This window comes from Ostrea edulis, chromosome 1 (assembly GCF_947568905.1).
Source record: "Ostrea edulis chromosome 1, xbOstEdul1.1, whole genome shotgun sequence".
NCBI classification, from domain to species: Eukaryota; Metazoa; Mollusca; class Bivalvia; order Ostreida; family Ostreidae; genus Ostrea; species Ostrea edulis.
This window is the reverse complement of record NC_079164.1, coordinates 27,305,113-27,374,863: the sequence shown is the minus strand read 5'-3', so window position 1 is coordinate 27,374,863 and position 69,751 is coordinate 27,305,113. Positions and strand designations below refer to the sequence as shown.

General features: G+C 34.6%; 4 protein-coding genes and 1 long non-coding RNA gene across 9 annotated transcripts; 1 reads left to right on the top strand and 4 right to left on the bottom strand.

Annotated features, from left to right (window-relative positions):
* Positions 1-6,327: 6,327 nt before the first annotated feature.
* On the bottom strand, positions 6,328-16,851 carry LOC130052563 (uncharacterized). Of its 2 annotated transcripts, XM_056157785.1 has the most exons (4): positions 16,723-16,837; positions 13,809-13,880; positions 9,574-9,667; positions 6,328-6,877 (listed from the first exon to the last, which is right to left on the bottom strand). In XM_056157785.1, exons 2-4 carry the CDS (start codon positions 13,837-13,839, stop codon positions 6,529-6,531), a joined length of 474 nt encoding a protein of 157 aa, XP_056013760.1. In that variant the 5' UTR covers positions 13,840-13,880; positions 16,723-16,837; the 3' UTR covers positions 6,328-6,528. The 2 variants fall into 2 exon arrangements, with proteins under 2 accessions (XP_056013760.1, XP_056013792.1); XM_056157817.1 differs by lacking the exon at positions 13,809-13,880 and having other exon boundaries at positions 16,723-16,851.
* On the bottom strand, positions 15,999-30,487 carry LOC125663858 (uncharacterized). 3 transcript variants are annotated; one of them, XM_056157729.1, is made up of 7 exons: positions 30,386-30,487; positions 27,903-28,289; positions 27,626-27,808; positions 22,955-23,071; positions 20,226-20,471; positions 20,030-20,120; positions 15,999-19,362 (listed from the first exon to the last, which is right to left on the bottom strand). In XM_056157729.1, exons 1-7 carry the CDS (start codon positions 30,408-30,410, stop codon positions 19,023-19,025), a joined length of 1,389 nt encoding a protein of 462 aa, XP_056013704.1. In that variant the 5' UTR covers positions 30,411-30,487; the 3' UTR covers positions 15,999-19,022. The 3 variants fall into 3 exon arrangements, with proteins under 3 accessions (XP_056013704.1, XP_056013638.1, XP_056013667.1); XM_056157663.1 differs by having other exon boundaries at positions 30,346-30,478; XM_056157692.1 differs by lacking the exon at positions 30,386-30,487 and adding an exon at positions 29,303-30,309.
* Positions 30,482-32,956, top strand: LOC130052567 (uncharacterized). Its single transcript, XR_008800911.1, has 2 exons — positions 30,482-31,539; positions 32,366-32,956. It is a non-coding gene; the product is annotated as an uncharacterized LOC130052567 (long non-coding RNA).
* A 9,477-nt stretch (positions 32,957-42,433) lies between these two features.
* LOC125663859 (uncharacterized) lies at positions 42,434-51,917 on the bottom strand. Its single transcript, XM_048896273.2, has 7 exons — positions 51,699-51,917; positions 50,607-50,993; positions 50,330-50,512; positions 46,753-46,869; positions 45,436-45,681; positions 43,192-43,300; positions 42,434-43,032 (listed from the first exon to the last, which is right to left on the bottom strand). Exons 1-7 carry the CDS (start codon positions 51,754-51,756, stop codon positions 42,768-42,770), a joined length of 1,365 nt encoding a protein of 454 aa, XP_048752230.2. The 5' UTR covers positions 51,757-51,917; the 3' UTR covers positions 42,434-42,767.
* A 2,427-nt stretch (positions 51,918-54,344) lies between these two features.
* LOC130052443 (uncharacterized) lies at positions 54,345-64,221 on the bottom strand. 2 transcript variants are annotated; one of them, XM_056157542.1, is made up of 7 exons: positions 64,023-64,221; positions 58,907-59,284; positions 58,621-58,803; positions 56,003-56,119; positions 55,768-55,833; positions 55,414-55,504; positions 54,345-55,270 (listed from the first exon to the last, which is right to left on the bottom strand). In XM_056157542.1, exons 1-7 carry the CDS (start codon positions 64,036-64,038, stop codon positions 54,991-54,993), a joined length of 1,131 nt encoding a protein of 376 aa, XP_056013517.1. In that variant the 5' UTR covers positions 64,039-64,221; the 3' UTR covers positions 54,345-54,990. The 2 variants fall into 2 exon arrangements, with proteins under 2 accessions (XP_056013517.1, XP_056013507.1); XM_056157532.1 differs by lacking the exon at positions 64,023-64,221 and adding an exon at positions 59,946-60,020.
* Between the last annotated feature and the right edge of the window lie 5,530 nt (positions 64,222-69,751).

Genomic DNA, 69,751 nt, shown 5'->3' with positions numbered 1-69,751 from the left:
TGATCGCTATTCGTTTTCTTCACTTTTCATTCATCAAGTCAAATTTCTGTGACAATGGCAGCTTTTGATATGGAAGCCATAAGTCGAATTCGTGGGTTTTGGGAAGTAATAATCTAAGCATTTAGTTAAAAGTGGAGACTGTTTCTTTCAACGCTTTCAAAATGTTCATCAGATGGCTGCAGTATGTGGAACATGATTGATTTTAATCCCACTAATAAACAGCAACCGGGAAATAAGCTTGTTTGAGTTTATTATTATGATGAATGAACATATGAGTTGCTACTGAGATGAGGATGTAAAAACCAGTGATATACGAGTACAGATGTTTCCAGATTACTCTCTTTAGTTGCGAACAGTAACATAAATATTGTGGTTCTGCATATGCTATTCAATAGAATGGATGCTGTAATAAAGACACGTAATAATTTGGAAACATTGGGATGCCTGTATTTCTCGAATTCATTTTAAGGCTTACGTCTCAGTCTCTCAGATGTTACTCACATTTTGGCTGCTTAAATAAAAGAAATCTCAAACTAAGTTTGATGGGTTTTTTTTTTTTTTTTTTTTACAAATATTGTTATGATTTCAAAAATTGTAATAATGAGGATCATTGAACGATTTGGAAAAGCCACTATCTTTCATTTGTTTACATGCTCAAGCCGATGAGAAAGTTTTTATGTAAAATTCCAAAAGCGAGGTACGTGTAATGTAAAACTTATACGGTACCAATTTTGATGCACCAGATGCGCATTTCGACAAATAATGTCTCTGCAGTGATGCTCAACCGAAATGTTTGAAATCCGAAATAACAATGAAGTTTTAGAGCTATTATAGGGAAATACAGTGCGCTAAAAAAGTGGAGTCAAATTCGTTTAAGATAAGAGCTATGCGTGAGGGAGATAATCCTTAATTTTGAAATGAATTTCTTAGCGTTTCCTTTAGTAATAAAATCCGTTAAAACGGGTTTAAAAAGCTACATTCTTGTAATGGGTACAAATTTCTTAAGTGTAGAATATTTGTCAGCCATGACACATAATCCCGATCCCAGGATCGATCAAATGAAGGGTCAACAAGGCAAAAATAGGGTGGGACCATTTAGAATTCTTCTCAAAGAACCACTGGGTCATAGAAGTTAAAAAAATTTATAAAAGATTCCTGACATAGTTTATATTCAATATGGTCTCGGAGTAGGGTAGGGCCACATTAGGGTATCAAAGTTTTACATGGGGATATATATGAAAAATCTTTAAAATTCTTCTCCAGAAGAGCAAAAGGGCCATGATGATCATATAAATATGAAAGCATCTCCAGGTTCTTCAAATTGTGTCCCCTGGAATTAGGCCTAGGGTGACTATAATAAGGGATGCAGTTTTACACGGAAATATATAGGACACATTTTTGAAAATATTCGCAATAACACCAGGCCTAAGATTACTGAAATTAATTCAAAAGCATCCCCAGGTAGATCAGATTCAAGTGCGTTCAAATTATGGGACCTGGACGTATGTTAGGGCAACACAAGAGGATAAAAGGTTTACATAAGAATACATATTAGCGAAATATCTTTCATCTCAACAATAGGAGGACCATAAGTAGTCACACAACCATCCACAGGTAGTGCAGATTCAGTTTTATTCAAATATAACCAACTCACTTGTCAGGAGCTCGCAGTTAAAATCGATCTTACGCAGAACATGCTCTCGCGTATCGAATCAGTTGAGAGACAAATACATCATATGCAGGTGATAATGATGGACTATAGCTAAATAAATATACGAATTTGACGATGGAGAGCCTGAAGTCATCCAGTTTCTCATAGGTTTTTCAGTTTGCCTTTAACGTCTATGCTTAATAAAATATTCAAATATGAAGCAGATATGGAATACTCTGTGGTGTGTTTTATTTCGAGTTCACTGGAATATGTCGAATCAACATATGAATGAAAATGAACATTGTTGATACATTGAGATAAAACGTCGTTAATTCTGAGTATCTAAATGTTGAGTTAAAGGTCACATCTATATAAATGAATCTATATTCAACATGGAAATTCACATATATGGTTATGATGTCATCAGAAAAAGATCGCAATTGACGAGATGGTGGAATATGCACGACTTCGCTTTCACTCCAGCAGTATCAGACGAAGTTTCGAACAAATATGAACTCCTTTTTATCGAACTTTTATTACCAAAGACGAAGCCTATTATCGGTACGTATTACAGACCTCCTAATCAATAAAATTTTATTGAATGCTTCCTGATTCAGCCGCGAGGGGACTGTGAATTTATTCAAATGGGTGATTCAAATATTCACTCTGGATTCGTTTGCTCCTGTTACTCAGGATTATAACTAGACTATTTGGATTCTTGTAAATTCTTACTGAGCTTACTAGAATAACAAATACTTCTTGATTGATCATTTGTTATGTAACACAACAGACAAAATAATTAAAATGTCAATCAGGTGTGATAAGCGTTGTGGTATAAATGATCATTTATTGACTTATTATACATGAAAATCGGCAAAGTGTTTTGGGTTTTTTCGGGAGGTGGGTGGGGTGGGAGTGGGGAGCATATGACAGTCAATATTAGAAAAACTAAAAATTATGTAAAGGGAGGGGTGGTTAGAATTATTGACTTTTGCTGAGAGGAAAAATTATTTTAAAGCCAAATGTATTGATGAATCATGGTAATATTTTAAAGAATTTTTTTAATGAATATTTTAGATAAGGTAGCTCCTATACAGAATGTTAAACTGAAGCACAAAACCTAACAATGGTTTACATCAGAAATACCAAAGACTATTCATCAGAGAGGTCAATATTTGATTGAATTTAGAAAATCAGGAAAAGATTCAGAGGTCAATATTTAATAGAATGTAGAAAATCAAGAAAAGATTCAGATTACAAACTATACTGTCAAACTTAAAGCCTGGTTCGGGGTCAATGCAGAAAGTCAAAAGTATTTTAAAGAAACGATTGAAGAAAACAAAGTAATCCCAAGAAACTTTGGTCATGTCTAAAATATCTAGGCTATCGAAACAAAACTATATTAATCACCATATTCAATGCAAAAATGCAATGTTATTGGTGTCAAATCCATTGACTGGTTCAAATCCTATCCCTCTAATAGAAAAGAATTTGTTTATGTTAACACAAATTCAAAGGTTTGCGTAGTCATGTGTGGAGTACCTAAAGGAAGTGTACTTGAGCCTCTTCTATTCTTAATATATGCCAATGACTTACAATCATGTATTAATCAAGAGTGCAAAGTTTCACTGTATACTTATGATACTTCTATGTTTGTCTATCAAAGATCCAGATGTTATCTCGAAAATACTTTCAGTAGCTGGTTGTTTGGTAATACGCTATATCTACATCTAGGTAAAACTGAAAGCATATTGTTTTGGTTATAGAAAGCACTAAAAAAGCGTTACCTTAATCATTTTCAGTTTGTTTCACCGGGATCAGAATCGAAACAAAATCGTGTGTTGAATATTTACATGTAGGTATGTTCAAGACATTTACTTTATTATCAAGAAGACAAATCAACAACTCAAATTTCTTTTTTTAAATACAAAGACAGCATATCTTTTTTGTCAAGGACACATCTATGAGTTGCTTTAATTCAATGCCATTTTGAGTATGCATGCTCATTTTGGCTTGAAGGATTGACAAAAAGTAGGGAAAATAGACTACAAGTTAACTAGCAAAATAATAAGATTTATTCTATATAATCAGTATTAATCACCCAAGGCAAAGAGTTACATTCGGAAAGTTTGAATAAGTTGGATTTTTTAATGTTTGCAACGGAGTTTCTCTGTAACGTCTCATTAATTTTTAAATAGTTTTCATAATGACTGTCATGTACATGTAATTATCTTGGATAATTTTTAATACTTTTTTCACCAGAAAGTACAGTGTACATGCCAATTAAGTAAAATGATTGTGACATCATTAGTGGAAAAATGGATATACATATTGCACATATATTATCACACATGGATTTAATAACTGGACTCGATTATGATTAAACTTTCGTTTACCTGCATGTGCTCCAAACACCACGCATATTTGAACGATGGTAAAGGGAAATAGTTCAAGACGAACAAATTCTAAACACATGAAATATGTAATATGCAAGTATCCTATGAAAGAAAGGCAGGTATGAAAGATATTTCTATCTTTCATATCACGTGACATAGTTACTCATTACACAAACGCGGATGAATACTTTAATTCGGCTGCTTGTTATAAAAACAATCACGACAGCGTCACCGAGATTACTGCCTTTAAAGGTAGACGACCTCATTGATGAGAGAGAAAATCGTGTGATTCATTCAATACCCCCCCCCCCCGACCTCGATACCTATTCATCTAATTAAATGGTATCTCACAAGCTCTACTGGTTATATCTTACATTACTACCAGTGTGTGATCGACTTTACTCATGTGAGACAGCCATGTGAGATTTTTCTGTCTCACACTGCTGCGACGTCATTTGATTGCGACATCATATATTTTCTATGATTTGTGTTACACAGTGAAGTAAAATATTTTGCATTGTTATCTTTAAATTTTCTTGGTGGACAACCTTGGGGTTTTTAGTTTACACTTACAGTGTAAACCATTTTCGGGTACGCTCTTTCTGGCTGTTTTGCATTGAAGTTGAAATGAGGATTTTGAATTTTCTCAAACCTCTTGAATTTATGCACTAAACTATGTGTAAAATGTGAGAAAAATAATCCATCATTATCCACTCGTGTGGGATAGGAAAATTTCACCTCTGAACAAGATTTGCTGTCTAGGACTCGGCAAAGCCTCGTCCTAGACTGCGAATTTTGTCCCCTCGGAGGAATTTCCCTAACCCACACTCGTACTAATGAAGGATTATATTAATCTCCGCACTCCCTCTTCCAACGTCCACACGTGTCTCCGATGTAACACATGTACCAATGTCCACGAGACTCGAACCGTCGAATATGTACATGTAGGTTTGGAAAACGAAATTCCATGTCTATATTCATAAATAACTGTACATTTAATATCAGTATCAATGCTCCTTTGAAAGGAAAATGTGCGATTTTGAATTCTGATTCTGGTTAAGTGGGACTTTAGAAAGTTAAAGCTGCACTGAAAAACTTCCTCATGGGCTGTAGTTGGTCAAGTGACGTAACGTGTTATAGTGGACAGATCGATCTCGTTTTTAGTACGTGTCAGTTTTCTGTACTACAGTTAAAACTATTGATATTTAAGGTCCGTAACTAAATGTTTAAATGTATGATAAAATAAAAAAGCAAAATGATAAGTACAGGGTCTATATTTTGTGAGTATGCTGTCATGCATTCAAAGAGGAATAACTCTAATATTATTCACCCAAACACTACGAGAGGGATTTTACTGTCAGCAACGTATGTCAAAAAACAAGGTCGTAAAATTCGTTTCTGGTGTCATCTTTTTCATGTATAGCGAAAAATTTAATAATTCTCAATATGACATTGCTTGGCAACGAAAACGAAAACTAAATTAAGAGATATGAAAGAAAAATATTAAGGTAATTCTACCCTCGGGGTTGCAAAAATGTGTTTTGTTTTACAACATTTGGGTGGAATTACCTTATATTTAATGGCTACTCATAAGATAGTCCTATGATATAATATAGGTTTTCAAATAAAAGTAAACAAGAAATTAAAAAAAAAAAAAAAAAAAGAACACCCAGATTTTCCAACAATTTCAGCAATCCCGACAACCTAGTAAAACTACGGTCGATAACTGCTGTTAGTGTAAAGAAATGTGTAAGGAAGAATTGTTGTCTTGCAAGACAATGATTATTAAATTACCAAGATTACATATGCCTGCTTTGAGATTAAAAAGTGTTTGAAGTAATTGAATATTGGTTTTATTACTGAGATATACAATGTATAATTTGGAAGCAATTTTAATTGAATTGAATTTTTTTGGTGACAGCTGATGTCCTTGTAACTTTGCATTTGAAAAAGAAGATCAAATAATTTTTTTAACACAAAACTGTATATGATTACATGAAAGAAATCGTATTTGTGTAAAATTAAACATCTCAAGAATTCTGATACTGGAATTCAAAAAGTAAATGTCAAAGAGCAATTCTGTGGGTAAGAATTGCGCATGTGTGCTTCACAATATTCGGTCAAAAACAGCATCTACATGAAGCACAGATCCAGTGTAAAATGAATAAAAATATGGTTTGTCTCAACTTCCACGAGGAGCTGTTGTGTAGTTTGATTTCACTACTGCGATACTTCCCAACCTTTTTAAGTTCTGAAAAATTCAAATGTTGAAACAACCGATAAACAGGATTATTTATATATCAAATGTACAGGAGGTTAACAAACATGTTTGAGCAATGTATATATATCAAGCTGCATTCAGTATAACAGCAGCATCGTCGACATATCGTTATAAATATCATGAATTTACATACGTCATGGGCCATAGTGTATGATATATGAAATTCTACAATGATGCTATATATACTCTGCTAGTTTCCCTTAGTCTTCGCATGTTTCAAATGGGAGTCGACATTTTTCGTACAGCGTTGGTTTTTTTTGATCTGCTTTTGGCTTTGTTGTGATAAGCACTTTATTTCTGAAGGACAGCTCGCTGTCTGATTTACACATTTTCCGTTTTCCTTTAGGCTTTGTCACTTCGTCTATTTCCTTGAATTTATTTCGAAGAGGCTGTGCACTTTCCTCGTTGATCACGTGATTTATTACAGCTGCGTCATCTATCTTGTCAGTTTCATCACAGTTTTTGCACACGTCTTCATCGACAGTATCCTTTTGTGTCAAAAGTAGTGAAACTGTTGTGATTTGATTTTGTAGAAACATTAATTTCTTCCTGTGAATATATATAAAAACCGATGATGAATAAATACAGGATGTATTCAGGAAATAACTCATCTATTATAACCATGAAATATCCGGACATACATGTATATCAATTTCAAGTGCTCGAGATCAGGAGCACTTGTATTCCCAGGGAAATGTGATATAATGTAATAATGAAATTCAATGTTCATCTTGTTTTCAACTTTAACTTAATTAAATGTTATGTAGTGTTGTCTTCTTCATTAGTCATTAGCACACCAAATACTCCATTTTACAGAATCAATTTATGAACTGTGTAACTTGAAATGGCAGCAAGATATCATATAAGTCTCAATATACCTGGCGAATTGCCAATACTAAGCTAAAGTGACCATTGTTAAAATGTAAATATGTTAAAAGAGTATTTTATAGAATTTAACGTAGTTCCACACTCCTGTGACATCATAAGATTGTGCAAAGTCAATAATTTAATGACTGGAACATAAATTTTGTTGGAGTCCTTTTCAATAGTTATTGTAAAAAATCTTGTTAGCCATAAAATATTTCAAAAGTCTTAGTTATATTTGAATAGTCAATTATGCGTTTCAAAATATTGAATCCAAGGACAATAACTCTGTTTTCATTAAATTATTTATCAAGTCCATTATGCAATAGATTTCCTATATTTTTCAAAAACATTTTACCAAGGTGATAAGGAATTATTATCTGTGTCTTTTCATGAAATTACATAAAATTTTAATCCATGAGTGGTTTTGAATAGCTCAGTTGTATGGTGCCAGACTTAGGGTTTTTATGGGGGTATACATACTATAAATTATAGAAATAAAAGCTATAGATTTGAAATTATTAAGGAAAAGTATGGATTTTTTTTCATAAATAACTATAACAGATGTACATCTACTAATATAACCAGAAAAAATGATATGTAAACCATGCTATAAGGAAATTGTGTCCATATTTGTTTGTTTTTTAACATTTTGGAGAGTAAGGCTAATTCAATAATTTTGCACTTATCATACTAAAACTTGATGAACATAGTGAAAATGACATGTGTTTTAGTTCTTGACATGTTTCCTGATAAATAAATGCAATTTAAAATTTTTGTTGTTGTTTTTATTTTAAAATAACAACAGATAACTGTTTCCAATGAATTTCATAAAAATCTACATAGGGTACATTACTTCAGTAGTGTCTGTAATGAAAATAAATCTGGAAATCCTTAACTAATTTGCCTTTTCTCATTACTCTTAATGTTAATCTATTGATTCCAAACAAAAAAATGCTACCTAAACCCCAGAAATCCAGGACTAAGGACCCACCTTAAATAGTTTCATTGTTATTGATATCTGTATTAATATAGGGAGGTGACCATTCTACATTGATCCAGTGCCTTTTTATGGGATTCGAAACTGTGACTGTGAGATGTATGAGAGTTTGACTTCTAGGCGGGCAATTCTACTTTCACTTTAAACGGTAAGTTGAAAAGAGCATGCTGCATCTTTGATGTAAAATATCTCGAAAAGGAATCAAGGAACCTATTGCAAATTGGCCTTGTTGGAATGGTTAGGAATTTTACTGAAAGTTGATATCTGTCATTATACTGGGAATCAATTTTTTTTTAATTAGGAGGGGTTGAAAATGGGTATATTTTCCTCATTTTTGTTGATTGTTTACTTCCAGGATGGCAGGTGCCTGAGTGTATCTCGACCCATTTCCAGGCTAGTAGCAGCTGTCATAATGGACCTTTAAAATCTTTCACATATGTACTTTCAAGAACCATATACATTATTTTTGAAAATTGGTTGCCATGGTAATAAAATCTGAAAATTAAAACATGGGCTCCTGAAGGCGTATTTTCCTCCATTTCCTGGTAGTTTGAGACCTATACAGTGGAGCCGCGTAATCCAGACACTTTGGTTCCCAGCAAAATCTCCCTGATAATTGAAGCATCCGGATAATTGGATCGAACATTTTTTTTATATATAAGTAACCAAGATGCTTACTTTATTGATGAGTAGTGCATTAAACACACTTTATCCTTTGATTTAACCATTTACAATAGTAAATAAATCATAAAAATGTTAACATATATAGGTATAGAGTAAGAGACACTCCTAGCGGAGTCATCATACAGGCATATGAATATTATCACACACGCCACACGCGTGATACACCACGGCCCCCGCTCCACCCACCACACTTTTACGTGACTATTTTCTCGACTTTTGTCCACTTTTGTTTGTCCTTTTTATGAACACTTTTGATTCCAAAAAGATATTATATTGTATTTTATCGCACTATCCCATTTGTGTGCAATACTGTAGCTGGGAGATCGCTGTTGTGTAATACTTTAATATCTCGCACCTCTAGTCGAGAAACAGTTCATATTATGACATAATTATGTCATCAAACTTTCCGTAATGCTGGTATGTCTTCCAGCCATTTGTTTTTCTCGGTTTATTTTTCATGACTTACTTAAGACTGCCCCCCCCCCCCCAAATTACAGTCCTGTGGGACTTAGTAAATGATAAGCTTTTACGCTATAACATGTTTTCTGTCTTGCTAAGATATGGAAACAAACAGAGCTGCAATATTGCCTTGGATTCATAGTGAGGTTTTAACATAAATGTACATGTATTTATAGACTTTGTACATGCATAAAAAGACACGAGTTTGATGTTCTGCAATTACTGCGACCAATCTTACCGTATATACAGAAACAAGACGAGAAGGGAGATGACAATCGTCACACCGAAGACAGTTTGGGCTCCAACTAAAGTTGTCAGCACTATCAACTTCTCTGTCAATGAATGTAATGATAATACATTAATTTTCTTTATAAAAAACTGCATAATTACTAAATTAAACACTGAACACCATTCAGCATATGAAAATATGATACAGTTATCATATGTTCATGTGTACCTTTAACAGATTTAAATTTATTATTTTTTTTTTTTTACCTTTCCACAGTTTTAGCGTTTGATACATTTACAAATTGTAGTACTTGATAAAGTTCCATTTTCTCATGAATTCGCTGTAGGTGTGAATTATGCGCATATGAATCTTCATGAATATTGTACGTCTTTTTTAACTGCTGAAAATTCCGACAGAAATGAAAGTAGAATTTAAATATAAAAACAATTTTCAGTTTTGTACTGCAACTCTTCACGCTGGCAAACTTTTCCAAACTAAAGCGCCCCATGCAGTGTACCAGCAACATCGCAGTTCATATCAACGTGCATTAACATCGCAGTTCATATTCATCGTGCATTAACATCGCAGTTCATATTCATCGTGCATTAGCATCGCAGTTCATATCATCGTGCATTAACATCGCAGTTCATATTCATCGTGCATTTTCAAAAATGAGATTTGTTTCTTAAAATACATCACTCAAGTGCAATGCATGAATTAATCGAAAATGTTTGCAAGCATCGAACTTCAATAGTCTCCTTTTTTAATAATGAATAAGTGAAGATCAGGAACGTTGATCAATCTCATAACTCCTATAATAGATATAGAATCAATAGCACGATAAACACGGACCCCTGGACACACCAGAGGTGGAATCAGGTATCGAGGAGGAGTAAACATCTCATGTTTTGTCAGGTCACACCCGCCGTGATTCCTGCATCTTTAAAATACTTCAAAATTTATCTATAGGTGCAAATTAGTGTCGGCAAAATGCTTTTATTAAGACATAAATTTCTGTTTTGAAAATGAATGAGGGTATAAACCGCAGCGGTTTACGTACTATATTTTATTAAGTTGTTCTGTATTCATACGTACAGTGTACGCGTATAATCAGCGCGTTCAGGAGGAAGTGACTATTAATGCAATTTTGAATGACATCAACGACCAAAACATTGGGAAATCTTAATATTTACAGTTGAAAAATCAGGTTCGTAAGGTTTTAGATTCAAATGCATTTACAAGGAAAACTTGCATGGATTAGCACAAAGTTGGAAATACGCACGTGCCGGAAGAAGCTTTAGCGACCGACAAAACCTTTATGTGATTAGCTGTTAGTCTGATCCCCTATTGTGGTTTATATAGTTTTCATAATTTTCATCATTTACAACAAATCACATTTTTCATGTCTACATTAGTGTTTATTTGATTGCTCCTAACTCAGCAAAAACAGAGCTGAGATTGTGCAACATGAAGAAACTATGGACCGACAGACTCTCCTTGTATTAAATCAACTTTACATCATAGAGAAAGGGAAGAAAACATGTGATTGATTGATTGAATATTGTTTAACGTCCCTCTAGAGAATATTTCACTCATATGGAGACGTCACCATTGCCGGTGAAGGGCTGCAAAATTTAGGCCTCTGCTTGACGCTTATGGCCATTGAGCAGGGGGATCTTTATCGTGCCCCACCTGCTGTGACACGGGACCCCGGGTTTCGCTGTCTCATCCGAAGGGCCGCCCCATTGTCGCCTCTTACGACAAGCAAGGAATACTGGGGACATTCTAACCCGTATCCCCATGGGATTAAGAAGACACGTGACACAAGAATATGACACCTCTTAAAAGACGATATGTCTGTTACAAAAGTACATCCATAAAACAAAAGATATTTCTTTAGAAAATGTTAAAATATATATCCCAACTTAGAGATTGTTCTGTAGCGGTCAGTATAAGAGGGAATTTATACTGCCTCGCTAGAGAGCTAGCTTTTCTAGTGATGTAGTAGAGTGTCTCTCTTGATCACGCAAGTTAAGCAACGGCGAGCGTGATCAGCATTTGGCTGGGTGACCGCTACACATTATAGTTTTCTATGATAGAGAGGCATCTATTTCACTCGTAAAGATCAATCTTTCACATAGAGCGATATCTCTGGCTTTCATTTAAAGATATATATCTTATCTCTTATTATATCCTTTACTTACTCTTTAACTTAAAGATCTTTATAAGAATTTAAATGAGATATCAGATATCTCTTTAAAGTTAACTGAGCTTTTGAGCCTGCACAGGATGCTACAACTAAATATTGACTGGTTCAATACTAATCCCAATGGTGCAAACATATTACACATCTATTACTGAACTCTATCCAGCTGAAAAAAATGTGTCAATTAAAACTTTGAAATGGTTTTGTAGGGACTATATTTTGTGGCGAAAAAAACTGTAATCAAAAAGTTCTAAATCTGCGTGATATTACAGTTTCTGTTTCATCCAATATATCTTCTATTTTCATACTCCTATACATGTATGTGTATGTATTTCAGTTTTATAATCTATGATAGATGTAGTTCAGACTTGGAACAAGTTCAAATGTTGTAATTCATTAATTTGGTTGATATATTTTTTTCCCCAAACAGAACACCGATTGTTAAAACAATTTGAATTAATTTACTCGAAATTTTGTATAAGAATTCCGTATTTTCAGCAATAATAAAAAAAAATTTGGTCTCCAACCCCCACATTTTTTTGTTTCATTTTAAATTTTAAGACAAGACCTTGAAAATTATATGAAATTTTAGAAATTGACATTACTCCAAACACAGGAGTCTGAAGTTTTATCAATCAAAAAAATCCGGGGGGAAAAATCCACCGTTTTTTTCTTATTAGAAGACGGTGGATATTTTTCCCCGGATTTTTTTTTTTAATTGATAAAACTTCAGACTCCTGTCCTCCTAATATATACATTTGCACTCTCAAATTTGATATCAAGAATTTTTTCGTATATCAAGTGCACAAAAGTCATTATTTATTTCCATTACTAGTATTAAACTTTCTTTAATCTGTAGCGTTAGAAGACATGACTATGTATCTATTTTATGTAATAATTGATTTGTGTTGCTCCTGTTGTGTTGACATCAACAGACAAACCAAGTTTAATTGCATACATTTTAAGTGCAAAAAGGTCATGTTTAGAACACTGAAGCTCAATAACAAGTGTTAGCGACCCCAGTTTTTTCTTTTTAATTTCCTAATTCTCCTTCAATGTAGAAATAAAAAATACACTTCCAAAAAAATTGAAATTACTCCAAATCTCAGGCGCGAACCTCTTACTTTTTTGCTCTAATTTGTGTACAAAGTGCATCGCATTGAAAGTTTTTGCTAAATAGTAGTTTATTTACTTATACTGAATTGACATCAAGCTAAATAAACCAAACAACACGTGTTTTCTAAACAAAACATAGGAAAAAGTATGTTGATGTATAATTCCCCCGGCCTCTTATTTAAGGGACTGGCCCCTAAAACTTGATATGGTTTAAGGAGATTTCTCTTCAACAAAAATATATATATCTCTCTAACTCAAAGAGATATCTCTTTCAATTGTTTTAATTCTGGCCGAATACACACGGCAATGGTGGATCCAGGATTAGTTTTAAAAAAACACGTCTGAAGCCTCCAGTGGGTTCAGGACAAGATCCTGCTAGGGGCAAAAGGTCCAAGGTTTTGAGACTTTAGGTTACTTTTATGGGTTATTCGAGCTATATTTTATACATATTAAAATCAATAAATAACAACAAATAAAGCACATATTTCATGTCCCGGCAATATTCCTGAATATATTCAAGTAAAACATAATTATTTCCCTATTTGTCAAGAGATATGGAGTATAACAATACAGAAAAATGTAAGTTTAATTTTCTATGAGTTCCTGACAAAAATCAAGGAAATCAACTCGCTGAAATTATTTTCACACAACTTGCTAGGTTTATCATGGCGGAATCAATGTTTTCCTTGAACTTCGCCGCCATTAAATGGGAGGTTGGTGGTAGAATGCATAGGAGAAATCATTGTATATGATAAATAAATCAATAAATAGTAAAACGGCCTGTCATATTGCATATGTGTTCTTATACATAAGCTCTGCACAACTTAAACCTTTCACAATCTAGGTCAATATTAGTCGAGTGTATAATGAGTTTGGTATATTTCGGAAATCACATTTTAAGGTACACAAACGTTAAACTCACCATGATTTGTATCATTCCCTGGTGACATCATTAACGTCAATTTGTTCAAAGGAAACGGGTGTTACGAAAGCCCTGTGAAGTACGTAAAAAGTTTCAACGCAAAATATATCAAAAGTAAAATCATGAAGCATTGCAAAGCATTCACATTTACATGTATTGTAAGGAAATATAGAGGTTATGTGTAAGACATTCATTTTCAAAAATGAGATGGGAAACAAATGAATTTAATGAGATATCTTATTTTTCGAATAAATAGTAAAAAGGCTTGCCATAGTTTAAGTTCCACGAAATGCATCTCCTGCACAGAATACCTTTCATCTCGAAACTGACATACTAGAGTAAGGCATTACTACCAGCACATATCATTGTTTATCAAATTTCAAAGTAGGGGACCAAGCGGGGAATAAAAATAGATTGAAAAAGAAAGAAAGATACACCTCAAATATTTTACTTTAACTTCAAAATCTTATTGTGAGGAAGGGGACTTTTGTTCATTACAGGGCATCAGTTCATTAGTTCAACACACACCCTTTAAAACATTTAGTACTATTGCATAAAGTGACGGACGTCACCCAATATATCTTACTTTACATGTAAAAAAAAAAAATCTCAGAAAATTAACATTGTCCACCCCCCCACCCCCCCCCCCCCGATTATATTTATTTGTTATTAGATTCTTTACTTATGCAACTAATCAAAACAACTTTATGTCCTAAAATGAAATATTAGAACAGACAGTTGTTTATACATTTAAGAAATAAATGTCATTTTAGAAAATATACTGACGAACTCTTCTATACATTGTATAAAATATTTTTATGATTTTTTTTCTTCAAATTCCTGGTAAAATCCCCCCGTTATACATGAGGCCGATGTTTAAAATCCACCACCTGAATTACTTGTGGTAATTGTTGACACGTTGTGAGTAGTATTGCACGAAATTTTCCAGACGCTCTTCAAAAGCAATGAAAGGGTAGAAACCAATTTTAACATCGTTGTAAATACACTTACTACTAAAAAAATAGAAAGTAAAACGATGTCACGTGCAGTGATTTGTCGAATCAACCACTCGGTATGATCGTCTAAGATCTGGTCGACAGTTTGTGACAACAGCAGCAAACATGCATACAACAACGTCACTTGCGGAATAGAAATGTACGACGACGACGAGGCAAACAATTGGACACCATGGTAATTCAGAATAGTTTTTTGAATATTGAAACGTCATGATATCTCTCTGCAAAATATCTTACATAGGTTTTCTGACAAATCCAGATTGAACGTCAGAAATGCGGACGGCAAAATATGAGTTTACCGAAGTGTGCATGAACGCTACGTAGACAATTACACCAGACAGATGTGGAGGAGGTGGCATCGTGGGTTGGTGCGTGATTAAGACAATTTTCGCTCCCAGTTGGTCATTTTACACGAAAACATAACTGCTCAACGGTATATAAATGATGTCCTGCAGTCTGTATTGGCATAATCGATACGGCAGTACAGACATTTTGGGCAGCGCATTAATTTTTCAGCAATGCATGCGCTACACACTGCGATATTGACATGGAATTTCCTTCAAAGAAATAGCATCAATATCTTTAATTAACGGTCATGTCCTCATAAGTTAATCCGGTTGAACAGGTTGGGACGAGCTTGGCAGACGTGTGCACAGCCGTCAGCCTCGGCCTCAAAATCAACAAGATAATGGAATGGTGGCATACTATCCCTCAAAGAACAATTCGGACCATCTGTCAGTCAAAAGAACGTCTACGAGCCGTCATAAACGCTAATGGTGGAGATACCCGGTTTAAGTGAACCAAACCAGAATTTCTGCCCACCCCAACCGCCTTTGACCTCCTTTGTAGTCTACCGGGGAATATCAATGACGTTTTAAATTGATGGATATAAGACTTTATGTATCGAAGTATGCATGATGTCATGAACAGCGAGGCTTTACACTAGCATACTTCATGAAGCGCGTTAGTATGTCGGCGTGAAGCGTTGCAGTTCATACCCTCATGTATTTCAAAACTCAAATCTAATTTTCATATTTATATTCTACTTTCATTTCTGTTGGAATTCTCAGTCGTTCAAAGAGACATACTACATGTCAAGGTTCATACACATAAAAGTTCAAAATTACTCCAAGTAACCTCGGGTCATCTATATCATCATAATTAAACGTCTGTACACATTTCATATATTTTATTATTGTTAATTTCATTCACACGAAATAATGATCATTAAACAGATGATGAACAATATTCGGGCTAATATGTTATCCAGACTGTAATGCTTAACACACAACATCAAACGTATAGTCAGATATTCCATAAATAACTTTCATATGATTAATTATTTCACTATTTTGACAATATGAAAATACAGATGAAAGGAAATAATTATCATTTTATATATATAACTTTTCTTTTCTCTAAAATGCTTGCAGTCCGACAAAGGGGTTGGAGTTGGGGGAAGAATTGGAAGGAAAAGGAAGGTGTGATTTTAAATCAAATGATTGTTTGAACTTTATACCAAATTACTCAGATTGAAACTACTTCTAATCTGACAGGGGCAGGTATGTTCCTGTAGGAGGGGGTGGGGATGGGTGGAGGTGCCCCGGTCGAGCCCTTCTCCTACGCTCCTGAGAAAAACATTAGCTTAAATCTGTGAAAATGTTTAAATTGGAAATACATCTTTTATTCGCCTAATTTTCAAATTTAGATTCGGATCTGAATTGAATAAAGTAGAACAAATCTGCTAACTGAGTGGAGATATTTTGATCTAAAACACAATACCTTTTAACGTGTGTAACAAACTTTACGAATCTGCGAAAGAACTGGACTAATGAATAGTAATATTCTATAAATAAGCGATGAAATCAGAAAATGAACAGGGACTTTGTCATACTTACCACACATGAGCGATTCCTAAATCATAAAGTCACACACTTTGGGAAATATTATAGATAATGCCAGTGAGTGACGTCGCTCATCATGTTTTCCGGTTGAAAATTTCAAGGTTATGAGGATTTGGAATTGATGGATGCCACTGATGATATCTTATAACTTCCTGATTAATCGAGAATTCTAAGTGATCAAATATCCAAAGGTCTCAAACAAAGTATTCTCTTATAAGTGTTTTGTATTCATATCACGTTTTATTCTGTTGATGAAATGTTTAAAAACAAGGAAGAAATGTTAATGAAAACCCATTGTAATTAGGATGAAGTCACTAAAATGAAGGTAAATAGCAGTGATCAATCCTATAAAGAATACAAAATGGACTCCTGGGTATACATATGTACCAAAAGTGGGATCAGGTGCCTAGGAGGAGTAAGCATCCCCCGTTGACCAGTCACGACCGCCGAACGCCCTATATCTTGATCAGGTAAACAGAGTAATCCTAGGCAAAATCAGTGTGTAAAGATCAGTCTAACAATGGTGTGGAAACACATCAGACGGCATTCGACTCTGTGACATCTTGTACCAGCAGACTAAATCATTAAAACGAGCATAAAGTTTGCGAAATGCTGATCTTAAACATGACTGTTGAAACCTTTGTAACATCAACTTGTTTGTCAGTAGCTAGCATCGATTTAAAAATTATATCATAGACATAAGATATTCTCGCATATCGAATCATTGGAGAGACATAAACACTATATGCAGGTGATAATGAAGTATTGCTACACAAATGATGGAGAAGAATACAAATGATGGAGAAGCTAAAGTCATCTCGTTCGTCATAAAATTGTGTTTTTAGGGTTGTCGTTAACATCTATGTTCAATGAAATATCCAAATATGAGACATATACGGAAGACTTCGTGGTATGTTTTATTTTGAGTTCATTTGGGGTAGATCGAATCGACATACCAATGTATGCTATGCCACATGATAACCAGATGTTTTCTATATGTTGACTAGGATTGCTGATCTTTAGATAGCGAGTTCGATTCTAGCAGGGGTTTAAGATGGCTGATCTTTAGATAGCGAGTTCGAGTCTAGCAGGGGTTTTAGATTGCTGATCTGTAGATAGCGAGTTCGAGTCTAGCAGGGATTTAAGATGGCTGATCTGTAGATAGCGGATTCGAGTCTAGCAGGGGTTTAAGATTGCTGATCTTTAGATAGCGGGTTCGAGTCTAACAGGGGTTTAAGATTGCTGATCTTTAGATAGCGAGTTCGAGTCTAGCAGGGATTTAAGATTGCTGATCTGTAGATAGCGAGTTCGAGTCTAGCAGGGATTTAAGATTGCTGATCTGTAGATAGTGGGTCCGAGTCTAGCAGGGATTTAAGATTGCTGATCTTTAGATAGCGGGTTCGAGTCTAGCAGAGGTTTGCATTTTCTATTTCAGACTACTCTCCTTCTAAAACGGCACTTTTAACCATCGATGGTGAATACATCTCGCTAGGATATTTTATGTTAATTTGGAATTGCATTTTTATGCTGTTCTTGAAATGAAGACCTTACCGATATACATTCGTAATGTAAAATTTTAAGTCCCTATTCTGTCTAATCGTGGTTTTACACCGCACGAGGAACTTGTATATTCACTTGACGAAGTGCATTCATGTGATTGGTATGAATGAGATCTATTCGAATGGATTTCCGTATATATCCCTGCTTGTTGATTTGACAAATTGTTGTCTAGTGCTTCATGAGAAAAGTTCCTTGTATACTCCTGTGTAAAACTTGAAATTCATCGTGGTGACATCTGTCCCCCCAAATGTCATAATTTGAACAAGCTTGAATTTGCTGATTTGATATTCACTTGACATTATACAAAGTGTGTTTTTGAATCCCCCTATATATATCCCTATATCGACTGTTGTGATTTTATCATGGTCCTAGAGTATGGCAGGTCTTCATGGTATGGCCAAACATGAATTTCCAATAGATAAACTTCCTTGTGATTTTCTGCCTTTCCGGAAAATCGTTTATTGAGAGGAAAGTATTTAAATATTCACTTAATTTTTACTATCCTGCAATTATCAGGCTTTCGAATGGACTTGATTTTTAATTTCTAACTAAACTTGAATCCCGATTGCCCAGGGATACCTGTCTCAGATAATGGTCTAGAGGTTCTGGAGAGGTCTAAAGTAGGAAAAGTAAAGCAACCACGACGACTGTCAAATACGATGTACAAAGTATAATCAGGAAAAATGTCACAGGTGACAAAACATTGATTAAAACTTTAAAAATCAGTAACGGTATCATATTTCGATTTGTTTCTGCAGTTCATACACCCCTTTACCATTGTCATTCTCCAGCAAGAAACGATCGCTCTGTGCGCCCAAGGAGTTCGCCAATGAGTTTACGTCTTGTTCATTGTCACCGTTTGCGTTTTCCTGATTTGAAGTGCCACTTTCATACACAGCATTATTTATACTTTTGACCCTTGGATGGTTTAGGAACTGTAACGGAATCTCCTGATAGTTTCGATTGCTTTCAGATCTCTGTACTTGACTTGTTATTTCCGTGCGTTGCACACGCGTGTCAGAATCAATCTCTTCCAGTCTATGGAATATAGCCTTCAGCAGATCTCTATCCTTTCTGTAAAGTAGAAATGATACGTTAGAATTCTATGGCACTTGGTTCGATACAGAAACCAGGAAATGTATTCATATGAATAGATACTAGTGATTAGAATGCCTTATTGGTATAATACTTAATGACGTGCGACATTTTTGGAAAGGTATAAAGGTGAATCATTGTGAAGAACATGTATATCATTCAACACGCTTTTTCACCACATAGTAATTTTTGCTATTTTCATAGTATCTCGAAACCGTGTACTACATGTAAAATTGCAATGAATTCGTTCGAGAAAGGTCATTTATATAGAATGGACACGAAACCATGAATTTAACATTTCTTGAAAATGGATTCAGGCAAAAAACTGCGAAATATAAAGTTACATGAATAGAATTCTTGTTACGCATTTTCGTGGAATGTGTAGATGTTACAGTTTCATTTGGGGTGTAATTTCGTGGATATGAATTCTATACATTAACACATTACATTAGATCTTTGTGAATTTCGTTGTTGTTTGAAGTTAGTGAGATGGAGGTACCCACGAAAATTAAACCACCACAAGATCAAATCATTCAGGCTATCTCAATTTAAAATGATGATAATAAACATTTCCAATATTGTTGAAAAGCATCTTGAAAATTAGTATTTAAATATTTCTTTTCCACAGTATGATAAATTATATTACCTTCTCTGGATGACGGAACACAGGAACAGGAATATCACCAGCAACATGATAGCAGTAAAGATAAGAACCAAACTCCTTATCTCAGCTTTGTCTGACAAAAAGATCAAATTACCATGGGATATAATTCAATGCAGGCTTATCATAATGACCATGATTATGTTTCTATATGGATGGTCTTCCTGCAAACTATACTTACCATTACTTGAGTTATCACCTTTTCTCATTTTGCTCGTAGTGGTACCACCATTTTTGGGATTAATATTCCCCGAATAGGATGATTTTGAGATAGCAGCTGTATTGAGATCTGCTGTCGACAGTAATGTTGAAGTTGAGTTTTCCATTGATGTGCAATTCAAAAGACTCTCTGAATCATTTATTGACTGACTGTTTTCGTTGGTGTTGGCAGTTAATTCTTCTTTCATACAATAAAATGTTACATTTCCTGCAAACAAAACAAGACAATGACCAAAAGCAATTATAAACCCTTAAATATCAGCCATTACCCTGCTTCTATGATAAGTTTAATGCTATGATTTGATTAAATACTTTATTTTCAATTAAAACATTGTTGTGACGTCAGTTCTTTGTCTTGACAGTACTTTATTTTTCATACTATACTGAACATAGTCCAGTATTATTAAGAGCAGGCCAATATTATGAGAAATACTGTTTTAGATAGAAAAATGTTTGTAAGGGATACAAGACTCCAATGGTCTATTATGTCAGATACGGGACTGGCACGAGCCGCGTAGCGGCAAGTGATCAGTCCCGTTTCTGACATAATAGACCATTGGAGTCTTGTATCTTACTTAAAACATTGTCTCATAACTACATGCGTGCGATGATTTAATAGCGTTTTTACGAGATGGAAAAAAAATATTGTAATTCGGACCATACAGCTTTAAGCTTTAAGCTTTATGGGTTATCCTTAGGTTATTATATCATCATATGTAATATCATGATATTCATACAGTTACTTATTCTTTAACTGTTATAACTGCATAGTGCTATAGATTATGCCAGTTTCATTTTGTTATTTTAAGGTGACTCCATACTCGCAGTTTTATCTGATACAAGTTTGAAAAGTGTATTTATTTCCATTCATTAGAGTTAAAACTAACAAATTATCAAATAAAATACATAGGTCATCACACTTTTTAAGATGAGAGACGTACATAAACAGAATCGTATATCACCGTCAGAAAATTGCTATTTTCCGTAAACAACGTAATAAAATTTTCATAAAAGCTGGTTATGACGATATAGTATCATTCATAACAATTTCATGAAACTATATCTTCACAAAAATATACAAAATGTCTGTAAAAAATAAAGGAAATCTATCGCATAATAGACTAGATAAAGAAATCAATAGAAACAGAGGCATTGCCCTTGGATTCAATATTTTGACATGTATCATTGATTATTCCTTTAAAACTTAGACTTTTGAAATAGTTTATTTCTAACAAGATTTTTTACAATAAGTATCGGAAAATACTCCAACAAAATTTATGTTCCTATCATGCATAAATCTAAATAGATAATTGATTTTGCAAAATCTGATGACATCACAGGAGGGTGGAATTACTTTAAATCTATAATCATGACATTCTGGGATTTTTATACTTGAATAAAATGAAAGGAAAAAAAAAATGCTGTAATACATCAATATATGTTGTAAAACAAATTCCTAAATGAATGAAGAACATTTGTCATTCAATATAAATTAATCGTCTGCATTCTGAGAGTCATAGATATGCAAACATGGCGATGCACAGACGAGTGTTTCTTGGACTCTATTCGAAGCAATTGATATAATCCGTGAACATCAAACTAAATACTTGAAATATTTTTGCAAAATAGTTACAAAATAGATATAGAATACCCCTACCATCTCACCCTTTTCGTCAGCAAAAACAATGTAGACCATTTCGGAAACTGCCATGACGTCACAGTGACCTAATTCCTAGCTACATGTATATACAAAAAGATCGGCTATTTATTTCTGAGGCGATAGCCTAGGCTTTTATATTTCAAACAACATTTCGAGACCAAGGGGGTTATCCTGCAACATACACGAAAACAAGAACGTTATTTCTTAAATATAGGGCTGGGCAAACACGGACTCCTGGATATACTAAAGGTTGGATCAGGTGCCTAGGAGGACTACGCATCCCCTGTCAATCAATCTCATAACTACTACATGTATATAAAGAATCCACAATGCTACGTATTAGTACCTAACCTTTTTTACCTTAATTATTCTAACTTAACATTTGCTCTCTAATTGTGCCTAACTTTTATATTTTTGCACAAAAGTTATACAAGACACTAAAATGTCCTACGACTCGAACAACCAAATTGTCAATGTCTGGTTGTTCGTGTCGTTGGTCGTTTTATTGCTTTGTATAATTTTTTGTATTTGACCTTGCATTCACGTTGTGGATCCGACACGTACCATCGAACATGTATATCTGCTGGTGGACACTCTATCCCCGAGGATACTTGTCGCTCGATATATATTCTCTTCACCTTCTTTCTCTCTCTCAATTAAAAAAGAATTTCAAAAAATAGTTCGACGTGGAACGATCTTCTTCAGCTGTGTTTAGTTACACATTTACACAGTGATTGCAATGTAATGTGCCAATATACTGACGATTTGGATCTTTCTTAAGTCAAACTTTACCTACAATTGTAGCCTACTGATTGGATAATGTACAGAATGTCAAAGTTTCATTATTGTGGCATGCTGGATAAAAAAACCCCACTAGACTAAAGTACTCTATCGCTACTTTAATCAGCAGAGTACTGACTTGCTACTTTAATCATTCGAGTACTCACTCGCTACTATAATCAGTAGGGTACTCAATCACTACTCTAATCATTAGAGTATTTACCCGCTACAATAATCATTAGAATACTCACCCGCCACTTTAATCAGTACTCGACTCTCTGTAGAATGAGTCTTTATTTTCACGAGAAGTTTCTCTTTTGAAGGGGGAACTTTGACTCCATATAAATCAACATTGTAGTTCTGGTGTTCTAGAGTATCAAAAATAAATAGATGATAGGTGTAGATAACGAACAGCGATCAATCTCATAACTCCTATAAGCAATACAAAATAGATAGTTGGGCAAACACGGACCCCTGGACACACCAGAGGTGGGATCAGGTGCCTAGGAAGAGTAAACATCCCCTGTCGACCGGTCCCACCCGCTGTGAGCCCTATATCTTGATCAGATAAACGGAGTTACCTGTACTCAAAATCAGTGTGCCAGGAACGGCCTAACAATCGGCATGAAACACTTCAGACAGTATTTGACCCAATGATAGGTTGTATTTGCAAACTAGATCGTTATAACGACCATATAATTTGCGAAATGCTGGCATTAAACGAGACTATTGTAACCCCTGCACCATCAATTAATTTGTCAGTAGCCTACTTCGATTTAAAAACTGATCATACGCAAAACAAGCTCTTGCGTATCGAATCATTTGAGAGATATAAACACCATATGCAGGTGATAATGAAATATTGCTACATAGATATGGGAAGTTGACGATGGAGTAGCTAAAATCATCCCGTTTTTCATAAAATTGAGTTGTTTGTTTGCCGTTAACATATACTATTAACATATAGTTTCAATAAAATGTCTAAGTATGAAGCAGAAGTGGACGACTCTGTGGTGTTTCTTTTTTGAGTTCACTGGGATATATCGAATCGACATATGAATGGAAGTAAATTCAAGTTCAAGGAACTGATGGGATGATTCGCGGTGGTTTAAAGAGCATGTGATTGGCAACACCTATCACCATACGATTAAATCTGTATTCTGGTGTTGAAAAATCCAAGTACGGACTAGCTTTGCTTTTTAAAAAAGTATTCAAAACTCTAAATGGAGCAGGTAAAGTTTTGTGCGAATATGATGTAGACGAAATTGTGTGCTGACGTAAGGTTAAAGTGAATCAAATGTGACATCATATATATTTGATCTTTTATATGAACGATGCCCATGACTGCGTTTACGTCTTTGTATATTTGGAAAAGTCCCATAACATGCACATTATTTCCTAATGGACTTGTAATATTTTCTACATTGTATACGTTGTCTATGAACCCAAATGGAAATACAGTGCCCAATGTCTTCATCTAGTTATCTTCTCGTTGTCTACGAAAGGGGGGTTGTTATGATGGTAACCTTTTCTACAATTCTGACTCTCATGGATAGACTGGAATAATGTAGATGAATGCATATGGAAATGTTTATAGACAAATTTGATTACTGCCAGTATTGATTTGAAACCTGTGTCCGGATAGTCTTTTACTTAGTGACTCCTTAGAATTATCTATATAAATCAGTCCTCAAAGGTTAAATTCAATTGCATAGACAACATTCGAAGATATTTATTATTGAACTCTATCAAGTTGAAATTTTTTGTGTCGATTCAAATTTTCATAGGGTTTGACCGTAAAATAGAGTTTATGAAATAAACTAATTTTTGGCAAACTGTAGGCTTGTATATCTTATTAGAGTTATCTCTCTTGTACTGTTCATGTTTAGCGCAAGGGGAGGTAATTTTGATTGTTGAGTTAATCAACTTTGCATATAAAGGGCGCATATTGGCGCATTCTAGAAATTTCTAAATTAATGGCTGGACAAGTCCAGAGTAAACAAAATTTCATTTCTGAAGATCATTAGGGCCTATAGCCAGAGCACATGTAAGTCAATTTGTGTTGCATATATTTGAGTGTACCTGTTTGAGTGTCATCGGATGCTAACCAGTGTTAACCTGGACCTGATATAGGTAAACGTTAATTCGATATTACCGAGGAAATCGGCATGGATGTTGTAGTCATTGGAAGTTCCCACGTGAAACGTTTACAATCCTATATACAGAGCAAACCTGAGCTCAAAAACTTTAACTTGAATAATGTAAATGTTAAAACACACTTGTATGGGATAAGCGGGGGAAACATTACAAATTCAAGGGATGTGAAAAAATTGAATTCATTCATCAACATTGTGGGAGCGTCGCCCAAATGCCTGATAATTCAGATTGGGGGGAATGATATGGACTCCCTAGATATTACGCCCCAGGAAGTGATTTTTAAACTCATTGCGATGGCACAGGTGTGGAAAGTGCGATATAACTTCAAACAAGTGTTTGTGTCAACTGTTGCCAAGGGAAGTAACTCGTGTGGTACAACCTTCGCAATACAATGAGAACGTGAGAGAGGCAAACAAGTTATTAAAGGCAGAATTGTCTCGCGCACCAAACAGTGCCATAACATACTGGAAAATCAAAGGGGTGAAGAAATCTATGGATAGTAATTATGTAGACGGGGTACACTTCAATTGGCAGTTTGGCATGCCAAAATATTTTCGGAACATTAGAGGGGCCATCCTGACAGCTATACGACACAATTAAGTTAAGTATAACATGATGGGTTTTTGAGAATGATGGGCTTTTAAAAATATAAATTATATAATAGATAACACAATGTTATACTTCACAGATGGCTCATTACTGGATGGATAATACTACATTAAATCAGTAATTTTTTGTAATAACCAGTTCATATGGAATTGGTCTTATAATGCTGTATGGAGATTACTTATAGAGCGTATGATAATTTAGCCAATTCACATATGGAATTGGTCTGCCAGTTCAAATGGAATTTGGTTTGATGCTATATTAGAAAGATGTTCATATGGAACTTGTGGTTCAATGGAACCCTGAATTTGATAAGTATATGTTCAAATGGAACAGTTGAACAGTTCATATGGAACTGGGCATTCAACATATTTCAGTTCATATGGAATTGGAATAGGGTAACTGATACTCAGTTCAGATGGAACTGATGTGTTTATAAGGAGCACCTTGTGTATCTGTTTCTCATGGTATTTATATTTAAATCAGAGTGAAATATAATTACCAGAGATAAGCTGATATTTCACATTTTATGTATCTGATTAAATCAGCAGAACTATGTATGCGAGTCTCTGCATGATATTACAGTATCTGTTTCATGGAATATATCTTCTGTTTTAATACTCCTATACGTGTATTTCAGTTTTATAATTTATGATACAAGTAGTTGAGACTTGGAACTAGTTCAAAAGTTGCAATTTATAAATTTTGTTGATATATTTTTCCGAACATAACACCGATTCCTAAAATAGTTAAAATTAATTTACTTGAAATTTTGTATAAAAATTAAAAAAAGAATTTTCACCAATAATTCAAAAATTTGATCTCCAACCCCCACTTTTTAAAGCTCAATTTCGAATTTAAAGACAAGACCTTGAAAATTATATGAAATTTTAGAAATTTACATTAGTTCTAATATGCCTTTTTAGCCGAGTTGTGTAGCAAATCTCGGCTTTTAAATTGGCGAAGGATGGATGTCCAGCCGGGCAGGCGGCCGTCCGGGCGGGCGGGCGGCGTCCACAATTAGCTTGTCCGGTCTCTAATTTTCATACTTTTTGGTGGATCTTTGTGAAACTTGCATAACATGATCACATCTAAAAGAGGAAGGTTCCTATTTATTTTGAGGTCCAAAGGTCAAGGTCACTTTGTCACTAAATACCATCAATTTGAGCTTTCCTGGTCTCTAACTTTCATACTACTTTGGGCATCTTTGTGAAACTTACATAACATGATCACATCCAAAAGAGGAAGGTTCCTATTTATTTCGAAGTCAAAAGGTCAAAGGTCATGGTCTCTTTTTAACTATGTACTGTAGATTTGAGCTTCCGTCTAACATTTATAAATGTACTTGCTGGTGCATGTTTATCAGACTTCAAATCCTGATGACATTCAAGATTCATGTTGCTTTTGAAATCCAAAGGCTAAAGGTCAAGGTCATTATCACACTAAATACTTATTGCGGTCATTCAAAGCTTCATACGTATAAACTATATTAAATACGTGCATGTTTTTACTTCGTGAATGCAAGCGTGCATAATTTTCCAAACTGCAACTCGGCCATACACATCTTTGATGCGTTTTAGCGATTTTTAAACTCTCAAATTTGACATCATGAATTTTTTTGTATATCAAGTGCATAAAGGTCATTATCTATTTCTATTACTTTTGTTAAATTTTTTATCTGTATCTATTTTATATGATGATTGAATTGTGTGTTACTGATATCTTGTTGACATTAAAAGACAAATCAAGTTTAACTGAATACATTTTAAGTGCAAAAACGTCATGTTTAGAACAATGTAGCTCAATAACAAGCATTGCGACCCCAGTTTTTCTGTTCGATTTCCTAATTCTCCTTCAACGTAAAAATTAAAAATACGCTTCCCCAAAAAATTGACATTACTCCAAATGTCAGGTACCAACCTGTTTAATAAACATTCAAACTCCCATTGTCTCTCCAATTTGTAATTGATGACTTATCATATATGAGAGAATAAAACCATACTTTTCGATATTTTTGTTTCCAGTTTTTATTCCCAGGCGCAAATATACTTAAGAAGATAAACATAATGTTTATTTTTTCAAGTATGTATTAAAATAAGTGTATTTCTATCTGTCGTATATACAATTTGATTATTTACTTTGAATTGATAACATCTAACCGTAATGAAGGATTCCATTGTCAGACATCATAAGTTCCACCATAACAGTCTGTAAAATTTCGACTCGTGACACGTCACCACTTATGTGACAAGAACAATTACCCTTGTTACCAGTCGACTGTAGATAAATTTGGGGACTTCTGGTATCTTTTCTGCACACACATGTATCAACGACTTGATAATCTACAAACATGGAGAAAAGTGGATAAATGGAGACCAGAGATTTCCAAAGAATTTCTAGGACATCAAATTTCTCACTTGACATTCATTACACTACCTTGGATACACTCATAGACAATGCTCTGTCGAAATGACGCATTCTGAAGCCCTGGTCGTTTGGAGTCTTTGCAGGATTTTCGAAGACTTGTCTCCATTGTTTGAAAATATTCGTTTGACAGATTACACCGGTTTTTGCCATTGCACATCTTGACAGCAGATGCAAAAGCACTGTTGTTTCTTTCTGTCCGATGGTTGACTGGGAACTGGATACCACAATACACAGCGTTCGTGGTGTTACACCCGAGGACAATGTCGATAGGTGATAATCTTTGAAACCCATCCTCGATGACGTGATGTTTGATATAAATTGTGTGATTTATGGGGCATTGGCAATCGTAGTTCTTCCAGTCTTTTGTTTTCTTGCATGAAGAATTGATCAACGAACCTTTCAGTTCAAAACAGAAACATTCATAGACTAATATCAAGAAAAATTCATTCTGAAACAAATAACTATTATGCATAGACAATATTTGAACAGAAAATCATTATCACTTTCGAATAGATATATGTTATTCTGTTTTATTAGTGGCATGTTTTTATCTGCTTGGAATTTCTAGAAACAAGTGAAAACCATAACCTTAACATTGAGTTTGGTCTGTAATTATTCAAGATTTTAAATCAAAGAAAAGGAAATAAAGATTAAGAATTAAAGTTCCCGAATCTTTGGTGTTATAATCAAGTTGGAATGTTTTGTTTCCTAATTTTGAAAATCTATATCTTGATCACTGAGTTCCACTGAAGTTACCCAAAGGTATCTGACTTCGAACCGTACTTTGTAAGTATTTTCATTGTAATCAAACTCAATTTTCAATTCTAGCTAATTGTTTTTGCAAGAATATTCGATATAAAAGCCATTGAGTTACACAATAAATGAATTGAACATGTTTGAATCACGGTATGAGAAATAGGCAAATCACTTGCATGACGGTAGAGTGTACATCATAATAAATTTTATCACAAGATAGTCAAAATAATGTCATATGTTTGGTTAGATACAGGAAGTGTCAGTGTGCTAACATATTACTGTTGAAAGACCACTCTTTGATATAGCATTCCTCGTCAAAACACTGGTGGACTGTTAGTCCCCGAGGGTCTCTACAGCCCAGTAGCTAAGTACTTCGTTACTAGCTTGAAAATACGGATGTATATTTAATTGCTGTTATAAAATTTAGAAATTCATTTCAAAATTAAGGATTATCTCCCTCATGCATAGCTCTTATCCTTAGACGAATATGACTCCAGCTTTTTTTGGCACGCTGTTTTTGGCTATAATAGCTCTAAAACTTATTTCGGATTTCAAACATTTCGGTTGAGCATCACCGAAGAGACATTATTGTCGAAATGCGCATCTCGTGCATCAAAATTGGTACGTATAAGTTTTACATTGTAAAGAGTTACCTTTAATGTTCTGGATGAGAAGAACTACTACTACCACAAGATACACCATCGTCGTCCATTGAAAATATTAATCATTAACAATGCGGAAGTAAACAAGTAGGATTCTTTTTTTGGAATTCATCTGACCTCAGTAGCATGGACCTTAGATATGTCCTCATCAATAAATGTGCATCGACATGAGGATGTGAAAAGTTATTTATAATGCATAGAATATAGGTTACTCTCTGCTAATAAGAGCAGAGAAGTGCATGGTCACAAACTATATGTTAAGGATTGTTTTACTGATATATAGATGCTATGGCTTATGGTGCTTCAAAGGTTGATTAATATATAAAGAAGCAAAATAAAGGTTCAGTTTGACTAGTGATTAAATGTTATGGACTCAGTCACAAGCTTAGAAGTCCTTTGACAAAAATTATTGAGAATACCTTATTTCGTGGGACCGAATTTTATTTCTTGGGAACAAATTTTTATTTCGTGGGAACGAATTTTATTTCGTGGGAACGAAGTTTTCAAAACAAAATCTTCCACCTGTCCTAAACCAGCCACTGTAATTTTGATATATAATCATTCAAGAGTTTAAATGTAAGAAAATAAAATAAAGTTTTAGAATTAAAGCTCGTGAATCTTCTTTGTCAGAATCAAACAGCTATAGTCAATTGTCTTTTTTAAAATCACATTGTGACCAAGTTGGAAGGGTTTATTTCCTAGTACTGAAAATCTTCATTTTGACCACTGATTTTCAGGGAAATCACCCAAAAGTTTATTTCGATCCGTATTTTTGAGTGTTTTCAAATTATCAAACTCAATTTTCGTTTTCAGCCAAATGTTTTGCAGAAATATTTGATATAAAAGCCATTAAATGAGACAATGAAATGGATTGAACAAGTTTGAATCACGCTATGAGGAATAGACAAATCACTTGACTGACTGTAGAGTTTACATTAGAATAAATTTTATCACAAAATAGACGAAAGAACGTTTTATCGTTGGTTAAATACATCATAACACTCATCATTATCGAAATACTTGTAAAGAGTTACCTTTAACGTTTTGGATGAGAAGAACTACTACTATATTTACCACAAAATACATCCTCATCGACCATAGAAAATATTAATCATTAAAAATGCGGAAGAATAACAAGTAAACAAATATTTTCTGTCCTTCCTTCTGTCTCTGTAACACGAATACTAAATAAGCCCTCATAAGTAAATGTGCACTGAGACAAGGCTGTAAAAACTAGTTTATGAACAAGTGAAGTGACGGATAGTGATCAATTTCATAAATCTATATTTGATACAAAATCATTCTTCCGCTTGAAACCATCCATATGAAACGCACAAAACAACATCCTATTCCTACACAGGAAATTCACATGTACTTTAATCTAAGCTGGAGTACCACGAGTGAGAATAAATAGTCCGGATATGAAATATCATAATGTACACAGCCTCCTTATGGTTTAAAGAGAAGAACCCACAGTGCTGTAAAGAAAAGTAATTCAGTGTACTATATGGCGTCACAATGAAACAGTGTTTCATGACACAAGTCCAGCGTTGTATCGCTGGGAAAATGTCATACATGTATTTTACTGTCATCACATGCTATAAATCTGTTTGTAAAATCGTTATTTTGTTATTTTATGTTTATTTTGTATAAGTCTTCACATTTTAATCTATTATGTATGGCAGTTTGATACTTTACTGAAACCTTCGATTCGTCCCTGATTAGCCATAGAGATATAGAAGAAGATAGTCAAATGCGTGATTACAACGGTATGGTCTAAACGCAAGATGAGGATTGTTTGCTGGTATTTTTGTGATAAACCAGCAAAAAATCATGTTTATTATATTTTTAACAGTGAAGTACTGGAATTTATCCGTTGAATAAAAGTTGTTATTTTTACGGTTATTTTTTTTCATACTGTGAAAATAAGAAGTGTTATTTTCACATTGTGAAAATGATAACCGGGACTATTTGCCGACAATATTTATCCGTAATACAAAAGATCATTCATATTACGTTATATGTATAATTGATTTTTAATGTTTTTTTTTATTTGAATGCCCAAAAATAATCACTTGGGGGAATTGCTTGATCCGCCTACCAAAGCAGAAAATGTGTCATGCCTTGCAAAATGCACCAGATGATGTCACGTCATATCGATTGACATGGATCTGTGACGCTTAGTTTACTGTGTTGGATTTCATTTGGCGACAATGCTGCATGCTATGGTAAGTTATGTTGGAAACTTTTTTAAATACAAAAAGTCCAAATTATAGGCCTATAGCTTTTTCTGGTATATGACGTATGATGTTGGGCCTAAATTTAAAATTCCCGGTACTTTCAGTCAAAGCGACTCAAAAGTTGATCATGTGCTGTGAAGTAAACATTAGGCCTACATATGTAGCCTACACATATCTTCTGTTATCAAGATTCATTGCAAACTCCACCTTCAGTTTTCAAATTTGATCAATAAAGTACAATAAAACCAAACTGGCGATTTCTCGCTCCGTCGGTATGTTTGAAAGTGAATCCTTGCGAAGTGCAAGCGATTTGTATTTATCAGTGTTTATACAGGAACAACGCTGAAGGAAAAACCACATTCGTGAAAATATCAAGAAAATCCTGTCTCACTCGTGAAATAAATTCTGTATACAACAACAAAACATTGAATATCCTCCATATTTTCATTTACTTTGCTAAGAAAAGGTACGAGGTACAGTGTATTCCTTTTGTAACTGATTGGTGTTGTCGAAAAATGCCTCTAAATATGACGATGTTTTTTTCTTTGGCCACATATTTTACATGTTATAATTTTTGTGACATATTTCACTTTAAAGAAAATCTGACAGCGCTTTATATATCTAACTACTTTTGATTTGCGATGAGACGATTAATTATATGACCTTCAGAACGTTCATGTGACTTGCATGTATACATCGACGTAGAAAAAGTAGATTCTCTCTGTGATGCTTGATATTCCTAACTTTGTTAACATTTACATGTTAGCATGAACAAGTGAAGATTACAAACAGTAATCAATCTCATATATTCTAGCTATAGACGATACAAAATTAGGATAATGGCAACACGGACCTGAAGAAATACCAAAGATCTGACCAGGTGCCAAGGAAAAGTCAGCATTTACTGATGACCGTAATGCACGAATGTGTCCGACATCTTGCTCAGGCAAATGGAGCAATCCAAAGTCAAAATCAATATGTGAGGAACAGCCTCGAATTGGTATGAAACACGTCAGACAATATTCGACGCAGTGATATCTTGTAATTGAAAATTAGATCATTATAATGACCAAACAACTTGCGGAATGTTGATTTTAAACGTGACCGTCGAAACCCCTGTCACATGAAAAATGTATGTAAGTAGTATGCCTCGATTTAAACATTGGTTATAGATAGAACATGCGCTCGCGTATCGAATGTGTATTCTAGCATATTTCTAGTTTATTTAATGCCTGAAATTGACTTTACTAATATTAATGCACATATATACTCCTTTGTCGAAGTATATTCAGTTAATCCTTTAAAAAAAATCAAAGCAATGGATGCTGCAAATGTAACGAGAATGACTTAGGATAAACAGAGATGGATTGTGTACAACAAATAAAGCATTTCTTTATGACGTATACTATAGTATTAAGTTTTACAATTCAATATAGTGTTAGAATATCTTTACTGGCTGTAAAAGCTGAGTTCTCGTGAACAGATACGTAACCTAAGAACTTTGTAAGTGGCTATATCTGCTATAACCTATGAGATGTATTGAAAGTCTTAAATGATTTAACTTTGCAGCTAAAATCTGATTTGCTTTTTCTCGTGGGGATCCTGTTTATAATACGTCCTGAAAAAGACTTGCTTGTCGTACGAGGTGAGTAAATGGGGGCGGCCCTTCGGATGCGACCTAAAAAACCGACGTTCCGTGTCACAAAACGTATACTAGCACGATTATGACCCCTCCCTGCTCAAATGCCGTACGAGTCGAGTACAGATCTATATTTGTCAGCCCTTCACCGACGATGGTAACGTCTCCATATCAATTCCTGAGTAGGACGGTAAACAATATACAACCATCCAACCAATCTGAATTGCTTTTGTGCCATTGACTACATGTAGTCTACATCATAGGTGAAATTGTATTCTGGCATTCAGGAGGGGTTGGACCTGGGGATTTGTCTGAATTTGGGATTTCTGGATGAAATCAGACCCATTTCTTACACGATAGTGCATTTTCATTTGCAGTATTTGCTAGATCCTTGAAATTGGATTGCTTTAGATGATTTATTACTTTTGAGAACCATTGTCATAGGGAGAAAGAGGGACATGACAAGATTACCTATTAAAACTCTAACACAGCAAACTACATTACTAGCAATGTTTATCTTCCTACTCACTGCATTCCAGCCTAAACCTATGAATAACCTTTAGGGGTGTTCCCTCACTATTTGCGATTCAGGTAAGAATAAGACATGGGTCAGCTTACTTATATTTACGTATTCTAATGTTTTGAGAACCTGTATCAATAAAAATACCATCATATGTCAATTAAGGGTAGGAAACTTAACTTTAGTTTCATAAAGAATATCTACACATAATATCTGAAATTTTTCATTAGGCGTAGATAAAAACATCGAGGTAGTGGTGGATAGTTGATACCTCCATCTCTCATACCTAACCAATCATTCTACGAATGTTGAAAAGCTTCCCAGAACTGCTGCAATGTATCAATTCTCTATAATGTTTGCAAGATAAGCCGAGTCATTGTTGATCCCTAGTTTTAAAAAGGTGTTTTAAACTGTGTTTGAGGTAAAAAAAAAAATTGATGTTATGAGACGTAGAGGTTTATAATTGACATTTTAAGATTTGTTCTCGTACTGTGGGTACCGAACTATCTGGTACTGTTGAGCCTAATTACTAAGACCTTACAGTGTTTGTTGGGATATTGGTCTTGTGTACTCTCTTGTGGATGTACTTCTACGTGTATTCCTGCGTGGTGGCATAATGGAGTCTGCAATCATTTCCGCAATCTTTGTTTTGTAATGAGATATACCCGTTTACTTCTCAATATATACTTACCGCAATGCAGATCGAGTTTGCCAATCTCTCACCAGAAGGCGTATTACGCTATGCTACACCACATCTGTCAACGTCTAAATTGCAAGATTCTTGGCCAAACTTACTTTTACCTATTGCATTATAAATTATAATTTTACAAGTTTTAGTTTCAAGCTTTAAATCTTAAAGTAGGTTCGCAAAAACAACAAATTGTATGATTATTCTAGTACATGTATTATTGAATGAATGAATATTTTTATAAACCTGTTAATTCGCTCAGGTGTCTCATATTTACCATCTTAAGCTTGTGAAAAATTCAGACAAGTGTTTGATTTGCTTAGATATTATAATTACAGTTTGATATGCTAAGTTAATTTTAGTACAATTTGATATACTTTTTAGACGTTGACAGAGGTATTAGTGGAGCGTAACGGGAATGATAACTCTGGACAGAGATTGTGAGTTTGCAGCAAATGGGTCTTTTTTGTGTAAAACAGATATATGTGTCAGGACTGTTAACTAAATCAGCTAGCAGCACATAGTGTTCCATTCTGTGACATCTAGCACAGTGTTCCAGCAGCACACCACTTTTTCTCTCATATTTAGAATTGAATAGATACACCAGTCTTTGCCCAACTTTCTATTACGTATTGCTTATAGGAGTTAGGAGATTGGTCACTGTTCGTTATCTTCACCTTTCATCAGAAAGTAAGCGCGATTTTAACAAATAAAAGAATTATAAAAAGAAAGCAATTGTAAGAAATTCTCTTAAAAAGATAGAGCTGGAAAATAGATAATTATTGAAATATTGAATGGGACTACGACTAAGATAAAAATTGTGTCTCTCTCTTCTACTCAACTGAGTGCAACAAAGTCTTGAGTAAGAATGCCAGTTGTTTACCTATGTATATACTTACGTTTTGCTCATTCAGGAATATGAGTGGATAATTGTAAAAGAATGGCAGTGTTTTAAAATTTTCTTCTTAATCGTAAGATTGTTTGTGTGAAAATGGCCACAAAACTGGGAGTAGATAATTTTTGAAAGCTTAAATTGTATACATATGGTGTTTTCAACTGATTTGATACGCAAGAACTTGTTCTGCGTATGGTCAGTTTTTGAATCAATGCAGGCTACTAACAATTAAGTTGATGATGAATGATTTTAACAGTCTCGTTTACAATCAGCATTTAGCAAATTATATGGTCTTGATAACGATCTAGTTTGACAATGCAAACTATAATTGGGTCAAATACTGTCTGACGTGTTTCATACCGATTGTTAGGACGTTTATGGCACATTGATTTTGAATATGAATAACTCCACTTACCTGATCGAAATATGGAGGTCACGGCGGGTGTGACCGGTCTACAGGGGATGCTTACTCCTCCTAGACACCTGATCCCACCTCTGGTATATTCAAGGGTCCGTGTTTGCCCAACTCTTTATTTTGCATTGTTTATAAAAGGTATCAGATTAATCATTGTTTGTTATCTTCACCTTTCCTTTTCAAAGCAATCTTCATGATATTCAGATACAATAGGTATATAAAATGATTAAAGGGTAGGCTTGTCTGAACTCACCATTCTGAATGTTACAGCATATAAGCCTGTGACGATGTATAAACTTGCCATATGAGTTTAGTTTAAGTTAAAACAAAGATTAACACTTCAATTAACTTCAAAAGTGAATCAGGTAAGATTGCGACATGTATTTATAGTATATGCGTTCTGAACTGAAACATCATTCACAATTTGTACATATATATTGTGACAAATGGACAGAGCTGACAACTGAATTGCTGCAGACGATATGTGATTGTTATCACCAATTATTGAGCAATGTGAGTACAGGATTTAACGAACTTACTGTGGTTTTAGACTTTAATTCTTCGTTTTTGTAATAGGGATTTATAATTTTTGAATGTTCGATCTTGTTGACAAACCTTAAATATGCATATACTCTGCTGGAAATCCACCAGGATGTAACATAAATTTACATTTCACAGGGAAGCGTACGTTAGTACAGAAATTGAAATTTTCCGGAATATAGATTGTTTGCTCTGCAGCTCATTAAGTCCATTTGCATGTACTTTGTAACATACCAATCCCTTTGTTATAATCGTAAGCACAGTACTATCCACTAGTACTTTTTTCATGCTATTGCCGTGTTTGCCAGATATGTGGTGTATTCTAGTCACATTGTTTTCTGAAACATTTCAATTAGGACTTTTAATGGGTTTTTTTTATTCAACCGAGGTGACGTGATACTTTATGAAAGAAGAGGTCGCTGTTTCTGTGTGTGTGTTTAAAAACAAAATTTGACACAGAAGAAAGTTGGAACGTTTTATCATATATGTACAAGATCCAATCTGATTTCGATATCGTTGATACCGACAATATCGAATTGATATCGAGTCGATATCGTTATGCCTGCTTACGTTGTCGATATCGTCGATATCGACATTCCCACAACGATATCGTATCGATATCGGCAATCTTTATTCGGAATGTATTGTATTAATAGTCTTAGTATATACAGCATAATGTCGGTCTACGATTTCGATATTGTCGATATTAACATTTTCATAAAGGTATCGTATCCATATCGACAATTTCTATTTTGAACGTGTTTGAATTGATAGTCTTAGTTTACACAGCATCACACAGTACCCGCAACGTTATTCTTGACATGATAAACGATATAACACGATACACGCACGATAGGATAGGATACACGCACAATACGATAGGATACACGCACGATACAATAGGATACACGATAAACCTGATAAACGATCTTCACGATAGACCTGATAAACGCAAAACACGATAAACGATCTTCACGATAAACGGAAAACCTGATATAAATGTTGCAAATTTAGAATCAATTTAGACAGAGCGAAATTTTGATACCGACAACATAATTACATTATGTTGGTGATAATACTGAAGGATTTCAATATTCATTATACACCTAAAACGTATAATTTCTTTAATACACGGTCGTACTTTTAAAAAATATCTTTTTATTTCATTTTTTTTTTACGCCATCACAGCTAAAATCAGAAAACTAAACTGTATACGGTATTTAATTCATTATTTGATATATATTTGAATTTTCCCAGCCAATGATTCTAAAATTATAATTGTCACCTAATGTTTAATACATATATTATACAGTTAATTAATTAAATGTAATATAATGTAGTGATATCATGCTTCAGTAGCTCTCTAATTCTAATGTATATTATCTTGAATGTGAAATAAACCAAGGAACATTTTAAGTGTAGCGAGGAGGGGGTTATTTCGCATCAAGCTCTAAGTTCACCGGTCATTCAACAATTACAATTATTTTCATTATGCCTGCTTTAAAAAAACGATCCACTGCTTTACACCAAATCTTCATACGTTAGATATTTCTACACGATGAGTGATGATTGATATTCATAAGTAATTGGAACATATGTATTTGAATTGATATCTTAATAACAAATATAAATAAACTATGGGGAAAAAAATAAAAAACGTTTTTTTTTTAAAATTCACAATTTTGAAACGCTTAACAATTTTTGTGTTTAGTATGTAAAAAAAATACAAATAATCATCAGACCCGATATTAATTTCCAGTATCTACCCATATGATTATAGGTACATGTACAAGTGTACAAGTACAAGTAAAAACAACAACAATGACAGCCGAGTCGTACCCAGTTGGGCAGACGTTTGGGAGATGCAGCACCCTTTTAAAATTTAATCTTCTAAATGTGTCAAATACAATGTCCCTGAGAATGTTTGCAGTCAAAACAGGGGTGATACACGGACGCACACAAGTTCAAGGTGGGTATATAAATAGAACACAGGTGCAAAAAATCGGAAGAAAACGAGCCTTTATTAAAATATATGTACTAAAGAACGTGATTAACTAATTTTTCCTTTCAAATCGGAACTTCCTATTTCTCTGTTAGTGTTAATTACAAATTATTGTTTCTAGACAAGCAAATGTTTATGAGCTGTACATGAAGGAGCTTTCAGATTTACTGTACCCGGTTTGCTCGGCAAACCACTGCCTACTTTCCAGACCACTTAAAATGAAATTGTAATAAACTCTCTGGACAGACAAATAGCTTTTTTTGGCCTTAAAATCGACAGCGTTATGTACTCCTTCAAATATACTGTTTTCTCGATTCCTAAAAATAGCTTCGTTAACAAAACGAATAAAGCTTTCGAAAAGTATCGTACTTTTTCATTAGATTTGATATACAATCCCGATAGTTTCCGAAGCTACACGATAAACAATTTTCACGATAAACGGAAAACCTGATACGTGCAAAACACGATATACGATAGACCTGATAAACGCAGAACACGATAGAAAATGGAAAACCTGATAAACGCAAAACACGATACGATAGGATACACGCACGATACGATAGGATGCACGCACGATAGAACACGATAGGAGTGTAAAAATAACGTTGCGAGTACTGTATCTGTCTACGATGTCAATATCGATAGTCTCACAGCGATATCGCATCGATATCGACAATTTCTATTTAAAATGTGTTTGAATTAATAGCCTTAATCTACACACCATAATGTAAACACTGCGTTAAGCAAAACGAACATGACTCGTTATCGACGATATCGAAAGGAAGAGAACTTAAACCTATTCTAGCCCTCATACAGCCATTAGAAAAGCGATCATGATCCGATATCGACACGATATCGTCTCGATATCGACGATATCGACAGGAAGAGATATCTTTTCTATTTCAGTTCTAACACTAATTTCAATACAATCGCGATTCGATATCGACACGATATCGTCGACATCGACGATTTTGACAGGAAGATAAATCAAATCCACTTCAGTCCTCATACAGCCATTACAAAAACGATCATGATCCGATATCGACATGATATCGTTAATATCGACAGGAAGAGAAATCATTTCTATTTCAGAGGCACTTACTGTAGAATCATTATTGGTCAGGGGGCTCAATGTTCGTGGATTTAATGGATACGTTTTACCCATGATTTACTAAGCAGTGATGTTTTGTAATAGCTTCTATAGTAATATGATTTATATTTTCAAAATGGCGTTAAACAAGAAATAGTAAACATTTAGCTACCCACGAACATTGGCTCCCTGGAACTTTAAAGAGTCTACATTATTAGGGAGAACACTTTAAAGTTTTACAACACTTTCTCTATCTAAGATGAACGGAAGAGTTTAGGATGCATTCTCCTTGCTGTCTGCACCATAGAATTAAAAGCATGATTAAATCCTGGCACCTTCTTATTACCTTCCATTTGTTCAGTATTGGGTCATCGCAATCTCGTATTGTCTACAACTCTACTGCCCCATCCAATTGTCACTTTAAACTGTATTTTCAAATCCGGGCCTGCGTGTTGGAACTCTCAGAATGGCAAGTTGAAGACAGCCAGCCTGTTCAATGGTCGCACCATATAACTTCTTTTTCTGACTATCATGAAGTATATTCTGAATTGCTTGCCGCAAACTTGTGAAATATTTACAGCAAACTTTGTAATTTGGGAAGGGCACATGGGTATAATTATGCAATCTGACCACCTAAAGCATGAAAGGTGAAGATAACGATCTCATAAATCCCACAAGTAATACAAAATAGATAGTTGGACAAACACGGATCCCTGGACACACCAGAGGTGGGATCAGGTGTCTACGGGGAGTAAGCATCCCCTATAATGAAATATTGAAGTAGAACTGCCTGCAATCAAATAAGAAGGGATTTTACAAATTAATCAGGTCAACACCCGATTGCTAAATGGATCCTTCCACCCAGAGGTAACTAGGAAATATACATAACGAACTAATATACACGCACATTGTTCAGACAGCCAGTAGATACATCAGAACAAATCTTAACTGTCACAGTTGCATATAATGAAATTGTCTTAAAACCATTCAGATCGAGTAAATACATACAGTAAGGAACTGGTACGTAACACAAAAAACAGAAAAGACATGTACAATGATACACATTCTTAAAGTAATCTGCACTAGGGTCAAAGGATATTTAATTGTAAAACTGCTTTATTGATGTATATGAGTAAATGGCAGGAGGTACATGTACAATGTATATCTAAACTACCTAATAATTGAAATGTATTAAATCCGAAGAGATTGAATGCGAATATAAATGCGAAGTGCATCAGATTGCCATCTACCTTAAGATTTGGTATTGGGTTCTCGGAGTAACCCAGATAAGCTGCATATCTTGAAATATATGTTTTAACATTATACCTCTTGGGACTTAATCCACTGAATTCAAATCGATTGTTTTAAATGAAGAACCACTTTTGAATTAGTTACAGGTGAATCACCCAAAAGCTGAAAAAGAGGACCGATTGTACCTGTGAAAAATTCCAAGTATTGAAACATTGCTTGTACTGGACGGAATTTACTAGCTTGGCATGCTCTAAAGAAATCTACACATTGAAGAATCAGAGATTTTGCCTTTGTTGATTTTACGGTAATTTCCCCTAACCTTAAAATGTCCGAACAGTCAAAAGAAATATTATTCGAAACAGAATACGATTTGAATATTGGGGGATTGTATGGTTTAGTGCTGATAACAATTTGCGTAAATACTGTCTGTAATAGGGAGTCTGATGTCTTTTGAAGGGCCCTTAGCCTCTCAGCCTTTTAAAAAAGATTTCGTTTGTACCAAAAGCTTGTGTCGGGTCATTAATGCTCACAAGTTTGTGTAGCAGACGTGTGTGATACTATACTATTCTGTGAATAGCTGATATGAGTCAAGTGTGGGGTTATCTTGAAAGATGAAACAAGAAAGATGAAACAAGAAAGATGATCAGCAAATATACTCTACTTACGGGGCATCTATTTTGCCTTAAAATCATATTATTTGATAAAGTCACCATAACTAATGAATAGGAAGCTTCACGAGTATGGCCTGTTTACAAGATCCTTGTTTATCGACAGCGTAAACCACAGAAATGTTGTCAGTTATGAATTATATTGGTTAGATACATGTAATATGGAGATCCATAGTTGCATGACATAATGACCATTGATAGACCACGACATTTTAAAAGCAAAACCTGTGTTTCGTAAGAAGGGAGAAAAACGTAATGCAAAACAAATGAAGGACAAATGAACAGTTGATAATCACGACTGAGAGATAAAGTTCATTTCCAGTTGCAAATGAGCCGTCTATTCACTCCGAGCGAATAAAGAAGAATGCCAAAAGCACCATAACGGGACGTTGTGATTGTTAAATAAAAGGCAGTAATCCAACATTACATCCTCAAGGGCTATATAATCGAAAATTTTCACCCAAGACTGCTAATGACAAGAGAACTTATATACATATGCAACATCCGAAAGAGAGGGCCTGAAAACAGATTTTTTTTCCGCATTGAGAATGGAGACAAATATAGATACAGACACAATTAACACATTTTACAAAAGATATTGAATTTCCACATATAACTTTCCGGCAAGTTTGCCGCAAACTAAGTGTCGAAGAATAAATTTGGATACAAAAAATATACTTTTAGTAAATGTGCCGTAAATAGTTGCGGGAAAATGTGCTGCTAAGTGTCACAGAACTTACATTTAGGCAACCAGTTAAATGTACAGTTATGAATAAATGTTTAAATTGTAATTTAGCGCTTGCTATCACAATTGCATTTTTCATAATAAATGTTCAGAAATCTTAGAAATTTAATATGATATCAGCTAGGAATGCACTATAGTTTTATTCATATAACGATACAATTATGTACATAACTTCCAATGAATACACGACTTGAATAATGCAGATGTGGGAGTAATCATTCGGCCTGGAGCACTGATAACAAAATTTTAATTCAACTAAGTGTTAGAGTTTGATGAGTGCGAACAAGAAAAATCTGCTACATTCCTTTGCTAGCATTTCAATGAGGCTGCCGCCGAATTCATCGATGTTGCGGCTGATATTTAATTCCAGTCAGTAATCATCAGCACGCAATTACTACAGAGAGATCGTAGAACTAGAATGACACCATAGAATTGTAAGTAGATTTATTGTTAGTCACGGGAGATCTCTACAAAAATAAAACAATATACAATACTGTGCAATTAATTCGGCATTAATATCATGTTTCATGTTCAACATCAAATCTTATATATAAAATCACGTCTCCTGTACGAAAGTATGTCTCCTGTACTAAACCATGTCTCATTTACAAAATCACACTTTATTTACAAAATCACAATTTCTTTACAAAATCACAATTCATTTACAAAATCACAATTCATTTACAAAATTACAATTTATTTACAGAATCAAAATTCATTTACAAAATCACATTTCGTTGATGAAATCACCTCATGAACAAAATCACGTTTCCTGTAAAATATCAATGTATTCATGTGTATGACTGAGTTCACTATACACTGTGACGTTATTGACGTTAACATTCTGTAAAGGTTCATATTGCTGTACAGAAGTTTGAAGGTCGTTGGTTTCTGGTTGATCACACAAACATCCTGCTCTGTGGATCTCTAACTGTGAGTTGCTGGATTCTCGTTGAGGAGTGAGCTTGAGCAAAAATCTGTCACCCACATTGCTTACATGGATCACCGCTGTGTTTAAATCCAGTCGTCTGAAATTTTATATTTTCATCATTATCAGCTGTACATTTTGGAACATGAGTAAAGCTAATTACACGAGTACAAAACGGAAATATTAGTGGACGTTTAAAAACATATTTGTTGAATCATTTACTGGTAATTTGCATATGAATTATTGATCTTAAGAATACCTCTGTTTGATGATCAGAAAAAATACAAGAAGAATCAATACAGCAATGAGGAACGTGATAATCCAAGTCAAAGGACCTCCATATCTTTCGAACGAAGAAAGTGATGGATCTAGATAAAATAAAAAAAGAAAAAATTAAGGATTATCCCCTTCATGCATAGCTCTTATCCTTGGACGAATTTGGCTCCACTTTTTTTTTGGCACGCTGTTTTTGGCTATATTTAGCTCTAAAACTTCATAGTTATTTCGGATTTCAAACATTTCGGTTGAGCATCACTGAAGAGACATTATTTGTCGAAATGCGCATCTGGTGCATCAAAATTGGTACCGTATAAGTTTTACATGTCAATAATCTATGCTTATGTAAGGTGAAGAAAACGAACAGTGATCAATCTCATGACTCCTATAAGGAATACAAAATATAGTTGGTTAAACATGGACCCCTGTACACATCAGAGGTGCGATCAGTTGCCTAGGAGGAGTAAGCAGTCCCTGTCCACCGGTCACACCCGCCACGAGTCCTATATCTTAATCAGGTAAACGGAGTTATCCGTCGTCAAAATCAGTGTGCAGAGAACGGCCTAATAATTGGTATGAAACACGTCAGACAGCATTTGACCCAATGATAGATTGTATTGGCAAACTAGAGGGTTATAACGACCATAAGATTTGTGAAATGCTGACTTTTAACGAGATTGGTGAAACCCGTGTTTGTCAGCAGCTTGCCTCAATTTCAAAACTGATCAGACGCAGAACAAGCTCTTGCGTATCGAATCAGTTGAGAGGTATAAACACCATATGCAGGTGATAATGGAATATTCCTACATAGATATGGGGGAATTCACGATGGATTACCTGAAAGCATTCCGTTTGTCATAAAGTTGGGTTGTTATTTTGCTGTTGATATTTTTGTGAGGAGCAAATATAGGAACTTACTGGAGCCAGCAATGTATATTTGTTTGTAATGGTTTTATGTAGTTTAGGAATCCAGTATAGGTACGGTAACTCATATTCTTTCGACCCATTGACTTGGATATTAAATGTGTCTAAACCTGAAGCATGGTTTTGAAGAATTTCATCTTTTGAAAGGACAATAGGAGTATAAGTATTTCATTGCTTCCAATATACAAAGCACAAACGTTCTTTGTCAGTAATCTGCCTCGATTTTAAAATAAATTGGCCATACAAGGAACAAGCTTTTTGCCTATTGAATCAGTTGAAAGTTATACACACCATATGCAGGTGATAATGGAATATTGCTACATAAATATAGGAAATTGACGATGGATTACCTGAAAGCATTCCGTTTGTCATAAAGTTGGGTTGTTAGTTTGCCGTTAATATTCATATCAAAGAAATATCTAGTGCGAAGAAGATATGGAAGACTGTGGTGCCTTTTATCTGGAGTTTACAGGGATATATTGAATCGACATATGAATGAAAACGATTATTATATGAAACGTCATCGATATATCTAAATATCAAGTTGAAAGCCACAGCAAGAAATTTTTTTCTTCTGATGTAGAAGTTTGTTTTAATCAACTCTGCTTCATAAAAATATAAAACAGGTCAGCTAACAGATGACAACAGTTCGTGCCCATGGTAATTCCAACAGATTGTTGGAAGACCTGATCATGAAAGACCACGAGAATATTGTCAATGAAAAACTCCAGCATATTTTTGTTCAACTTCAGAGTACTTGTGCGTGGAATCAGAATGGTGTTTAACAAAGCAATTGTTTGGATGACTGTTCACTGGATATAATAGTTCCTTTTTAATTTTTGTCGAAGAAGCAACTGTCTACGATATGAAAAGGTGAAGTCGTTAGTTTATCGTGAGGAATGGTCGTGTAAAGTATTGTAAAGCCATATGTTTTGATGTTGATTTGAAAAAAAGTTTTGCTATTTCAAATTTACTAATAGTTCTGTAGAATCTTTTATACTCCCCATTTGATATACACTGTTTCTTGCATATGTTGTGGCACAGTTTGTTTGAAGTTTCTCCACACACAGTAGGATAGATTTACGTACTTTTGTTCTAATACGGGATGTTAATATTCCTCTTATGCTTTTATTCCATTTGGACAAGGTCTTAAGTTCGTCTTTTTCATATTCTCTTTTTAAAAGATATATGGATTTTCTATAGAATGTAAGTTTCGGATAAAATGCCATTGATATAATTGAATGCAGACTTATCATGACCATTATGTCTCTATATGGAAGGCTTTCCTGCAAACTATACTTACTGTTACCCAAGTTGTCACCATTCCTCTGTTTGTTCGCTGTGATGCTGCTCTTAGTGGGACTAACATCCTCCAAATAGGACGGTTCTGATATAGTAGTTCTATCAAGATCTGGTTCAGACGGTGATGAAGAAGCTGTGGCTTCCAATGCCTCAACCCTTAAAAGACTCTCTGAATCATTTATTGACTGACTGTGTTCGTTGGTATTGGCAGTTAATTCTTCCTTCATACAATAAAATGTTACATTTCCTGCAAACAAAACAAGACAATAACAAAAAGCAATTGTAAACCCTTAAATATCAGTCATTACCCTGCTTCTATGATAAATTTAATGCTATGATTTGATCCAATACTCTGTTTTCATATAATATATATGCATATAGATGAATTTATGGCGTAAATGTAGAGGACGTCTTGGAGCCGCTTTCTTAGTGGATATTTAAAGATAAACATCAAGTGAAAGATAGGGATAATTTCTGGATACACTTTAAACATTTTGAAATCATTGATATTATCAGTGATTCGGAATAACAAGCCAATCTTAGCAATACGTCATTAAATAGTTTATTAGATTTGAAAGCCATCTCTTAAAAATTTACTTAAATGACATTAATCAGTTGCATGAGTCACCAAATAAGAGTACAATTATCATAAATTCAAAACAATTTTCTAAAGAATGAAAATATGAAGATAACGAATAGTGATTAATCTCACACATCCTATAATAAATAATCCACAGTAGTTCGAATTACTATCCACTTTTTAAAACCCTAATTACTATAATTTGATATATTTTCATCCTCTTTATTTCACAATCTCGTTGTTTTGTAATTTTGCTCTTTACCTTTTCCTACTTTCTATATTTTTGATATATATATATATATATATATATATATATATATATATATATATATATATCTTCATTCCAACCCGATGCTGGTATGAACTCTCTAGACCGACGTCTTTACTCTTATCAGATCGCTGATGCGATATTCACATCCTAGTACACGGATTGTTTAGTTCTTAATTTAGTGTAGTAGTGTCTTTTTTATTAGAAATGTAAATAATTTACACTTGCCCTTTTTCGTATTGTGTTTTATGATATTAATTGATGCAAAAATGATGCGGTTTTCTCTCTCTCTAATTGAAACCATTTTTGAAAAAATAGCAGAGTGCTAACTCGCTACTATAATCAGATGAGTACTAACTCGCTACTATAATCAGTAGAATTCTCACGCGCTACTATAACCAATAGAGTACTCACCCGCTACTATAACCAGTAGAGTACTCACCCGCTACTATAACCAGTAGAGTACTCACCCGCTACTTTAATCAGTACTCGACTCTCTGTAGAATGTGTCTTTATTTTCACGAGCAGTTTTTCTTTTGAAGGGGGAACTTTGACTCCATATAAATCAACATTGTAGTTTTGGTGTTCTAGAGTATCAAAAATAAGTATATCTATTTACATTCATGAATTAAATGTGACAAAATTATTTCTCTCAGTAAATAACAAATTCTATCCTGATAAATAGTTATTGAATGTAAACCTATAGTAATTCATATCAGATTGAGAAATTTCTGTATTGTGTTCCATCATATTTCTTTTTCAAGTTTACACCCTGTATTTCGAACAAATAGACCTCTACTATCGCATCAAACTTTACGCTGCCTAGATATAGACCACCAGACACAAAATCCTCCCACATGCTCTTGTTATTCTTTTTCCTTTACCTATAGTCGAGATGGACATGTCGTTACTGATGAAATAAGTAATTTGTATGTTGTAGCAATTTTAATGGATGAAAGGTGAAGATAACAAACATTGATCAATCTCATAACTCTTATAAGCAATGCAAAATATATAGTTAGGCAAACACGGATCCCCGAACAAACCAGAGGTGAGATCAGGTGCCTATGAAGGAGTAAGGATCCCCTGCCCACCGGTGACACCTGCCGTGAGCCCTATATCTTGATCAGGTAAACAAAGTTCAAAATCAGGGTGCCAAGAAAGGCCTTACAATCAGTATGAAACACGACAGACAGCATTTGACCCAATGGTAGGTTGTATTGGCGAACAAGATCGTTATAACAACCATAGAATTTGCGAAATGCTGATTTTAAACAAAATTGTTGGAACCCCTGCATCATCAACTAATTTGTCACTAGTCTGTTTTGATTTAAAAACTGACAATACGCAGAACAAGCTATTGCGTATCGAACCAGAAACTTCATATGCAGGTTATAATGTAATATTGTTAAATAAAGATGGGAAGTTGATGATGGAGAAGTTGAAATCATCCCGTTTATCATAAAGTTAAGTTGTTAGTTTGCCGTCAATATCTACTTTTAATAAAATATCTAAGTATGAAGCATTAGTGGACGACTCTGTGGTGTCTTTTATTTCGAGTTCACTGGGGAATATTGAATCGATATATGAATGAAAATCATTATTGTTAATAGATAATACATCGTCGATATCTCTAAATGTCGAATTGAAGGCCACAGCAAGATATATTTTCTTCTCACGTAGAAGTTTTTGAATAAATTGTGCTACATAGGAATATAAAAACAGTTCAACTAACAAATGAGCACAATTCGTGCCCATGGAAATTCCAACAGACGGTTGGAAGACCTGATCACAAAAGACCACGAGGATATTGTCAATGAGCAACTCTAGCATATTTTTCATTTCAAATTCAGAGTACTTGTGCGTGGAATCAGAGTGGCGTTTAATAAGGTAATTTTTTGGATGACTGATCACAAGATAAGAATATTTGTGTTTTTCCTTTTTGTTAAAGAAACAACTATCTATGATGTCAAAAAGTGTAGTCTTTAATTTATTTTGAGGAATGGTCGTGTAAAGTGTTGAAAAGTCATACGTTTGGATGTTGTTGATTCGAGAAAAGGTTTGCGACCTAAGGCATTACCACAGGATAGTTTAAACTGTAAAGCTGCATTACATTGTTTAGTGGAAAATGTAATTCAATTGGTAAAGGATTGCCTCAGAAATAGAAGAAAGTCTGTCAAAGTACAATGTTCAAGGTGTATTAAGTAATTTGGTCAATATTTTGGATTCCTTATTTTTTGTGCGAATACTTGATAGGGTGAAATAACTCGTATGCGTGAACATATATTAGCGTGAAGTCGATTATTCAAGATTTCTACTATGTATTTTAAAGCGAATAATTTATTTTACGAGTGATGCATCTAGGGAAATTACGCGATAATAAGTTCCTCGTGTATGTTTAGGAATCAACAGTATCAAGAAGGTGTAACCCAAAGTTTCATTTTGGGACCCTAGCAAGCTAATAGGTTTTGAATGTCATTTCTCAGTCTTAAGTTATACACTTTGCTGATGATAATACTTCATCTCATATTCATGAAATCTTTGATATTCTCATTAACAGTTATAGCAAGAAAGTTTGATTCTTATCAATTGGGTTTGCGGAAATTAAAAACTGTATGCAGGCAAAGGCAAGAAAGATTCAAATATTAACCATGGGAGAGAAAACATTCGATCAGAAACCTACGGTAGCCGATATGTACCAGGGTATAGAATTAATATTCATTTAACTAGCAGCCGCCATTTAATTTATTTGACGGCCGCCATATAAATTGATTGAATCAAATAAATTAATTGGCGGTGGCCACCACTTAATTTAACTGGTGATCGCCACTCAATTTAATTGGCGGCCTTATTTTTTGTGCGAATACTTGATAGGGTGAAATAACTCGTATGCGTGAACATATATTCGCGTGAAGTCGATTATTCAAGATTGTTCAGTGATATGGCGGCCGCCTATTATTCAACTGCTCCTCCTCCAAAATGAAAGGTGTCCAACCCCTGTAATCTCCCTCTACAATAATCAAAAGCTGGTGCTGTTAATTTAAAAAGTTATATAAATGTTTATGATACCAAATGTCGACAAACTCGCGCTAGAGAAAATCTTCACATGCACTTGAGATACCAACACATCACGCACATAGAAGCAGGGGGCTGTCTCTCCACTTTTTTGTCTAACTTTCCTTATTTCTATATGTAAACTAAGTTATTTTCACATGCAAAATAAGATATATTGGCGAATTGGCCCCACCCCACTCTTTTAGTGGTGTTAGTAATATACATGTAACGAATGTATGAATGGTAAGTAAATTGGAAAGGGAGATTACAGTGGTTCCATCCGTTCCACTTTGGGAGAGAGAGAAGGAGGGCAGTTTGATCATGTTAGACAGCATTTTACTTAATAACAGGTTGTATTGGTAAATTAAATCTTTATAACAACCATGAAATATGCGAAATATTGACTGTTGAAACCCCAGTAACATCAACTTATTTGTTAAACTCGATTTAAAAGTTGACTATACGCAGAACAAGCTCTTGCTTTGATTTGTTTAAAGTGAAAGACCGGAAATCTCTTAATTAAGAATAGTTTGAAATAAGTGATTCCAGGTCCTTCCTTTGAACTATATCTCCATCACCGGTAATGACATGTCTAACTGGACTATAGTTGAAAAATTGATTGATTGTATTTGGTTAACGCCCTCTGGAGAATATGTCCCTCATATAGAGACTTCATCATTGCCGGTGAAGGGCTGCAAAATTTAGGCCTACAATCAGCGCTTCTGACCATTGGTTAGGGAGGGATCTTTATCGTGCCACACTTGTTGTGATACGGGACCTCGATTTTCACGGTCTCATCCGAAGGACCGTCTTATTTAGTCGCTTCTTACGACAAGCATGGGGTACCGAGGACCTATTCTAACCCGGATCCCCACGGGATTATAGTTGAAAGAACAAAAGAGGTATTTTATTTGTTTTTACAAGTATGTATTGAAATAAGTGCTTTTTTCTATCTGTGGTTTGATTATTTACATTGAATTGATAACATCTCACCGTAATGAAGGATTCCATTGTCAGACATCATAAGTTCCACCATAACAGTCTGTAAAATTTCGACTCGTGACACGTCACCACTTATGTGACAAGAACAAGTACCCTTGTTACCAGTCGACTGTAGATAAATTTGGGGACTTCTGGTATCTTTTCTGTACACATATGTATCAACGACTTGATAATCTACAAACATGGAGAAAAGTAGATAAATGGATACCAAAGATCTTCAAAGAATTTTTAGGACATCAAATTTCTCACTTGACATTCATTACACTACCTTGGATACACTCATAGACAATGCTCTGTCGAAATGACGCATTCTGAAGCCCTGGTCGTTTGGAGTCTTTGCAGGATTTTCGAAGACTTGTCTCAATTGTTTGAAAATATTCGTTTGACAGATTACACCGGTTTTTGCCATTGCACATCTTGACAGCAGATGCAAAAGCACTATTGTTTCTTTCTGTCCGATGGTTGACTGGGAACTGGATACCACAATACACAGCGTTCGTGGTGTTACACCCGAGGACAATGTCGATAGGTGATAATCTTTGAAAACCATCCTCGATGACGTGATGTTTGATATAAATTGTGTGATTTATGGGGCATTGGCAATCGTAGTTCTTCCAGTCTTTTGTTTTCTTGCATGAAGAATTGATCAACGAACCTTTCAGTTCAAAACAGAAACATTCATAGACTAATATCAAGGAAAATCCATTATGAAACAAATAACTATTAAGCACAGACAATATTTGAACAGAAAATCATTATCACCTTCGAATAGATATAATTATGTTATTCTGTTTTATTAGTGACATGTCTTTATCTGCTTGGAATTCCAAGAAACAAGTGAAAATCATAACCTTAACAATGATTTTGGTCTGTAATTATTCAAGAGCTGAAATCAAAGAAAATCAAATAAAGATTTAGAATTAAAGTTCGCGAATCGTCGGTCTTATAATCAAGTTGGACTGTTTTGTTTCCTAATTTTGAAAATTTATATATTAACTACTGAGTTCCACTGAAGTTACCCAAAGAAATCTGACTTCCAATCGTGTTTTGTAAGTATTTTCATTGTAATCAAACTCCATTTTCATTTTCAGCTAAATGTTTTTGCAAGAAATATTCGATTTAAAAGCCATTAAGTTATACAATAAAATGAATTGAACATGTTTGAATCACGGTATGAGAAATAGACAAATCACTTGCATGACGGTAGAGTCTACATAAGAATAAATTTTATCACAAGATAGTCAAAATAATGTCATATCTTTGGTTAGATACAGGAAGTGTCATTGTGCTAACATATTACTGTTGAAAGCCATTCTCTCATATAGCATTCATCATTATCAAAACACTTGTAAAGAGTTACCTTTAACGTTCTGGATGAGAAAAACTACTACTAAATTTACCACAAAATACATCCTCATCAATGACTGAAAATATTAATGATTAAAAATGCGGAATAACAAGTAAACAATTCCGATTCTTTTTACTTATTTATCCGGTCCCAGTAACATGAATCCTAGATATGCCCTCATAAATAAATGTGCATCGGCACGAGGACGTGAAAATGTATTTATAAACAAGTGTAGAAAACGAATAGTGATCAATTTCATAAATTCTATATTTCATAAAAAAATCATACTTCCACTTGAAGTCATCCATATAAACGCACATCACTTCCTATTTCTACACAGGAAATTCACAACTATTCTAAATCTAAGCTGGAATACCACGAAGAAATAGTCCGTATCTGAATTATTATAATATTATAGCAGTCGCAGCCTCATGGTTTAAAGACAAAATTAAAATCACCGTAGTAACCCAATACATGATATGACGTCACAATGAAACAGTGTTTCATGACGCAAGTCCATCGCTATATCGCTGGGAAAATGTCACATTTTGCTGTCATCACATGCTATAAATCTGTTTGTAAAATCGTTATTTTATGTTTATTTTGTATTCAAGTCTTTACATTTTAATCTATCATGTATTTTCATAATTGAACGGGTTCGTAACCCAAAAACTGTAAACTTTGTAATAGTGGGTGCACCAGGTGGCTAGATCTGATATACCCTATGAAATGCCCTAAAAGCCTTAAATAAATTCGACTTTGCAACTAAACTATCAATTGCTTTTTCTCGTGGGGGATCCTGGTTAGGATAGCTTGTCAAAAGAGGCGTCTAAATGAGGACTGTCCTTCGGATGAGACCTCAAAAACCGACGCACTCAGTCTGAGCACGTTTAGCACGATAAAGATCCCTACCTGCTCAAAGGCTCAAACGCCATAAGCGCCGAGCATTGGCCTTGATTTTACCGTCCTTCCCCAGGGATTGTGACGTCTCCATATTAGCGAAAACTTCTCGAGCATGACGGTTAGCACTATACAATTATCCAACCAATATGAATTGCTTTTATGCTATTGATTACCTATAGATAGTCTACTTTATCTGGGATTCTGGAGAGGTCGGACAATGGGATTTGTCTGCTTTTTTATTTCTGGATGAAATCAGGACCATTTCATACACGATAGTAGAATTTAGAAAATGTGCTGTATTTGCCAGGTCCTTAAAACTAAACTGCTTTAAATAGTATATTACTATTTTGAGAACCAGTGTCATAGGGAGAAAGAGGGATATAACAAGGTCGCCTATTGAAACTCTAACACAACACACTACTTTGCTGGCGATGGTTATCTTCCCATCCACTGCATTCCAGCCTAAGCTTAAGTATAACCATTAGGGATGTTTTCTCACTTATTGCAATGCTGGTAAGATTAAGAAATAGGTCATATAACGTATTTTTACGTATTCTAATGCTTTGAGAACCTGTATCAATGACAAGACCATCACATATGAATTAAATATAGGAAACGTAACTTTAGTTTCATAAAAAGGTATGTCAAAATCTACACACAATATCTAAAAAAAAATATCATCAACCCTAGAAAAAATCATCCTGGGAGTGGTGGATAGTTAATACCCCCATCTCAAACCTAAACAACCACTCTATGAATGTCGAAACAATTCTCAGAGATGCTGCAATATATTGGTTCTGTATAATTTTTGCAACGTAAACCAAGTCATCATTGATCCCTAGTTTCAAAAAGGTGTTTACAAATGTGTTTAGGGTCAAAGAATTGATGTTTTGAGACATAGAAACATAGAGGTTATAATTGATATTCTAAGATTTGTTCTACTCGTTCTGTGGACAACGAAATATCTGGTATTGCTGAGTCTAATGTTGTGTACACGTATAATACTATTTGCACTCAATTGACTTGGATGGTTCTAGAAAGTTATGTTTACTTGTCATTGACATCTGTGACCGAGATTGTTCTGGATATGTTATTTTTAGTAGAAAGATTACGTATTGGTTGCATCATTGTCTTTCAAGATCGTACTGAAAATCCATTCCCATTATAAATATACTGAAATTCTTATGATAAAAAGGCTCTGGTTAGACACCTTTATATGCTGTTGGATTTAATTTCACTGGGAATTACGATTTGGGATTAATATTTTTGTGTGTGTAGGTTATGTTTGGATTTATCATTCAACTACCGTAGTTAGTATTTTGCTATTCTTACAATTATAATTATCTTTCAATTATTAATTGTAAAGAAATCTTATTAATTGTTTAGTTCCCTTTCGTTAGTAAATTCTGCTGCGCTATACCAATGGTGTGTTCTGACCCATAACACTAATTACTAAGAGCCGGTAATGTTTGTCTGTCTTGTAGATTTCCTTTTACGTGTATTCTTGCGTAGTGGCATAATGAAGTTTGCAATACTCACCACAATCTTTGTTTTCTAAGGAGATATGACCTTTTACTGTATGACAATTTATACATATACTTATCAAAATGCAGATTTTGATGCAATGTGCCGTTTGTTTGTGTCAAACAAATACATATATGTCAGAGTTGTTTACTAAGGTAGCACATAGTGTTTCACTATGTGCCAGCAATACACAACAACTCTTCCTTTAATATTTAGAATCGAACAAGTATATCAGAATGTAATCGCAATTTATTGAGAACAAATAAAAAAAATATTTTTCATATTCAAAAAAAGTTTGCGGAAAAAGAAAGTGTGACAGGCGGACGGACCAGGGTAACTTCAATATACCCAGCTTTTATTGAGATAGTACAAGTATAAAACTAGTCCAAAGTCAAATCCGGGTATTTTTCGCATATGCTCATCATAGAACATATGCCAGCAGAGCAACTGGAAGTTCATAACGTCATGCACACTTAAAAACGTTCTTCATTTCGAAAATACATGTTATGATGCAAATCAGAAATCTTTTTTAAGAACACTCTTATTACAGTTTGCTAAACACGGCGTCTGTTTCGAGAGGTGCAGCAGGATTTTTGTTTCAAGGACACGTTCTTGGATTTTGACCAAATGAATTTCTATCTAACGTTAACTACTACCGTAGATTATCAAGGGATAAAATTTCAGGTAGAATTTGGGTTTCTCATATTTTTGGCAAGGAATAAAATTTTTATATGTACTATAAATAAAATCGAATATCATCGGATACATCGTCTGTACTTATATTACGACCTGCTCGCAGGCGGAATATGAATTCATGCGCCGTGAGTCTATCTTTGTAAATCACATCGCTGTCGTTTGTCAAATCCAGTGTTCTTTACTAGTTTCTTGATAACATATCTATGTAAGTTTCTGATTCTGCATCTGAGAGGTCCTGTTCACTGTTCATTGTGTTATTTACTGTGCTGACATGTTTGGAGGGTATGTACAGAGGATAAGAGATTTCTCTTGTGCTGCGCGACTGAGGCGGTTCACACAAACACTCCGCTTTATGCAGCTCTATCTTGATACCATTGCCCTTTCTTTTGGTCTCCAGTCGGAATACGAGTTTACCACCAGTATCAGCCATGTCGATTACTGCCGACCTCGAGTGCTGCATTCTGAAATATATATATATATATATATATATATATATATATATATATATATATATATAAGCCTAATTTAAAAAGAATCTGAATATCAACCGTCTGATATTTTATTTGATGTATTAAAAGTTAATAGGTATTTTTCCTTTATGTACCTTTGTTGACAGATTGAAAATGATACGAGGAGAATAAGCATCACGGTGAATATGGTGGGAATCCATATCATGGCACTGGTGTGGGTCTCCTCTGAAAGAAACGAACCGCATGACATATAATCAAGCTGTTTAAAGATGATTGATTACCCAACTCTCTATTTTGTATTGCTTGTGGAAGTTATGAGATTGATCACCGTTCGTTATCTTCGCCTTTTATCTGCTTTATACTAAGGCGTTAGAATATTTAACTGCAATGGCATTTATGCCTCATACTGTTAGCCCATCGAAGAACTGACAGATACAAGGGAACAAAACAAAAATGTCATTTATCAAATATTGTAGTAATTCACTTACTTTCCACAATTTTGATGCTACCGTGAGATCCTCCGACTTCAAAGACGATTTTTGACGATTTCCTGACTAGTATGAAAAGATAATGGAAATGGTGGTTATACTTTTCTACATAGAAGGAAGTGATGTTGGGTATAATTCTGATTACAAATATTCAATGAAACAAAAATTTCATGTAAAACAGAGTGAAACTATACCATATATTTCAGAGCTCCATTTCTTTTTAAATGCACCATACCTTCTAATTTCATCATTATATAGGTATTTGTACTTCTTTCCCGCATATCAATTATCAGGTGGTTTGTGAACAGAGGAATGTCTACACCATATAGGCCAGCATTGGACGCTAGGTGTTCTGTAAAATGACTTTAGATTAAATAGCAAAAGTAGCGACAAGTTTTACTGGTATCCTGAGATTTCAAATGACCTATTTCTTAACGTGTCCATCCGTCATCTTGCGTCGTCCGTCATTAACTTTTCAAGGTGCCTTTACTTACTTTTCAAAATTAATTTTGTTGTGGGGCATAAATGTAGGAAGGGGAACAAAGATTGTGAATTTTGTGGTCCCTGACCTTATGGAATCCCAGGGTAGGACTGAAACCTCTACTAGAAAAGTGAAATTCATGGATCAGATGGTAAAAATACATACATGTAACTGCTAAAATATGAGCTATTAGGTCTCTGACAAAATTATGTAATCTGAGACCAGCATTGGATCATACGGTGAAAATATACTGTATATTTAAACTAGGCATTTATTGAGCATGAATGCTTCTATCAATATCCCTGGATCAAGGATTTAAGCTTCAAGATGGAGCTACATGTATATGCCATATGTATCATATGTTGAAAATGCATATGCTGGCATGAAGCGTTGGAGTTCATATCCTGAAGTATTTTTCAAAATTGAAATTCATTTTACTATTTATTTTTTAACTTCATCTGAATTCTCAGCCGTTAAAATAGACGTGCTATATAGTCCGCATTCATGAGGAAATGGCTATCATTTCAGTCGGTAAAATTTCAAAAGGTAAAAACATTGTATATCTCAATATTTAGACAATAAAATGTTTTCTTTGTTGTTTCATCGGGTAATGAAAGTAGCAAGCATTGCAGGGAAAGAAATCATGAATTTTTTCTGCAATGATTGCTACCTTCATATCTATAGTTTTATGTATTTTCGAAGCATACAAAAAGACTAGAAATACGTATTAAAATAATCTATGATTGACTCATTCGTTACGTTAAACGAAACAACCAATTCACCGTTTGATCTTGATGATGTTCCATATTTGGTAATGATAACGCAGACAGGCGGTACTAAAAACTGGATCGAACTAGTTTTCAAAAAACGTGTATTATTAGCCGCAGATGAAAGCAATGCCAATTCTAAAAGATTGATTGTTTGTGTATTGTTTAACGTACCAATATTTCACTCGGATGGAGACGTTACTATTGCCGATGCAAAGCTGCAAAATTTAGGTCTATGCTCAGCGTTTATGGCTATTGGGCAGGGAGGAATCTTTATCGTGCCACACCTGATATGATACGGGACCTCGGCTTTTGCAATTTCATCCAAAGGACCGCCTCATTTAGTCATCTCTTACGACAAGCAAGGGTTACTGAAGACCCATTTTAGCCCGGATCCCCACGGGATTGATTCCAAAAGAAATATAAGAGAAAATATTCAGTGAATGTAAATATTAAGTAATAAATTATGCCCATGGTATAATGCACACCCGGCTTTATCAAAACTGTGGAATTCATGTCTTATGGGCCAAGGGTTCCAGGAACCTGCTGCATGTATTATATATATAGTTATTCAAATATGTATTGATCTCTAATGCTGAGGAAACCACATTGTGAAAATGTATTAAATGGTTATTACTCTGAACATCTAAAATACACACTGGGTGCATAGTTATGATGAACATGAAGCCCAAATTATGAAATTCATAAACCCCGGGTTTATAGTTCTGGTCCAAGGGTGGGGTTCTATAGCTCATAGTAAACATGAAATGTGAAGGTAACGAGTAGAGATCAATCTCATGACTCCTATAAGCAAGACAAGATAGAGAGTTGGGCAAACACGGACCCCTGGACACACTAGAGGTGGGATCAGGTGCATAGGAGGAGTAAGCATCACCTGTCGACCGGTCACACCTGCCGTGAGCCCTATATCTTGATCAGGTAAACGGAGTTATTCGTTGTCAAAATCAGTGTGCCAAGAACGGCCTTCATTGTAAGAATCGGAATGAAACACGTCAGACAGCAGTTAACCCAATAGATTTACTCCTGAATATCTACCTTGTGTATACACGAAGATTGCTAACCGGAAAATGTGTATTAACCTTGAACCAAGGTCATTTGAATAAGGTCAAGATCACTTGTTTTAACTTGTTTTCTTGATACTATTTGATGATGTACTGACTGTTGATCTATACAAATAAGAGGATCTTGGTTTAAACTATGAAGTAATACACTGCTTATTACATCAGAAATATTAGCAATACTAGGATTGCCTGTGCTTCTTTACTAACATACGGACATTTAGTTCTCAATCATTTGCACCACACAATTGCACACAACACTTGAGGATAAGACACCTCCACCCTCACTTTGATAAACAATGATATGTGCCTGACATGTACATTACATGATACTCAGATGATCGATACAGCCAGTGGGTCTATTGGTACTACTGGATGTGAAGGTCAACAGATCCTAAACGACTATAGATTCTATGGTTGGATGGCCTTCAAATAATTCTGTATCTTTGAAATGAATATATCTTGGTCCCATGTCAATGCATAGATAATGTAAAAGTAAACAAAAATCTTCGCTGACATTTCATACCATAGATAAGAATTCCATTCGATGAAATGCGTAACTCTGTCTGGTAGGTTTGTAAAATTTTAACTTTTGATAAATCGGCGTAAACATGACAAGGTTGGTCACTAAATCCGTCAAAGAGCTGTAGGTAAATATGTTTTGATCTATTGTCCTTTACTCCGGAACAGTTCCTCACTACATGTGCATCTACGAAGAACAAAAAATAAAATATTCACGAATTCGTCTGAAACATTATAAATAAACTAGCCAGATATTGAATAGGTTCAGAAATATGTGTACATGTACACACCTGGTATGCATTCATATTCAATACTCTGACGAAACGAGATGTTAAGACTGTTCTTGCATAAACTTCGAAGATCGGAATCAATTTTTCCAAAATAATCTGCAGGTAATGTACACTCTCTTTTGTTATTACATTTGTTTACTGCAGATGCAAATGGTGATGAATAGTTTCTTATCATTTCTTTGAGTGGTAATGAAAAACTACAAGAATTTGAAATCATTTCCTGACATCCCGATGTATTTTCTGGCGGAGTCCATTGCTGGACGACATCTTTACCGATGTGGTGTGTGATATATATACTGTGGTTCTGGAAACATTGGAGTCTGTAATTGTCCCAGTATTGTGTTTCCATACACGGAGACGAAATCAGCATACATTTCACTGCCAAATGATAAACATGACATCACATTCTTGAAAATAATTAACATTTGTGTAAAAGGAGAAAATAAAAGCATGTTGCATTTTACAGAAGTTCAGAATATTGTTAAATGAAATGCATGTTTCATCATGATTTAATATGAATTGGAACAACATTAACTCAATATTTGGATGCATTCTCTTACCGTTGTGAAATATATTTAAGATATTGTTCAATATATCGTGATATTCAAACAATGGTATTTAAAGAGGACAAAACCAATTATGATTGTAACACGAATCTTCATTGTTTTGATGATTGATTAATATAGAGTTAATCTAATTTCTCTCCTCGGTAACTATTATCGCGCAAATTAAAACCGGAATAGACGTAACGGCCAAAGAAATGAACAATTACTGACAGCTTGAAAGGTGAGGGGAAGTTGGAATATCAATATATGTGTGACAAATGATTTCAGTATAGAATATCAATGTGTAACAACTGATTTCAGTATCGAATGCCTACGTGGAATATAAACACCACAAATTAATGTTATTTATTGGTCTGTTCTTTGATTACAAAACATTCATATTGCGGTTACGAAACAGTTAAGACGTGATTATCTTTAACTGTGTATTTTTCTATATGGTTATGAAGAAAAGAAATCATGAAAATATATATTACCTTTCAAGTCTAGGAAAATGTAAAATAAAATCAATTCAACAACATACACCATATTCACATGCTCATTGCGGAAATATTGAATGTTTCACACGTAAGAACTGTTTTAAGAACCAATAAGAATTGTTTAAGGACCAATAAGAACTGTTTTAAGGACCAATATATATGAAATATAAACACTTCAAGCCAAATAAATTGTATTCCAATGTTCTAGTGATTTAATCCGGGTTTAATGATTTCGTATTCATCACGATATAATGATATTGTGAAAAAAATGTGCAATTTTATGATGCCATAAATCTTCCAATGCATTGAACGTCTAGATTGATATTGATTGCATGCGCGGATCAAGAATTTTTCCCCAGGTTGGAGATTCTACGATATGCAATTACATTGTATTTTCAAGGGTCCAATCTACAGGTGTATATTAGGGTCTAACACAGTATATTAGTGCATAAAAGTAGACAAATATTTGTATATTTGCCAATCTCGAGGGGAGGGTTACCACCACCCCTACCCCCACCCCGCCTGTATCCGCGCCTGTTTTCGATATTCAAGCTTTCTTTTAGTGGTGATGGTTGTGTCGAAATGCGTGACTGGGTGTTAATTGCGCTAACGTAAAACTGGCATGGTACTTCTACATGATTTTGTACCTCAAAATACCTATTCAGTACATTACTTTATGTATGAGAAAGGTTTGTCTTGTAACAAAGAATGGGGAAATACTCAACGAAATGACCCAAAACTGGTGTTAATGCTTTTATTTAAAAAATGGCAATGCCAAAGTCTCCAAGAAATAGAACATTTCTGTAGATGCTTACAAAAAGCAACAATGTTTGAAACACTTCGCAATACACATCAATAGTGCACATGACAGAAATGATTTTATATGAAGCAATAATTGAGTTTATTAGCATTAGTTTGCTACTTAATGTGACTATATCGTACGAAATTAACTTAAAGGAGCATAAAAAGATCCCTTGTCCGATAAACGGGAATATGTAGAGTGAATATGTTAAAAAGACTCCATACTATTAAAAACGATGAATTTTTACATCGCCTTGTATTTGGAGATTCATATGGTCGTTGATGAGAAAAGGCTCACTTCTCTAAGAAAAACGGTGCATTTACAGAATCAACGAATTGATTACTTAGAGAAGATGGCTGAAATGTTGATTCGGAGAGAGAAACATGACAAGTACGCATTAATAAATAACAACAGGAATCGTGTGATCCACAAAAATATTTCAGAAAATCGTGAACAGGGAACAGCTGGGTTCCAGGAAAGCGAGGGGACTCAAAGGTTACAGCGTAACACTAAATCAGACATGGGTAATTAGATGCATAAATACAGAACGGATATTTGTTGAGTTCAATGTCAAATGCAGGAAATTCTATATATATCCGATTTAAACTATTAAAAGAATCTAAAAAAGAAAAATACACACAAAATTGAAATTCTGTATGCCTTTTCCTCTATTTCTTTTGAGAGATAAAGAGAGAGAGAGAGAGAGAGAGAGAGAGAGAGAGAGAGAGAGAGAGAGAGAGGATTGCAACGACACTGTTCAAAGGCCGTAAGGAATGTTGAGCATAGGCCTAAATTTTGCAGCCCTCACCGGCGATGGTGACATATCCATATGATTGAAAGATTCTAGAGCAGGACGTTAAAAATTACAACCACCCATCCAACCTAACCATACCACTAAAGTGCGACCAAAAAAAGGAAAAAGGAAAAATAAAGACAAATATCTACATCGTTAACAATAATGTTGCACAAATAGACAAAATTGATAAATGAACTATTTCTGACTAAAAGTGTGCTAGAATGCTAATTCGTCACCAGCGTATCTGATAAAAATAAATACAATGTACATTTAGAGAGAGAGAGAGAGAGAGAGAGAGAGAGAGAGAGAGAGAGGGAGAGAGAGGGAGAGAGAGAGAGAGAGAGAGAGAGAGAGGGAGAGAGAGAGAGAGAGAGAGAGAGAGAGAGAGGCGAAAGTACTGAATTGTACATAAAATTAGAGAGAAAAATAATAAAACTGTGGTATCGTGATGATGATTGGAAGGTCATTAGAGCAATTATGTTGAAATGTTAGGTGGTAATTCGTACCATTGTGGATTGGGAATGATGAACAGTGCCGACAAAGACAAATGATAGTAAGAATAAAGTGATTCAATAATTTCAAAATACAAAATTACACAACCAATTGACGAGTAAATAGATCTCACACAAAGATAACCACCCCAAAACGACAACAGAAATCGTGTGAACCACAAAAATATTTCAGAAAGTCGATCGTGAACAAGGAACAGTTGGGCTCCAGGAAATCGAACGGACTCAAAGGTTATAGCGTGACACTAAATCAGACATGAAAGTACAATATGTAGATGTATAGGTACAGAACGGATATTCGTTGAGTTCAATGTCAAATACAGGAAATTATATCTATAAGATTTAATTTAAAAACATCCGTGCCCGGTTTAAAGTATTAAAAGTAATTGAAAAAGAAAAATACACAAAAAATTGAAATTCTGTATGCCTTTTCCTCTATTTCTTTTGAGAGAGAGAGAGAGAGAGAGAGAGAGAGAGAGAGAGAGAGAGTTTCTAAAGGATTAAGAAAATTGTTCCTTTGCAACATTTTATTATTCAATTTACATATACTGGGACCAGACTGACTCCAGATGATATTCCTGTTTAACTCCATTACTGTGCTATCTTAAGGAAGTACTCTAAATCGTCATAATGGCCAACTTCCTTTTAAAACGTGGATGAAGATATAAATATTAGCAATATTTGTCTATTCATTTCTAAAATCATCGCCTAGCTGAGTAGCTCAGCACGTTGACTGCTAAACTGTAGATCGTGTTTTCGAGTCCAGCAGGGGTTTTATCTATTATTTTCAGATTGCTTTCTACTTAAACTGCATTTTGTGACCAAATACAGTAAATTGTTGTACATATTCTCCACTTTTCATCCATATCATATTTCTCTGGTGTAGTATACCTCTTTAAATAATATCTATACCTATGGGTATTTCATTTGTTAATATTTTGCCATTTCTCTTCTCCATAATAGTTGTAACACCCCTTACCCATACATTACAAGTTCACTTTCCAAAATTATTTCTGTTGATAAATAATAGAAAATTCCTGCTGACAGATGTGTTACCATTAAGATGTAAAGCATAACTGTCAATTTGGAATTTTGATTTTTCAGTCAACATGTGACAGTGGTGTGATACATTGGACTAGCTATATACTGCTATTTGTTATATCAACTTTATTGAACACCACAGAACCAGGGAAGTATGAAGGGAATGACAGATAGAATAAAATATTTTGAAATTCACTTCCAAATCTCCAGACCCAGACAAATCTCTTATGAAACGATGCTTCAGAGTCAGTATTTTACAACAAGTCGTTTTTAGAACCCAAGATAGCATTAAATGAGCAATGACATTGTCAACAACAAAAAATTGAACATGACCCATACTTGGACGCTGCCAGTTATACTTGCCCGACCATCCCACTGTAGACAATACAAAGTGAGGGAACAAGAATGAAAAGAGGAGAAATTGGGCAGAACTCGCTTATCCTAACGAGTTCATACCCTGCTCTTGCTAGATAATAATTAAACCAGCGAGTTTTTCTTCTAGTACAATGTAGTTAGTATATTCATCAACCAATTGCTATAATCCGATTAGATTGGGAAAAAATACATATAAAATGTGGCTATTATGATAAATTAGTTCACATAATTGCCTCCATATTTATGTTGAAATTAACAAGTTAATAAAATCGACAAGTATTCGTTGTATCCGAATTTCCTCTGAAAGACCACCTACGTGTAGGAACCTGTTTTGTTTCATTGGTTATGCATTTGAACATTCAGATCTGTATAATATCTAACTACCTTTTCTCTCTTTGAATGTAAAATATTGAACATTGAGTAAGTCATTATGCACGTTTTTAAGCCAATCTATACCAACGTTATAACTTCGATAAAAACTTGATCTGTATCTCGCCGGTATAAAATAACTAACATGGTTAAAACAGTCTTTCCATCAATGAATGTCTTACCTTCAGTGCACTTCATTTCCGCAAAATGCCAAGGCAATGCTGTTTCTAATGATGGAATTGTATGTTAAACAATCCGCTCAATCGTTTTCTGAATTTTCAAATGTTCAAAGAGACACCGGAACTACCAAGCACAACGCCACGTAGCATGAATTAAATCAGGGGCATTAACTCTGTATATCGGTAGTGAACCATTATTAAGACCTGACAGTGTTTGTTGGGATGTTGGTCTTGTGTACTCTCTTGTGGATGTAGTTCAATGTGTATTCCTGTGTGGTGGCATCATGGAGTCTGCAATTATTACCGCAATCTTTGTTTTATAATGATATATCCCCGTTTACTTCTCAATATATACTTACCACAATGCAGATCGAGTTTGCCAATATCTCACCAAAGGGCGTATTACGCTATTCTACAACACATCTGTCATCGTCTAAATGGCAAGATTCTTGGCCAAACTTACTTTTACCTATTGCATCATATATTATAATTTTACAAGTTTAAGTTTTAAGCTTTAAATCTTAATGTAGGTTCACAAAAACAACGAATTGTATGATTATTCAAGTACATGTATTATTGAATGAATGAATATTTTTATAAACCTGTTAATTCGCTCAGGTGTCTCATATTTACCATCTTAAGCTTGTGAAAAATTCAGACAAGTGTTTGATTTGCTTAGATATTATCATTACAGTTTGATATGCTAAGTTAGTTTTAGTACAATTTAATATACTTTTTAGACGTTGACAGAGGTATTAGTGGAGCGTAGCGGGAACGATAACTCTGGACAGAGATTGTAAGTTTGCAGCAAATGGGTTGTTTGTTTGTGTAAATCAGATATGTGTGTCAGGACTGTTAACTAAATCAGCTAGCAGCACATAGTGTTCCATTCTGTGACATCTAGCACAGTGTTCCAGCAGCATACCACTTTTTCTCTCATATTTAGAATTGAATAGATACACCAGTCTTTGCCCGACTCTCTATTTTGCATTGCTTATAGATTTTAGGAGATTGGTCACTGTTCGTTATATTCACCTTTCATCAGAATGTAAGCGCGATTTATCGAGAACAAATAAAACAATTATAAAAAGAAAGCAATTTAAGAAATTCTCTTAAAAAGATAGAACTGGAAAATAGATAATTATTGAAATATTGAATGGGATTACGACTAAGATAAAAATTGTGTCTCTCTCTTCTACTCAACTGAGTGGAACAAAATCTTGAGTAAGAATACCAGTTGTTCACCTATGTATATACTTACGTTTTGCTCATTCGGGAATATGAGTGGAGAATTGTAAAAGAATGGCAGTGTTTTAAAATTTTCTTCTTAATCGTAGGATTGTTTGTGTGAAAAGGGCCACAAAACTGGGAGTAGATAATTTTTGAAAGCTTAAATTGTATACATATGGTGTTTATATATTTCAATTGATTCGATACGCAAGAACTTGTTCTGCGTATGGTCAGTTTTCAAATCGATGCAGGCTACTAACAAACAAGTTGATGATGAAGGGTTTTAACAGTCTCATTTACAATCAGCATTTAGACAATTTTATGGTCGTTATAACGATCTAGTTTGACAATGCAAACTATAGCTGGGTCAAATGCTGTAAGGTGAAGATACCGAACAGTGATCAATCTCATAACTCCTATAAGCAATACAAAAATAGACAGTTGGGCAAACATGGACCCCTGGACACACCAGAGGTGGGATAAGCTGTCTGACGTGTTTCATACCGATTGTTAGGCCGTTCATGGCACATTGATTTTGAATATGTAAAACTCCACTTACCCGATCAAGATGTAGAGATCACGGCGGGTGTGACCAGTCGACAGGGGATGCTTACTCCTCCTAGACACCTGATCCCACCTCTGGTATATTCAAGGGTCCGTGTTTGCCCAACTCTATATTTTGTATTGTTTATAAAAGGTATGAGATTAATCATTGTTTGTTATCTTCACCTTTCCTTTTCAAAGCGTCCTTCATGATATTCAGATACAATGGATATATAAAATGATTAAAGGGTAGGCTTGTCTCAACTCGCCAGTCTGAATGTTACAGCATATAAGCCTGGGACGATGTATAAACTTGCCATATGAGTTTAGTTTAAGTTAAAACAAAGATTGACACTTCAATTAACTTCCAAAGTGAATCTGGTAAGACTACGACATGTAGTTATAGTATATGCGTTCTGAACTGAAACATCATTCACAATTTGTACATATGTATTGTGACAAATGGACAGAGCTGACAACTGAATTGCTGCAGACGATATGTGATTGTTGTCACCAATTATTGAGCAATGTGAGTGCAGGATTTAACGAACTTACTGTGGTTTTAGACGTTAATTCTTCGTTTTTGTAATAGGATATATATTTTTTCGATGTTCTATCTTGTTGACAAACCTTAAATATGCATGTACTCTGCTGGAAATCCACTAGGATGTAACATTAATTTACATTTCACAGGGAAGCGTAAGTTAGTATAGAAAGTGAAATGTGTTTGTTCTACAGCTCATAAGTCCATTTGCATGTACTTTGTAACATACCAATCCCTTTGTTATAATCGTAAGCACAATACTATCCACTAGCACTTTTTTCATGCTATTGCCGTGTTTGCCAGATATGTGGTGTATTCTAGTCACATTGTTTTCTGAAACATTTCAATTGGGAATGTTAATGGGATTTTTTTAAAAACTCAACCGAGGTAACGTGATAGTTTATAAAAGAAGAGGTTGCCGTTTCTCTCTGTGTGTTTAAAAACAAAGTTTGACACAGGAGATTCATTTTATCTTATTTTTTACTCGAAGGACAATGTCTTCTTCCCATTACAGTCAAGAAATGAAGAAAGTTAGAACGTTTGATCATACATGTACAAGATCCAATCTGATTTCGATATCGTTAATATCGACAATATCAAATTGATTGGGGTCGATATCGTGATGCCTGCTTACGTTGTCGATATCGTCGATATCGACATTCCCACAACGATTTCGTATCGATATCGGCAATCTTTATTCGGAATGTATTGTATTAATAGTCTTAGTATATACAGCATAATGTATGTCTGCGATATCGATATCGTGGATATTAACATTCTCACAAAAATATCGTATCCATATCTACAATTTCTATTTTGAACGTGTTTGAATTGATAGTCTTAGTTTACACAACATCATATCTGTCTACGATGTCAATATCGACAGTCTCACAATGACACCGTATCGATATCGACAATTTAAATTTCAAATGTGTTTGAATTAATAGCCTTAATCTACACAGCACAATGTAAACACAAGTTAAGCAAAACGAACGTGACTAGTTCTCGACACGATATCGTCGATATCGACAGGAAGCAAAATTAAACCTATTCTAACCCTCATACAGTCATTAGAAAAACGATCATGATCCGGTAGCGACTCGATATCGACGAGATCGACAGGAAGAGATATCTTTTCTATTTCAGTTCTAACACTAATTTCAAAACAATCGCGATTCGATATCGACACGATATTGTCGACATCGACGACATTGACAGGAAGAAAAATCAGATCTACTTCAGTCCTCATACAGCCATTACAAAAACGATCATGATCCGATAACGACACGATATCGTTAATATCGACAGGAAGAGAAATCATTTCTATTTCAGAGGCACTTACTGTAGAATCTTTATTGGTCGGGGGGCTCAATGTTCGTGGATTTGATGGATACGTTTTACCCATGATTTACGTTCCCACTAACCAGTGATATTTCGTAATAGCTTTTATAGTAATATGATTTATATTTTCAAAATGGCGTTAAACACGAAATAGTAAACATTTAGCTATCCACGAACATTGACCCCCTCGAACATTACACTACACTATTTGGGAGAACACTTTAAAGTTTTACACAACTTTTTCTATCTAAGATGAGCGGGAGATTTCCTTGCTGTCTACACAATAGAATCAAAAGCATGATTAAATTCTGGCACCTTCTTATTACCTTCCATTTGTTCAGTAGTTGATCATCACATCTCGTATTGTCTACAACTCTACTGCCTCATTCAATTGTCACGTTAAACTGTATTTTCAAATCCGGGCCTGCGTGTTGGAACTCTCAGAATGGCAAGTTGAAAACAGCCAGCCTGGTCAATGGTCGCACCATATAACTTCTTTTTCTGACTATCATGAAGTATATTCTGAATTGCTTGCCGCAAACTTGCGACATATTTACAGCAAACTTTGCAATTTGGGAAGGGCACATGGGTATAATTATCAATCTGACCACCTAACGCATGAAAGGTGAAGATTACGAACAGTGATCAATCTCATCAATCCCATAAGCAATACAAAATAGATAGCTGGACAAACACGGATTCCTGGACACACCAGAGGTGGGATCAGGTGCCTAGGTGGAGTAAGCATCCCCTATAATGAAATATTGAAGTAGAACTGCCTGCAATCAAATAAGAAGGGATTTTACAAATTAATCAGGTCAAAACCCGATTGCTAATTGGATCCTTCCACCCAGAGGTAACTAGGAAATATATATAACGAACTAATATACACGTACATTGTTCGGGCAGCCAGTAGATACATCTTAACAAATCTTTATAATTAATTATAATTAAACACAGCCTAAAAGCAGCAGACATCTCTGAACTGTGACACCAGCATTTACACAATCTCAGTGAAAGCGGACCTAGATGTATCTTAACTGTCACAGTTGCATATAATGAAATTGTCTTAAAACCATTCAGATCGAGTAAATATATACACCTAAGAATTGAAATGTATTAAATCCGAAGAGATTCAATGTGAATATAAATGCGTAGTGCATCCGATTGTCATCTACCTTAAGATTTTGTATTGGGTTCTCGGAGTAACCCAGATAAGCTGCATATCTTGAGATATATGTTTTTAACATTATACCTCTTGGGACTTAATCCACTGAATTCAAATCATCGCTTGTATTAAATGAAAAACTGCTTTTGAATTAGTTACAAGTGAATCGCCCAAAAGCTGAAAAAGAGGACCGATTATGTCTTTGGAAAATTCCAAGTATTCAAACATCGCTTGTACTGGACGGAATTTACTAGCTTGGCATGCTCTAAAGAAATCTACACATTGAAGAATTAGAAATTTTGCCTTATTGATTTTACGGTAATTTCCCCTAACCTTAAAAAGCCCGAACAGTCAGAAGAAATATTACTCGAAACAGATTACGATTTGAATATTAGGGGATTGTACGGTTTAGTGCTGATAACAATTTGCGTATAATACTGTCTGTAATAGGGAGTCTGATGTCTTTTGAAGGACCCTTAACCTGTCAGCCTATTTAAAAAGATTTCTTTTGTACCCAAAGCTTGTGTTGGGTCTTTAATGCGCACAAGTTTGTGTAGAAAACTAATAGCAGACGTGTGTGATACTATACTGTTCTGTGAATAGCTGATATGAGTCAAGTGTGGGGTTATCTTGAAAGCTTCTTGAAAGACCAAACAAGAAAGATGATCAGCAAATATACTCGACTCTATTTTGCCTTAAAATCATATCATTTGATAAAGTCACCATAACTAATGACTAGTAAGCTTCACGAGTATGGCCTGTTTACAAGATACTTGTTTATCTACAGCGTAAACCACAACTATGTTGTCAGTTATGAATTATATTGGTTAGATACATGTAATATGGAGATCCATAGTTGCATGACATAATGACCATTGATAGACCACAACATTTTAAAAGCAAAAC

Excerpts from the sequence above, each read along its gene's own strand:
- LOC130052443 (XM_056157532.1), bottom strand. The coding sequence starts at position 59,997 with ATGGTGTATGTTGTTGAATTGATTTTATTTTACATTTTCCTAGACTTG. Across the intron at positions 59,285-59,945 it reads CATTTTCCTAGACTTGAAAG|TGAAATGTATGCTGATTTCG; the intron begins GTAATATATATT and ends ATCATTTGGCAG. Across the intron at positions 55,271-55,413 it reads TTTTCAATCTGTCAACAAAG|AATGCAGCACTCGAGGTCGG; the intron begins GTACATAAAGGA and ends TATATATTTCAG.
- LOC125663858 (XM_056157663.1), bottom strand. The coding sequence starts at position 30,403 with ATGAGGATGTATTTTGTGGTAAATATAGTAGTAGTTCTTCTCATCCAA. Across the intron at positions 28,290-30,345 it reads TCTCATCCAAAACGTTAAAG|GTTCGTTGATCAATTCTTCA; the intron begins GTAACTCTTTAC and ends TTGAACTGAAAG. Across the intron at positions 19,363-20,029 it reads TGTTCCGTCATCCAGAGAAG|AAAGGATAGAGATCTGCTGA; the intron begins GTAATATAATTT and ends TCTACTTTACAG.
- LOC125663859 (XM_048896273.2), bottom strand. The coding sequence starts at position 51,756 with ATGAGGATGTATTTTGTGGTAAATTTAGTAGTAGTTTTTCTCATCCAG. Across the intron at positions 43,301-45,435 it reads TGGTGACAACTTGGGTAACA|ATCCATCACTTTCTTCGTTC; the intron begins GTAAGTATAGTT and ends TATTTTATCTAG. Across the intron at positions 43,033-43,191 it reads TTTCTGATCATCAAACAGAG|ACGACTGGATTTAAACACAG; the intron begins GTATTCTTAAGA and ends ATAAAATTTCAG.
- LOC130052563 (XM_056157785.1), bottom strand. The coding sequence starts at position 13,839 with ATGATGTCACCAGGGAATGATACAAATCATG. Across the intron at positions 9,668-13,808 it reads AGGGAATGATACAAATCATG|AGAAGTTGATAGTGCTGACA; the intron begins GTGAGTTTAACG and ends ATTCATTGACAG. Across the intron at positions 6,878-9,573 it reads GTCTTGTTTCTGTATATACG|GAAGAAATTAATGTTTCTAC; the intron begins GTAAGATTGGTC and ends ATATATTCACAG.